Consider the following 59,567-nt stretch of genomic DNA (forward strand, 5'->3'; position numbering starts at 1 on the left):
GATAAATGGGTACCGATCAGCTGAGAAGGTACTCAACAAGTGCTCTCATAGTTCCATAGTTTTAAATATAGAATATAAGCAATACAATACGGATTAAGCAGAAATATAATTGTTATTCTAAGAATACTAATGTTTAATCGCTTTATCAGTGTTACGGCCAATAATGTATTTTTTATTTTGTTAGTGTATTTGCAGGAAACAACAATCAAATTCAATACACCCATATTGCTTTGCAATTGCTCAGACATACACCCCAACCAAATACTGTTGTATTGTTTTGTTCGTTCTTCGGCCTTTTGTCACATGTGAAAACCATTTACAACGTTTTCCTTTTTGGGTTCAATGTTTCTTTTCTTGTTTATATTATAATGTTGTGACGTTTTTCTGAACAAACAGTTTAATATAAAAAAAACGCGGTAATCATTTATATTACATTGACATAAAAAAATATCTCGTCACAATATTGCGAGATATGTTTTTAACACTACAATGCGTTACAAACATTTTATAATAAAAGTAATATTTATTAAGGATTTTTTACGATATTTCTTATATAGTGTTGGTCGTGTGAGTCTTTTAAGTGTGGTTGTAAAATGAAAACTCATTTAGAGATGTATGACAATCATTTAGAAATTTGTCAATTTCCAATTTACTAAACAGGGGTAAGTACGGTATTCTACTTTCGATTAATTTACATCTTAGGACAATATATAAATGCATGTTTATTCAACCATTGTAAAGGAAGCAAGCTTTTCGTTTGATTCTTTTGTGTAAACACAAGTACAACGGTGTTCGGTGGAAGAAAATAGGCGTGACAATAAGTCTAGAGTCAAAATTGTAATCCGAAAAAAAACATTTTATTTGTTATTTTTGTAAATAAAATCGCATCACAATGTGCAAATAACGCCTTCATACTTTATGCATCAATGGTAGTTTCATTCGAATAAATCAACTGTATATATTATGTGATGTGAATAATATTTTATAAAGAATATCTTTGTATGAAACCAAAAGCGTTGATGTTGTCCAAAGTGTTGTCCATTTCGTAAACGTAAGACAAAAACACATAATGCATTCTAATTAACCCATTTGTGCCTAGCGAAAAAAAAAGCATCATGCGGCGTCTCATCAGGGTCTGCGCTGTTTGCTTAAATGAATTTCTGTAAGAAATATTTTAAATATAGAAATAAATATACTAGACATCCATAATTTTGGAAAAAAATTGATCCAATTTAGAAGGATGGGAGAGTCTACTAGGCATAAATGGGTTCATTTTCTTCCAATATGTTTAAGAAACATGCTGGATGATAACCGAAACGATGTGTGTTATTTTAATGGAAACTTTACATAAACAGCTTCAGTCATTCATGTGTGGGACCTCTGATTCATAATTATGCTGAGTAAAAATTGATCAAATCTATTGAAATAAGACAATTATTTATTAACGTTAAAGGTGTAAAACAATTGTTCACATTTGTCTCAAACCAAAAATATAATAATATGCACAACTGTCTGTCCTCAACAATATATTGATAACGTTGTTTTATTAGTGTATCGCTAATTGCGTTAAATGTTTTGAAGTGATATATCTTAGCCCTGTTTTTATGCCTGTATTATTTCAGGAAAAAATCGTATAAAAGAGTTTAATCAGACGAATAAACCAAGATACTGGAACTGTAACGTAAACATAATCATAACAAAAACACAATGTCTTCTTCTCTAATGTTTTCATATAAATATTAAGCCTTCATGTATGCATTAAATCTATTTAAAGTGTTGTTACTGTTTCGTCTTATTCCGTTGATGGAACTCGACTGTATTTATGTTTAATATGAAAAGCAATCCAATGAGTAAAAAGTTTTTTTATACGCGTTTATTTTGAAAATAACGCTTATCATTAAAATTCGATTTCCCATCTTTATTTACTATATATATATGACACGAACACGCTTTTCATAAAACCAACAAAAAGACCAGTAGATGAACTTAATAACCCAGCTGTGTTGCGTAAAACAATCATTGGCACAAATAAACTTTTCTACACTAAATACCCTTGGGCATCACAAAGGATCACATGCCAGATGGTATCCACTTACTGTAATATTAGGTTATTGTCCCTGTAAAAACAAGGTACATGTAACTCGATAAACATTATTTTAGTAGTTTCATACTATATATACTTATCCGATTACACCCTCTGCAATGCTTTTAAATTAAGGACGTGTCGTCATTTTTAAATAGTGGCCATCAATAATAAGGTATGAGTGATGTTTGTCCTTTTACAAGTTGCAAAAATATAAGCTTGCCTAAAGAATCCATAGCAAAGTAATTAATAAATCAAAAGATGCATAGATGCTTGTCTACATTTACATGCACATATGGACTCCCTTTTTTGATTGTACTCGAAACTGCTGACATTCACCAAAAACGACCCTATGCTACCAGTATCACCAGCATTTTATTACAGCAATAAATCATTTGGTGACACGGAGTCGTAAAACCGTATCACTAACTGAAATAAGAAGTAATGTCGTGACGAGAGGAGTTTCAGTTAGTTTCGTATTACCAGAAAAAAATAACACATTAGTTGCTCTCCTAAGTCTACAGTTAACTAGTGTTTATTTCTGTGCTGGGTATCAATTAATGTGCGTGCAGTACTGCAATTGTTGCACAGATTATATTATCTTCATTACAATTTAGTTTGGGGACAAGCATACGTTCGTTGGGTTGATGATTTATTTTTACTACAGATCAAGTATAAATAATAAAGTAGAAGAAGCTTATAATAGAAAGTACATGTTTTAGCAGGATACAATTAAAAAGATGTATTTGACTAAAACACGACATAATACAGTACAGTGTATTTAACATTAAATACTTATAAAAATACAAATATCCGATATATCAGCACAGTTCATGCTTGTTTAGATAAACAGGACGATGTTCGCTTCAAAGTCGTATCTTTCTAGACATTCATTTGTTTTTACAGTTGTTGATAACAAGCAAATGCACGTATTGCTATTACATGTCAATAATCCGATACTGATTTGTAATGGCTGGTACAGAGACCCCAATTAAAAAGTGTGTTGTGTTGTGCGTTTTGAATTGTACTGTTTAGTTTAACGGCCTATTGTAACAAATGAACTCATATTTTGTTGATCACGTTTCCATCTGTGTACAATGTTTCATATTTCGTAGTATTTTGTTATGTTGTGATGTTAGTTTTCCTATCAAACAATTCTGATACGTCATGAGTATTAAATGAACAACAATTTCTGTAACGTCAATATTTTCACGGATAAAAACCGTTGCAAATGTTTTACAATTCTAGTCATTTTTGTTGACGATAAATCAAAATCTTAACGGTACTTCTAATCAAGTGTTAAGTCGAGTGTGGTATTATTTTGTTATGTTGTGATGCTAGTTTTCCTATCATACAATTCTGATACGTCATGAGTATTAAATGGACAACAATTTCTTTAACGTCAATATTTTCGCCGATACAAACCGTTTCAAATGTTTTACAATTCTAGTCATTTTTGTTGACGATAAATCATAACCTTAACGGTACTTCTAATCAAGTGTTAAGTCGAGTGTGGTATTTTATGCTTTCAGATCGAATGGTCAGGGGGCATATTGTTTTTGGCCTGTCTGTCTACCTGTCTGTCATTGTATGTGTGTGTCTGTCCCAAAACTTTAACCTTGCTCATAAAATGAAAACTCTTGGGTCTTTGTTCTTTAAACTTCACATGTGCGTGCATCTAATTGAGATCATCACTCAAGCATGGTTTGAGGAAACAGATAAAGCATGATACCCGTTCAAGTCCATTGTTATACGGCTAAGTTATCATGGGCCTCGTTTTCTCTAAAAATAGCTGCTGGCGGACTTCAAAGCGCAGTTGGGGGCATGGTTTTTCACAAACACAGCTCTTGTTCTGTAAAACCAACGCATATAAATTACGTCTATGAGATTTTGAAAAGATTTTAAATGAAAAATCTTGGTTTACACCGTAAAGCGTTTTTATTTTCGATAGTGCAGTTCTTTCCGTAGCAAAGATATTACCTAAAATGATTTTTTGGTAAACGTCAAATTTATTTTTAATATCATCGTAATCGAACAGAAATTTGAAGTGATCTTTGTTCGTGTAATCATTAATAAAAAAAGACACAAATTAATGAAAGCTCAATGTGAATAAAAGTGTTCACGTGTGTCTTAAAATATACAATAACAATGTAAACAAATGTACATGTATCTCCTAAAAAAAAATTATAAACTGGTTGAATGGTCTTACGCAATTGCGTTGACTGTGATAGTAATAACTACATGCTTTGTTTTGTTTGTGCAAGTGTCAGGTTGAGGAAAAAAACGTCCAACATAATTAAAACGGAATGATGTATCCAGGCAATAGAACTAAAACATGAATATAACTAATACCCCAGAAACGCTGTCTCCTTTTCACATTTGGAATCTGAGCCTATTGTAGCCGTTTAAGAAAAAAATAAGTTTATATTTTATTCGCTTCATGTCATCGGTCCTCTAAACGTTGTTGTCATGTTGCACTGAGTTATGGTGTGGTACAGAGCAATTATATTGCAATATGATATAATAGACATTTTTTTATACCAATAAATGTCGCCTGAAATTCTGTGGTGTTAATGGTTAATTAAAGCCACCCACCTTGAAATGAAATACATGGCATAGTAAATCTTAGTATAAATAAGAAACATATTTTATCTATGCCAATTATAATATATGTGGTGGTAAAAAGGGTAGAAGTTCGTCTTTTTTGGCGTTTTAAAACTTAAAAATAATCGCGTTTGTCGAAATGGACGTATACGTCTAGAAATACCACTTTCGGTTTAAAAAGCGTTACCGTTTGAAAAATATTAAATTACTTGCTAACTAGGCTATAGATTTAATTTTATCTACGCCAATTAGAAAATATCTGGTGGTAAAAAGGTATAAATCCGTCTTTTTGCGCTTTAAAACCTAAAAATAATCGCGTTTGTCGAAATGTACGTATAAGTATAGAAATTATCCTACTTTCGGTTTTAAAATATATAAAACAAATAATAATACATTACTTGCTAACTAGGCTATAGATTTGATGACGCTTTTGTACACTATTAAATTGCATCTATATGTATTGATTTACATGTTTTTCATTTCAAGGTGTGTGGCTTTAACACGCGTGTGTTTTTTGAAAAGTTTACGGTTAGGTTCGTACTTTAACCGGAAAACGCTCGTGTTGTTTTTATTTTGATCGTTCCAAGACAGGACTGCCGGTATCACTTATTTGCGTATGTATTTGTATCTGCTGTTTAATTTATATGTTGTTGATTGTTTACATTAATAATTATTGTTTATCTACGTGTTGTGTTCGGCTTGTTTTTAAACTTGGTTAACTCCTAGTGTTTAAATAGACTATTCTAAGGCGTTGACTCCTTCTTGAATTCATGTTATGTTTATTGTTGTGTTTACTGTATTGACCTATATTGTTCATGTTATTTGTCAATGGTCGTACACGAAAGACAAGCGACTATCGATTGGTAACACGAATGTCACGTGTTACTGGAATTGAGTAGTATATGTCCTATGTTTATGCCCTACTTTATGTTATAAAACACGACAGTTACCTTCTACTAGTTTATAAAATATTTAATGACGTGTCCAGAAGATAACTGCAAATGGGAGTTCATTGAGTTTACATTAACCTTAACATATTTCTGTTTTTATCCTAAAAAGACCATCAACGAAATGATAACAGATGAAACTGCTGAGGAAATCACAAAATGTACCATTGCTGTCGGTATCACCATGTTTGGTTTTTATTGCAGCAATTACTTCTATAGGAAAGAAACTCGTAAACTCGGTTCATTTAATGAATGGGAAGATACGTCGTGATGAGATGAGATTGGGTTTGCTACTTAACCCCTGTGTGTCCTTATCCTACAATTTTGTGAATGTCAGCTATAAATTACTAGTATACATTAATGCCCTTATTACACATTTTCTGTGTACATAAAAACTTAGTTTTGTAAACACTGTTACAGACCTATAATGTCTGAAGATTTTACATTGGGATCAGATGTTGAGTTAAGCTCGAATTTGATGACATTGTAAATGACATACATATCAGTGACCATCAAAATAATACATAACAGTATTTCAACAAAAATGAAATAGTTAAATATCGGACCATTTAAATAATATTTAGTTTGTTCCTGATACATAAGCTAGACCGTGTGTCATGAACGTCTATGTCGTTAACGTCCTTCATGTATTTCACTAATGGTTGTTTGCTACGACAAAACGTAATTATTAGTCTGATAAAACTTTGCTGAGAAGGCTAGAGTCTGTATTTATTGCCATAATGAGTAGTGTTGAATTACAGAACTAACTTCATATATAATACACTTTTCAGACTATACCCCGTAATTCATATCTTGTTAGAGAGTCACTCTATCTGTAGTAGGATATTACACGCAGGTACGTTTTAATTAAAAAAAATATGCAACAAACTATACTTAATTTCCAAAATGCACATATATTTTTATTAAATGAAAAAAGTGCAATGAATCAAATTTGCTACAGCTGGAATAATCTATTAGCTATATTTTTCAAAAATATGAACAAGCAAAATATACTCACAAGTTGATTCAATGATAACTGCTAAAAAACCGTTAATTAAATGCAACGATAGGCAAACTATTAGCTTGTCAATATTCAAAATAGTATCAAGAATTATATAAGATGAGTTTTAATTTTTCTGTGCAAACCAAGAGCAAATTACTTTGAATGATACTTTTGACATAATGACGCTTGCCAGACTTTGCGAAGGGATGCAGATGAAACCTACGCTGATATTGTAAACTCTCACAGAAAAAGTTGGCGGGACACTTAACAGCTAGTCAAAACCAACGATCAGCTGAAGCAGTAACTAGTTTAGTATCTACCCTATTTAGCCGATCGTGGAATAAAGCCCTTATTCCACAATCAATTGAAATACTTAAATATAAAACTGACGAATATTTTTACTGTAATATGGATATAGTTTAATTCAGTTTAATATGGATATAGTTTAATACCGTTAAACACAGATCATGGAATATAACACCTTTTAATACACAAACCTTCATTTTTAATAATTCATTTATGACATGAGTCACATTTGTAGCTTGTATATATTAACGCACTGAAGCGTATTTTTAATTTCTTGATTCTAAGTTTATATATTATTCTCAAACGTAAGCACGGGTTGGTGAAACAAGCCCCTGTTTTGTCTGTGCATATCTCAACTTCGATATTTTATTGTCCGTGCCTTTATAAATGTGTAAGTATGTGAATTGGATGTTTACGGATACGGCTAGTAAACGGTCTCTAGCGAAAGAGTGTCAAAATATTCCATGGAACAAAATGAAATTCGGATATCAAAATCTTTTAAATAGAACAAATAATCAAAGCTGACATATTATATTTAAACAATAGTAGATTCATTCAAATTATGCATATTTATATGTTACACAATTTTAGAGGATTTTTAATGGTTCAACTTGGTTTGGACATAAAAGTATTTTTCCCAAAGACAATTTATTCTACGGTAAGACTTTTGTCAATCTTAAAGTTTTAATTGATGTACTTAAATATTAAGGCTAAACTTTAAAAGATCAAATATATGCATTATTTAGTATTTTTCTACTGTTTAATTAATTGACATAAACAGCTTCGGTCAATGGTGTCTGAGACATCTAGAGGCCATTTTATCAAACATCTTGGGGGGATCTGACGTAAGACTCGTAAGATTCGGTCGTACTCTTATCATAAGTACCTTGAACCATTATATTAGAGAAATCGCAGCTAAGATGTCGTAAGAATTTCGCTTATCGTTACGATTGGGTAAGACCAGTCTTAGCATTTGTAAATATGGCGACCGTAGGAGCTTTATACGTAGTTTGACCTATGGAAAGGAGGCTGTTTTGCGAAAGAAAGAATTTTAGCGATATTCGGGATGTAAAAATATCAGTCGCTATTTGCAAGACGGACAATTCAATGAGCCGCCAGTCGAGTTATTAAAAGATGATCTCACAAAACCGACGAGGACTTCACATTCTTTACCTGACCTGACGCAGGTTTTTTTGGCATTCATATAATAGTTGTATTCTCAAAAAATCCAATATGATTTAAATAACTTATGTTTGATAACACTTAATGAATGCCTTATATCAATATCTGTATTTAATGCTCAAGGGTCATACTTGGAATTGTGGTGCATTTTTTAGTATCCGCATAATTAATTGTTTAGCCGTTGCAAGGATAAGTATTTAGTTTGCGTTGTGTCATGTTTATCAAAACAGATGTTTCTATTGCTTCTTTTGCAGTAAAACAGTTCAGTTGCCATTAAATCTTGAATTTTAAAGCTTGAAATAGTAATCGGATATTGCATATTTCGAAAGTTGCTATGCAAGTTAGTTGGCGACATAATTCATTGATACATCTTTTTCAAATAAAATTTATAATTTGTTGTCTTTAAAATGAAGAACTGTATACTTTATTGGATATGTGTCCAAATGACAATTACTAAAATGTATACCCCATCATAACTGGTTTATGCTCGTTATGTACATCAAATATATTGCTACTGATTAATGTAATAATATGCGTGAAAATGAAAGTTTAATCTGAATTATAATGTTATTGTTTTGTATTCTGAACAATACAATAATACCAGAGACGAATGCCTTCTTCCAAATGTATTGACTACATTTTGCATTACTTTTAGGCAGATGAACATGTCACGTGGTAATTATTCTCACCCCTGTTAATACAAATATCATATTACGAACCAAAAAAATCAAATATACGTTATGTTATATTCGCCGTGACTGAAGTTTCATTTCGATAACACACGTCCGATTTCTATGATAAACCTAACCGTTGCTTTGTTGTTTTTTAGCAAAAGCGAATAACATTTTTGCTAAAACGGGGTATTAACATCTGTCTGTATGTTTGTTTTACCTGCGTTCCTGAAACCATCCCACAATGCATCAAATCAAAGCCTTACTTAAAAACAGGCAGAGTTTCATTATGTTTTGAACAACAGATGTAACAATATAACGCATCTAAATAATATAATTGTAAGATAATTCTGTTGGTTTAGCGAACCCACTGTCAACAACATGTTTGTGTAAAATAATCACAGCTTTGTTGCAAATTAAGCTACACATCAGTAATACAAAAGTATTTAATTATATTCATAATTTGATTTATCATACACAAGTAGAACAACGACCTTTTGCGATGTACAGTGTATGAGCCGTATTCTGTTATTACGATATGTTTGCATTTTCTGAAACAATATACAACTTAAGACGTTTTTACATTTTAAAAATCAATGTTAAATACACAGATTAATATGTTTTCGCGTGTGGATGATTTGTAATTAATCATTATTTAATTAAGACGTTTCGCATCCCGTCCCCGTCAACAGGTTCCAAACCCCAATAATGAGCTTTTACCGATCCAATGCAGTGACACTAGCTTCAATACTAATTTTATAATAAATATATTACATGTATTGTGTTGTATTGTATAGGCCAATAGCAACATCACTCTACTTTATTTTTATTTTTACATTAAAGATACTTTCGGACAACAATTTCCTTCTTAATAAAGTTTCGGGACTTTCACTTTTACTATATATTTAAAAACATACGGTTTAATTTAAAACTTAATCATATGCCGCAAAACTAATGCGAATTGACGTCGTAATGCCAGTTACAGTCACGTAAAATTATGTTAATCAATACATAATTACAGTTCAAATATGGTAAATTAAGTTGCTGAGTCAACCGATATATATATATATATATATATATATATATATATATATATATATATATATATATATATATATATATATATATATATATATTTATTTATTTATTTATTTATTTATTTTAATATATTTATATTTATTTATTCATTTATTTATTTAAATATTTATATTTCTTTATTTATTTATTTATTGTTTTATTTCGCGTATCAGCTGCTTTGAAGTATCGTTCAAATGTGTTCGAACACGATGTTGATCCTACAACTACTGAGGTATGATTGAAGAGACTAAAGGTGGTGGCTGAAAAATCAACAAATAGAGAAATTCGTACTACACTGTGCTCGTTTATTGATACAGTTGCTTACAATATTATCAGCCATTGGTGTCAGAACCAATTGAAATCATGTACAGAATAAAAATCGGTAACGTCTCCGTTAATAAGACACCTAGAAATTAACGTTCAAAATGAATTATAATTATTCATATTTGCCTTCTTAAAGAAACAATAATGGCAGTAATGCATGTCTTTCGAACAAATTGTTTTGACAATATTGTTGATACTTTTTGTGCAAATTGAGCAAATGGTAAACGTAATTACTTGTTTGCCATTGGTTAATGCAAGTAATCCATTATGAGGAAACTTCCTATTTTACAAACTGAAGAATAAACCTTTAAACATCTTGGGAATAAAACTGCATTATTTGTAAAATATAAAAACATCGCTTAAGGTAGCGCACCTCTAATGGGCACATATCCAAATATAATCTAATTAATTATTTTCTTAATCAGCATCATTTCACTGAACTACATGCAAATTTGTAGGTAGGCCTTCCATGCTTTTTAAAAAAATATACCGATTTTTTCAAAACCACCCCCACGCTCGGCTTTTGTCCAGTTTATTTTCACCCCTGGGGTATATAAAAGTTCCATAATTCATTCAAATTTCCAAATATGGGCATGCAGTTGGTGTGTACAGATGCTGTAAAGGTGTTTAAAGTTTAAACAAGATGAAATAAGTATTCTTTTACAGACATTTATTTTTTACAAATTTTTATCTATGGAAGAGCGCCATGAAATGTAAGTGATTTCAGCCAAGTAAAAATTGGGTCGGTTAAAAACAAAGTGTCATAAAATTCAAAATAGTATCATTTAAGTCATATTTTAAACTTAGTTTTTATAGAAACACTATATACAGCAAAAAATACCAGGAACTAGACAGATTTACCGTTTACTTTTTGAAATAAAAATAAAAATGCAACATGCATGGTTCGTATTTTCAACAGTTAATCACCCAATTTCGCCATAACGTTGTTTTAATTTTAATAATTGAAGAATGTGCATAAAAATTGCAACATATTTAACAATAAATATAGCTTATATGCCATATTAAATCAAATTACGTTAGAAAATAAATAAAACGCGTCGCAAAAATGTATACGTCGTCGGCAGGATTCGAACCTGCGCGGGAATATCCCAAAAGATTTCTAGTCTATCGCCTTAACCACTAGGCTACGGCACCTAATAGTAGGATCTTCAACCTTCGAAGAAATCGCGGGAAATCATTAGAGGTGCGCTACCTTAAATTTAGTTGTGATATGCCTAATTTCTTCGTTTAGTTTAATTATTTATAATGATGATGAAACCTTACCTATTTATAAGCTCGGCGAGACGTATAAAACAAATATCCAGAAGAAATGACCGTTTGCATTGAGTGTATTGATGTTTGTTTAACTGTTCAACCCATCGCACGTGATGATAATTAAAATGCTGAATTACTAGAATAGTCAGGTTCATACAATGTTTAAAACATTTTTGTTGTGATTTATTAATATAACACATTAGCCCTATGGTGAATTGACATGCCATTGGTGATGGTATGAAAATCTGACAAACAAAAACAACGTTCAGTGACCATTTTTGTTAGTGCATACGTTGAACAAACACAGTGCATTTGAATCCATGTCCCATTTGTTGTAAAAGCATCATAAGGTTTATAACCTTCTTCTGTGTCGTAGTGTCCAAATGTTTACAGCAAATGCTTCAATTATTATACGTGTATATAAAATAAAATATTTTAAGATAATAAAATATATATCATTTATTTGGTTTTAAAGCTTTGTATTTATAATAAAGGGAAGCTCACATTTAACCAAACATCTGAACAACTGAGCAGATAAATTTCAGTTAACCCAGATCGGTTAAGACACTAACAAGAGTGATTTTTTTACTCATTTTCCAAAAACCTTAAAAGAAACTTTTGAGGCACTTTAACTTGCAAACATCGGGTTTATCGGGGAAATTGACAATTGCTCACATGGGCGGTTTATCTAATCAAATTTAGCATTTACATGACCATACAACAATTGTAATTGTTTAATATGCTGAGTTGATAAAATGGTCATGGTGCCTCGCTGCAAATTATGTTGTTATGCTTAATGTCCGCTTGTTGAATAACAATTTCATTATATAACGTATAATCTCATCTTTAACTTATTCTAATTTTAACTATGTTAATTAGGATCCCACACGCGGGTGATTTTAGTTCAGAAGGTTGTTTGCAGTAATTCTACAATTAATTCCGAAAGAGAGATATTTGTTCGCTGTGTTTTTTTCATTCATCTATTTGCTAATTTGTTAATTGATTCTTTTTTCCTATTTATTCTCTGTTTATGTATTAAACATTTCTATAATTTCATATATTAAATGCTGTATTAATTTGATACATTGTTATCAGAAAATAAAGTGGACAATTCCTTACATAAAAATAAGCGTTTCTAAAATAATGCATTAACTATTTTGTGTTAATTGTAATAAATTAAAACTATGTAAACTGGATTTATTAAAATTGTATAAGTTAAAGATAAAAATGAGATAATACGTTATATCATGAAATTGTAATTTTCGATTGGATTACATCTACTTCGAATTCGCAAGTACTTGACTGAAACATTAAGCCATTAGTAAAACAAACTCTTAAAACGTCTCATAAAAAATTGTAAGGGACAACGTGGTTAGAGATTGAATATGTTGGTACTGTAATACAATGTATACGTACCAAATACAAAATCGCCGATTAACGAATTTATCAAATATTATTTGCCAGAACATACATGTGTAGTGAGTTAAATTATGCTCAATCGTAGCAAATCAATATTTCTCATGTCATATAGAAAGAAATTATGGATATAATATATAATGTCCCAAACAAATTCTATGCATGATCAACATTATAATTAATTAAATCCATATATTTTACAAGACAACATATCCGGAAAACAACAATAAACTCTTTTCGGAGAGTTTAAAGTTATTAAGCATGAGCAAGATCGAAATAAACAGCTATTTCTTAGCCAGAAAAGTGGTAGCAGCATTATAAAGATTAAACTTATATGTAAAAATTCTGATCGACTGCATTCATCTCAAGCCTTGGTCAAATTCTGACTGATGTTGATGTTGATGTATCGTATCGATTTCAAAAACCCTTCCAGTTGGTCAGCGTATGATGTGTTTGACGTGACAGCTATGGGATACCTAAGGGGTCGAAACTTTAACGTCTGCTGCAGCAGAAAACAATGCTGCTACAGCATTTAAATCCTGCTACAGCAACAATTTGCTGCTCGAATAGCATTTTGTTCGGCTGCAGCAGAAAAATCCTGCTTGAGCATCATTTATTTTTAGATTAAGCCATTGAACCCGTCAGCCAATCAAATTTGAGCTTACAAACGGACGACATAAGCCATTGGCTGACGGGTTCAAGGGCTTTATCTAAAATTCATCTAAAAAAATGCTGCTACAGACAGCAGAGTGATGCAGACGCACAGCGGTCGCGATGAGTAAGTGCGTTTTTTTATACAATATGACACTCGTCGCACGTATATGTGCTACTAAGGCAAGTTCTTCTAAAGGTGTATGTAATAGCGACGTATATCGTTCGACGACACTTCCGTCTATCGGAGTGCTATTTCCTGAGTGTAATACCTCAATAAGCTTTTATGTTTTATTCTAAACGATAATATTTACCTCCACTGACACTTCCATCTATCCAATTTAAAGGATATTACGGTACCTATCGGCAACAAAGAGTCATTGCTACATCATCCAATGAACTAATCTGCACATTTGTCAAGCAATCATTTTTATTTGTAAACTTATTGAATATAGCAGATAAAACTAGATCACGTCTATAATGGTTGAAGCGGTATCAGTATTGTAATTGTATTACCTTAGACTGTATCTCCCGATCTTCAGACCCTCTATGGTTTTGTAATTTACTTAACCCTTATCAATAGCGGAATAATGCATGAGTTTGACGTATTTATAATTGTTTCTGAGTGTTTCATCTTACATACGTCTTTATTATGCCAAAAATTTACACGTCATCGATCACAATTCTAACATGCATACTGTTCTTGCTTTAACAAAAGAATGTTCGTTTAGTCGGATGTTAATTTTTTTATTAAATTACAATTGTTGAGAAAAACTGGACATACAAGTATCACATAAGGCTATACACGTAACCATGTGCTCACTTTTGCGAGGATCGTTCGATGAAAGGGAGACAATGCTATTTGGAACGCGTGTTTCCAATGGATAGCAGTTACCTCCTGCTTAACCAAATACATTATTTCATTAATTGAAAAAAACAGTGTATCTTGAATACGGATTCCTTTAAGATATAGGCTGCATGTGCATATAATATTCATAAGTTTGGTTGAACAATCTTACCAAAGTCATTTTTAGAAAACAATTGTACAGCATAACGATGAATACATTTCCAAAATATATTCTCATCAATGTTTCTGATTCGTAAATCATATGACCCCAGACGTAGGATGCTAAGCAATTAGTCTTTTATTTTTATATTTAACAGTTTAGAACCCTCTGCTTAGTAAACACTTTACAAAAATAACCATTGTAAAGCCGTCTATGTTGGTTCACATACAGGACAGTTCCACGAACAGCTTTAAGTTTATCGGGAGTTTTTTAAAAGTTTTTAACAATATACATTTTTCATCATCGTCTGGTAAGATTTGATGCGTAAAACAATAGAAAAATACATTTTCGCAATTGTGTACAACAGCGATGTGCGACATATTTGCGTTCATATTACGTACATTTTATTGACGTCAAAAACACGCAATTTATTTTTTGCACAAATATCGTAAAAAGGAACACAATAGAAGAATGATTATTTAATTTGTGGTCATACATAACATATAGTTTCACTCAAAACTCCGCCTTTTGTACAAATGATTCGTAAAAAAAACTAAATCCTCTATGTATGTCATTGAAAATATTCAAGCTCTTACTGTAAAAAAAAAATAGTTTGGATGTATAAATTATTGTACTGCAGGGTTTCTTTGGCGGATCAAAAATGCTAAAATGGTTCATCTCTGATCATCTCTGTTTTAAACATAATGACCACTAAACAAGATTACCACCTGAATCTTTACACTTTAAGTCCATACTGGGATACAGGCCCTCGTGTGATTTTTTTTAATCAAAGCCTTTTTGTGTTTCTGGCTTTCTTTTGCTCTTATTCAAACATATAATTTTAATTTTCAACATGCAACTTCGTAGTGTTTGGATTCGAAAAAATGTAAATACCACAATACTGGTTTAAAATAGTATTGTTATTATTTACCAGTAGCTTCTCTTTTAAGTCTTTAATAGTTTTGCATTTTATGTGTTTCAAGTTATAAAAATCTGTTTTATTATAATAATGGACAATTTACTATTATTACTGGGGTGATTTTCTCAGTTCAACATGCTTAGACAGTATAAACTATGCATTCGCTATAAATACAACGTGTTTATACTTGGTAAATTATATAATTTTGATGGTCCAACAAATATTGATGCATTGAGTTCATGCATGTTTATAGAAAATAATAGGCTATGGACGTGGATGGAGAATGGTTATCTGGCAACTCGGAGGAATTTATTGGGTGAGCCAAAGGCGAACCCGATAAGATCATCCGACAAGCCAGATAACCATTCTCCATCCACGTCAACAACCTATTATTCTATTTATCATGTCACATTTACAACATTCGTTGAGATGTTTCTAAAATATATAGTTTTCGAGTATTTTTTGTTTAAATATTTAATATGGGAAGCACCACGTGCGAAAAAAAAACATTGTGACGTCACCTCATGCAAAGCGCTTAGGCTAGATTCCATCTTGTTAAACAACACATAAATCGAGCTTCTCGTTATTAATTTAATACAAAAAGACGACATTATGGTGTTTTAATAATAGTGCTTCATGTATAATAAACTTTTCCGACTATACCCCGTAATTCATATGTTTTATATTCAGTACAGAGTCATTCTATCTGTGGTAGGATATTACACTCAGATACGTTATAATTAAAGAAAAATATGCAACAAACTATATTTAAAAATTTGCTACACGCAAATATATTTTAATTAAAGGAAAACTGTGCAACAAATTTGCTACAGCTGGAATATCCCATTAGCTATATATTTAAAAAATATGAACAAGCAATATATACTCACAAGTTGATTGAATGATAAAAGGTCAAAACTGTTAATGAAGTGCAACGATTGGCAAACTATTAGCATGTCAGTATTTAAAATAGTATCAATAATAATTTCCAATAGATGAGTTTTGATTTTATTGTACAAAGCAACATCAAAATGCTTTGAATGTTACTTTCGGCATAATGGCGTTTTCCAGACTTTGCGAAGGGCTGCAAACAGAAAAAGTTGGCGGGAAGATGAACAACTAGTCAAAACCAACGATCAGCTGAAGCAGTTACTAGTTTAGTAACTACCATATTTAGCCGATCATGGAAAAAAACTCTTGTTCCCAATTTAAATACTGAAATATAAAACTGAAGAATATTTTTACTGTAATATTGGTATAGTTTAATTCTGTAAAACACAGATCATGGAATTTAGCACCTTTTAATACAAAAAAAAAATTATTTTAAATAATTCATTTATGACATGCGCAATATTTGTAGCTGGTATATATTAACGCGCTCAAGCGTATTTTGTTTGATTCTAAGTTTATACATTATTATCCAATGTAAGCACGGGTTGGTGAAACAAGCCCCTGTTTTTTCTGTACATATCTCAACTTCAAGACGATATGTAATTGCCCGTGTTTTGAATCATGTGTAAGAATGTGAATTGGATGTTTACCGGTATGGCTTCTTTATATTGTAAACGTTCTTAGCGAAAGAGTGTCAAAAGTTTCCATGGTACATGGAAATTCGAATATCTAAATCTTTGGTATAGAACAAATAATCGAAGCTGACATATTGTATCTAACAAATAGTAGTTTCATTCAAATTATGTATATTTATAGCTGGCTAGACGTTCGCCCCAGCTCGATATTCGGGACTAGTGCCGATGTCAGAGCTTGGTCGACATTTGCTCAAGCTCGATATTCGGGACTAGTGCCAACAGTGGATCCCAGAGCTGGACAGACATTCGTCCGAGCTCGATATTCGGAACTTTCGCTGAATGTCGATGTCAGAGCTGGCTCCAGCTCAATATTTGGAACTTTTTCCGAATGTCGATGTCAGAGCTGGCTCAACATTTGCTCCAGCTCGATATTTTGGGGTTTTGCCGAATTTCGATGTCAGAGCTGGCCAGACATTCGCCCCAGCTCGATATTCGGGACTAGTGCCGAATGTCGATGTCACATCTGACTCGACATTCACTTCAACTCGATAATCTGGACTAATGCCGTATGACGATGACAGAGCAGGCACGACGTTCGCTCCAGCTCAATATTCGGGACAAGTGCCGAATGCCGATATCAGGGCTGGCTCGACATTCGCCCTAGCTCGATATTCGGGACGTTTGCCGAATGTCGATGTCAGAGCTGGCTCAACATTCATCCCAGCTCAATCTTTGAGACTATTGTCGAATATCGATGTCAGAGGTGGCTCGACATTCGCCCAAACTCGATTTTCGGGGTTTTGTCGAATGTCGATGCCAGAGCTTACTCGACATTCGCTCCCAGCTCGGGGGTTTTGCCGAATGTCAATGTCAGAGCTGGCTCGATATTAGCTCCAATTCGATTTTCGGGACTAGTGCCGAATGTCAATGTCAGAGCTTGCTCTACATTTGCCCAAGCTCGATATTCGGAACAAGTACAGAATGTCAATGTCAGAGCTGGCTTCACATTAGAAATAGCTCAATATTCGGGACTAGTGCCGCCTCGACATTCGCCCCAGCTCGATTTTCGGAGTTTTGCCGAATGTCGATGTCAGAGCTTACTCGACATTCGCTCCCAGCTCGATATTCGAGGGTTTTGCCAAATGTCGATGTCAGAGGTGGCTCGAAATTCGCTCCAAATCAATATTCGGGACTAGTGCCGAATGTCGATGCCAGAGCTGGCTCGACATTCACTCCAGCTCGATATTCGGGACTAATGACGAATGTTGTTGTCAGAGCTGGCTAAACATTCGTTCAAGCACGATATTCGGGACTATTGCCAATTATACAGGATTTTTAACGGATCAGCTTGGTTTGGACACAAAAGTATTTTTCCCAAAGATATTTTATTCTACAGTAAGACTTTTGTCAATTTGAAGTTTAAGTTGATGTACTAAAATATTTAGGCTCAACCTTGAACAACCAAATATACGCAATATTTAGTGTTTTTGAACTGGTTAATTTATTGACATAAACAGCTTCAGTCAATGGTGTCTGAGACATCTGGAGGCCGTTTTATCAACATATCTTAGGGAAATCTTACATAAGATTCGTAAGATTCGGTCATACTCTTGTCGTAAGTACCGTGAACCGTTCTATAAGAGAAATCGCAGCTAAGATGTCGTAAGAGTTTTGCTTAAAGTAACGATTAGGTAAGATCAATCTTAGCATTCGTAAACATGGCGACCCTAGGAACTTTAGACGTATTTTGACCTATGGAATGGAGGCTGTTTTGGAAATGAAAGAATAAATAGCGATATATGGGATGTTAAAATATGAGTCGCTATCTGCTAGAGTGACTATTCAATGAGCCGCTAGTCGAGTTGTTTAAAGGTGATCTCACAAAACCGACGAGGACTTCACATTCTGATTCTCTACCTGTCCTGAAGCAGGTTTGCTTTTGCATTCATATAATTGTGTTCTCAAAAAATCCAATATGATTTAAATAACTTATGTTTGATAACACTTAACGAATTCCTTATATCAATATATGTATTTAATGATCAAGGGCATAATTGGAATTGTGGTGCATTTTTGAGTATCCGCATGATACATTATTTAGCCGTTGAAAGGATAATTATTAAGTTTGCGTTGTGTAATGTTTATCAAAACAAATGTTTCTATTACTTCTCTTGCAGTAAAGCAGTCCAGTTGCCATATCTTGAATTTTAAAGCTTGAAATAGTAGTCGGATATTGCATTTTTCGGAAATTGCTACGCAAGTTAGTTGGCGACACATTTAATTGACACACCTTTTTCAAATAAATTTTGTAATTTGTTGTCTATAAAATGAAGAACTGTATACTTTCTTGAATATCTGTCCAAATGACAAGTAAGAAACTATATACCCCATCACAACTGGTTTATGCTCGTTATGTACATTAAATATATTGAAATTGTTTAATCTAATAAGATGCGTGAAAGTGAAAGTTTAATCTGAATAATAATGTTTATGTTTTGTATTCTGAACAATACAATAATACCAGAGACGAATGCCTTCTTCCAAATGCATTGACTACATTTTGCATTACATTTAGGCAGATGAACATGTCATGTGGTAATTCTCACCTCTGTTAATACTAAAATCCGATTACGAACCAAAAAAGCACATATACGTTATTTCGTTTATACCTCATGATAAAATATGACATTTCTGCAGTGAAATAACAGCAGTGGACATAAACAAATTGTTATTTTTATGGGTGAAAATAACAAATTGTCGGTACCCCTTTTTCTATATTTAGATTATAATAAATAATATTATATATATTTTCTATGATCACGAGTAAATTAAAATCGACATTTCACCGAATCCAATAATTTTTGTATGCTTTTTCACCGTTTATTAAAATTGTAAAAGAGTTTAACTGGAGAATTTCGCTCGTATAGTGACGTCATTTCGTTACACTAATGACGTCACTTTGTGGGAGAAACGGGAGAAAGGGTAACTTTTCAGCGAAAGGGAAACAGCTGTTAATTATTTTCTTGAAAAAAGGGCATAAAAGAAACAGAAAATGTGGTAATGTAAGTAAAAGATCGTTTGTTATTTCACTCATTATCATAGAAAAATAAAAATTGTACTCGTGGCTGCGCCACTCGTGAAAATACACTTTCTATGATCACTCGTGAAATAACAAACGATCTTACACTGCCATTAACACCTATCCCCTATATTATATTCGCCGTGACTGAAATTTCATTGCGAAAACACACGTCCCATTTCTATGATATACCTAACCGTTGCTTTGTTGTTTTTAAGTTTATAGCGAATAAACATTTTTGCTAAATCGGGGTGTAAACATCTGCCTGTATGTTTGTTTTACTAGTGTTCTTGAAACCATCCCATAAAGCAGCACATAAAAGTCTTACATTAAAACATGCAGAATGTCGTTATGTTTTGAAGAACAGATTCAATAATATAACACATATAAATGATATGATTGTAAGATAATTATGTTGTTTTAGCTTACTCACTTTAAACAACATGTTTATGTGAAATATTCACAGCTTTAGAGCAAATTAGTTAACATATCGGTGATACCAGTGTATTTAATTATATGCATAATTTGATTTAACATACACAAGTAGAGCACCGACCGTTTGCGATGTACACTGTATGAGCCGTATTCTGTCATAACGATATGTTTGCATATTCTGAAACAATATTTTAACGAGCATTACAATCAATCTTACATACACAGATTAATATGTTTTCGCATGTAGGTGATTTGTAATTAATCATTATTAAATTAATACGTTTCGCATCCCGTCAACATGTTCCGAACCCCAATACTGAGCTTTGACCGATCCAATGAAGTGACACTAGCTTCAATACTAATTTTATGATAAATATATTACATGTATCGTGTTGTATTGTAAAGGCCAATAGCCACATCACGCTACTTCATTCTTATTTTTACATGTGAAGATACTTTCGGACAACGTTTTCCTTTTTAATAATGTTTCGGGAGTTTCATTTTTACTATATATTTAAAAACATACGGTTTAATGTAACACTTAATCATATGCCGCAAAACTAATGTGAATTGACGTCGTAATGCCAGTTACAGTCACGTGAAGTCAATTTAATCGATACATATTCTCAGTTCAAATTTACCAGCGTACCTGTTATATTATGTGTTTGCAATAATTGTATACGGATAATATATCATAGCTTTATATTGATTTATTTTATTTATTTTTTTTCGCGTATCAGCCGCTTTGAAATATCGTTCAAGTGTTCAAAGACAATGTTGATCCTAGAACTACTGAGGTATGATTGAATAGGCTGATAGTAGTAGTTGATCGGCCTCCAGTGATTTAAACTGGCATAATGACGGAACTGTTTGCGGAACAACAATATTTTATTTTAGTTAGGGGGGCGCCAGACGCAAACATAAGTAAATGATGGCCCGTATTAACATTTATTTATATAACATTAGTGACATATTTCAGTGAAAATAGACCAGATTGTATTAAGAGAGTTTGGGAACGTGTTATGTTTTCAATCCGTGAACCAAAAATGGGTATTGAATATGGACACATACTTTGAATTAGTTGGCATCCTCCTGACAAGGTCTATCGAGATCTATGACAACAATTTTGAAATTTTGCGAATTTTACTTTTCTTTTCATGATGAATTCTCGACAACCAATACATCAATTAATTCGATGGATTTATCTAACGCCGATATTTGACGGTGTTGGCAGACGTGAGTAGGCGTGGTAATTAATACCCTGCGATGCGTCAGTTGGCGAATAGCAAGTTCACTAGGTTTACTTCGAACACTGGGTTAAAAACATTAAACAAACAGAAATTCGTACTACTACACTGTGCTTGTTGACTGATCAAGTTGTTTCAATATTCTCGGTCATTGGTGTCAGAACCCATTGAAATAATGTACGGAATATAAATTGGTAACGTCTCCGTTAATAAGACACACAGAAATTAACGTTCAAAATGAATTATAATTATTCATAAGAAACAATAATATCAGTTAATAATGTCCTTCGAACAAATTGTTTTTGACATTATTGTTGATACTTTTTGTGCAAATTGAGCAAATGGGAAACGTAATTACTTGTTTGCCATTTGTTTATGCAAGTATTCGATTATGAGAAAACTTTCAATTTTTCAAACTGAAGAATAAACCTTTAAACATCGTGGGAATAAAACTGAATTATTCGTAAAATATAAAAACATCGCTTAAAATTAGTTGTGATATAACTAATTTCTTCTTTTAGTTTAATAATTTATAATGATGATGAAACCTACAAGATCGTAGGTTAAGGAATTTATTTATATTATTTGTCAGAACATACATGTGTATTGAGTTTAATTGTGCTAAATAGTAGCAAAGCAATATTGTTCATGGCATATACAATGTAATGGGTATAAATGCCCTTAACACATTCTATGCATTATCAACATTAAAATTACTTAAAGACATATATTTTACAAGACCACAACCGGATAACAGCTTTTCAAATTTTATTTAAAATATAATATTCTAAAATAAACTCATTTCGGAGAGTTAAAAGGTATTAAGCATGAGCAAGATCGAAATACACAGCTCTTTATAGGCAAAGAAAAGTGATAGCAGCATTGCATAATAAAGATTAAACTTATTTCTGAAAATTCTAACGACTACATACGTCTCAAGCCTCGGCCAAATCCCACTAATGTTGATTTATCGATTTGAAAACCCTTCCAGTTGGTCAGCGTTTGATGTGTTTGGCGTGGCATCAGAGTGCTTCATACGCACAGCGGTCGCGAGAAGTATGTGCGTTTTTCATATAATCTGACGGTCGTCGGTCTTATATGTGCTACTAACGCATCGGTGCACCGAAAACACCGGATGATGCATCAAGAACGCTTAGGCCTGCTATCAAGAAAGTTCATAGGTACATTGGTCACGACCGGCAGATGACCCCTATTGACTTTCAGGTCACTAGATCAAAGTTCAAGGTCGTAATGACGAGAAACAGTAAAATGGTTTCCGGATGATCACTCAAGAACGCTAAAGCCTGGGATCAGGAAAGTTCTTAGGGACATTGGTCATGACTGACAGATGACCCCTATTGATTTTCAGGACTCTATGTCAAAGTTCAAGGACACAGTGACCTGAAGAAGGAAAATGGTTTCCGGATGATTACTCAAGAACGCTTAGGCCTGGTATCAGGAAAATTCATAGGGACATTGGTCATGACCGGCAGAATACCCATATTGATTTTCATGTCACTAGGTCAAAGTTCAAGGTCACAGTGACTCGAAGCAGTAAAATGGTGTCCGGGTGATAATTCAAGAACGCTTAAGCATGTGATCAGGAAAGTTCATAGAGACATTGGTCATGACTGACAGATAACCACTATTGATTTTCATGTCACTAGGTCACAGTTCAGGGTCACAGTGACTCGAAGTAGTAAAATGGTTTCCGGATGATTACTCAAGAAAGCTTAACGTATTCACACAATGGCTGCCAATACAACTGACAGCCCATTTGGGGGCGGGGGGGGGGCATGGGTGTTTTACAAACAGCCCTTGTTTATGAAAGCAAGAATACAAAATAAAGTCGACATTTATTGAGAATAAGTTTATACTCGGTTCCCGATTTACTTTTTAACAAGACAAACCAAAGGCAAATTGTTTTGTAGTTTTTCGTTTTGGATAAATAACTTTGGATAACAGATTAAATGAAATATGTTATTTCCAAGAAGTTTGAACCGTAGACATGTAATAACGATAATTAAGTTTTCTATACCAAACAGTTGAATTGTTTTCAAAATACAACAGCAAATGCATATTGCATCTTACTTGCTTTATGTTTTATTGTTATACTGATCGGTTTTAAAAATCTTGATATATTGCGTTCAAAACATGGAAGATACAGGCGTTTAAATGTTTAGGATAAACTGACGCAATTTTGTAGAACTGTATTCATTAATAAACACTCAAACGTGTTAAATGAAAATATTATTATGGTTTAAATGCGAAACTCAGACACTCGGAATGAAACGTTTGAACAATAGTCACGTTCAATCAATGTTAGGATAATCATGGGGAATTTATAAAACGCGGCAGTTAAATAAACAACTTGTGGAGTTGATTGTTTATGTTAGAAGTGGCCATTAAGATTCTGTCATAAAATCTGATCAGAAGGTCGAGCTCTAGTGTGAAAAACGAACTTTATAGGAACTGTTAACAAATTTCTCTGATTTTTTTTAATTATGAAGCTGGACACAAGAAACCTTTTACGGAATTTTACATGAGTGTAAGATTTTAAGATTTGTATAGTCTCACAAAGGTGTATTATTTAAGCGATTTAACAGTATAAACAACTACAACAAAATCCTAAGTTCCAGTTTCAAATCCGTTTTATTAAACACGATTGATACAGCAGTTTTGATTTATAATTTTATGGACAGTAATAATATAAACAACGCTCGAGAAAGCATAGATTATACAAATACGTTTTATTGTTTCAGATAGAACGACAATTCCTCTTCTTGATTCGTATTTTGTCAACTGGAGTTTATATTCTTCATTGAACAGTTATCTGCAATACAGTTCTAATCTAGCATTGTATTATATTATCATTATCCGTTAACTGTGAACGCTATAAAATGGCTTTATATAAAGTGGTTGTTTTCGTTCTCACCAATCAAATACTGAGAGCAAACAGTCGGCACATGGCTGGAGCGTCTGTGAACGAAAATCTACACGTGTTTGAAGACAACACGGATGATACTACAGACACCTATTGGTTAGATTCAATGACATGGAAGAAGGATGCAGTACGTAAGCATATGGTGGGACCTAAGACACCAAACTACTGCTCCGTGTGTACATGCTCACAATATAATGAGCGTCTGTACGTGGATTGCACTGATAAAGGTCTCGAAAATGCGTTCGATGATATTAGTCGAAAAACTGTTGACCTTGATTACACAAGGAATTATATTTCAAATGTCGTCTATGACAATTTTCGTGGCTTGACACTATTGAAAGTCCTGAAGCTGTCTTATAATAAAATACGGCAAATAGCCAAAGATGCATTTAGGGACCTTACAAGTCTTACAGATTTATATATAGACAACAACAATATTATTACGTTGCAAATAGGTATTCCTGAAGGAACATTTGATTCTTTGATAAATCTTCGTCTGCTTGTCATGCATGGAAATGTGTACGTGTATATAAGCGATGCTTCCAGGCTTAACGGGCGGACATTTCAGCCATTGAAAAATTTAAAGTTTCTTGTCATCGACGGGTTCAGAAAGTTAAAATTTGATTACCACTTTCTTAATACGCGTTTGTCCTCCTTAATACTAAAAGGGCCTCCTTGTGGATGTTTATTAAACGTTGTAGATGATGATATATTTGATGGTTTGCTGCATCTTCAAAATCTCTCCATGAGGCATTGTAACATATCATCACTTTCGCCGGTAGCTCTTTCACGTCTGAAATCATTGCGATACCTTGATATTTCAAAGAATTATCACTTGGGAATGCAGCACGTGTTAGGTCCTATTGCGAAAGCTTTAATGGATAGTAATATTAAAATACTGAAAATGAACTTAGTATCAGACCCTTATCAGGTAGGTAATAGATTAGATAATGAAAATTTGTTTTACATTAATCAACTAAATTTAACGGAATTGTATATGGATTCAAACTCTATTGAAATAATAGATTTTCACAATCCACTTTTTTCAAAATATTCCACTCTGAAAGTATTGAGTTTAAAATAAAACTCTCTTTTTTATAATCAATATGTCTATATGCTTGTATGGACTAATCCTAGCATTGAAGTGCTAGATTTCGGATATCAATTTCAGTTAAAGAATATTATACATTTCCCTGTAGAAAAACCTCGTCGCAGAACGATAGAATATTTAAATGATTCAAATTTAAACCTAAAGAAATTTATATTTACCGGCACGAAATCTTCTGTACATTTATTAAAATTTGCATACTCTGAAAATGTTATAGAATATATTGACATTTCCTGTAATTATATCAACAAAATATTGGAACTGCCATCTTTATTGTTTTTAACATTTCTTAATCTTTCGAGCAACTCTATCGAAACATTGTCAGAATCAGTATTTAGAGAAACGCCATCTTTAAAATACCTGGAAATACAAGATAATATCCTTGGTTTCGAATTAGGATCTGACAAAGCAGTGAATATGTTTGTACCTCTAAAACATCTAAAAACCATTAATATGTCAAAGAATAGAATTTACAGTTTAACAAGTTTGCTTTTCTCCCAATGCGTCAGTTTACAAAAAATCGATCTTTCTGAAAATTACCTTGACATCTTTGACCTTAATTTACATAATTTAAGAAATTTGTCAGTCCTGAATCTGAGAAATAATCGGCTTCAAACTTTATCTGAACCCGTTCGAGTATATCTGTCTGACATGACATCGGCACATGCAGTAATTGTTAACTTGCAGGACAATAAATTAGCGTGTAATTGCGATAACATCGAATTCTTGAGATGGCTGTTAACAACAAATGTTTCTGTAACAGAAAAGAACTTTTATAATTGTTACTATAATAATGCTAGTAGATCTCGCATTGAGTCAAGTACAACTGACGCTCTAGTCACTCAGTGCTATACTTATTTATCCTTAATTACATCACTTACAGCAATTATCTCAGTCTTTGTCGTAATCAATATATCGGCAATTATATTTAGGTACCGCTGGCATATTGTATATTGGTACTACAATGTCGTGAAACGTCGAGATATTACTATGAATGCACGACAGGACATGTTTCAGTATGATGCGTATTTATCCTATGACGATCATGAGACCAGTTTAGTTGTAAGGACTATACACACAAAGCTTGAAGTTGATTCCAACCTGCGACTGAATATTCGAGATCGCGACTTTCCACTTGGTGATATCAATGCTCTGAATATCGTCGAAGCAATCAGCTCGAGCAGAAAAACAATTTTGCTTCTAAGCAGACATTCTCTTAAGAACAAATGGTGTAGGTTTGAAATAAACATTGCTATCATTGAAGCCATTACCACGAATCGACCGGTTACTGTAATTGTGTACGTGGAAGATATTCCAGCTCGCTTTCTACCGAAGGAAGTAAGTAAACTTCTGCAAGATTCACCGGTTTTAGATTTTCCAAAGGACACAGATGCTTCCCAAAACGCGTTTTGGAACAGTTTGAAGGACTGCATTAGCCGGTGACGAAAAAGTGTATATTTGGGTATACAAATGATAATTGTATTTACAATAAAATGTACATACATGAAAACAAAAAATTTGGACATGGGGAATGTTTGCAGTCATATTGGGGCTTGCAATTGTTCTTGTCACTAGTTTGTGCGTTTTGTTTACAAAGACAAAATTGTATTGTATTAGAATGGTCTTATTAGAATTTTAATCTGCAGTATATCACTGATGTTATATTATGTTTCAATCAATTGACTAAATTTTAGACTATCTAATACATTATTGACAGTCTTGCAGTCACATATTTCAAGAGACAACACAAAACGGACAAACAGTGTACATGGTGATTTTGATAGCATAATTATTATTGAATGTGCAATAACATAATTATTAGTGAATGTGCAATATCCAAACACTTAATCATGGATAATAACTACATTGTATGTTTTAATTATTATATTTTACGAGATCCCTGATCCTATAAGTGCGATATCATATTAAGTGCATATGCGCTTAGAAGATTCTTTTGTATGCTCGACCAATACATTCAATAATGAAATTGTACCTGGATTTTCCTGATGATTGTACAGTGTTTTTTATTTGATCTTCTTATTATTGTTTTTATCAAATAAAAAATATTTTTTATACTATGTATAATACTAAAAATTCCAATTTTTGAATATTCCACATATTGATTTTAAATGACATTGTATGATTACTAATATTATATATGAGGACAGTGGAATAAAACAAATCCCATCTTTTAATTTCTCGTATCTGATGATATCTTAATTGATAGGTGGGGTCGATCGTATCGGACAAATGATTAACACATTTTTCGTAATGCCACCAACTAAAATAACATTATTTGAATGTGTTCTTGTTATTTATTACCGTATGTCGTTTCTATAATAAAATTTTGACAAATAAGAAGACTAATATTGACATTACTTAAAACGTTTGTCTACATAAAATATTTTCTCGTCAGATTAATGAAGATATTAACAATTTGAATAATGTATAATATATGTTAATGAATGAAAATAATTCAGAAAGAAAATACATTAGTATAAGATGACCATAAGTCAGTCATATGATTATGTTTATATGTTCCACGTGATTTCATGTAAAAAAGTCTTTCGATATAATCTTTTTACGGCCAGCATCGAGCCTTAACAATACAATGACATAAAATTGTTTAGAAAATATTTAATAACGTATAAAGGACATTTGAATCCAAATTAATAACGGCAGAAATGAAATTTTAATAATTACCAAATATTAATAACGTTGGAACTGTCTGAGTTTCGTTGTCGATTGGTTTTGAAACACACACAGATAATACAGTATTTTATTTTCATATAAACTGTGCCACACACAAATATAATTGTATGAAATAATATGTTCAACTAACTATTCTAGTAAGGTCATATTACTAATTCAATATATCTTTAAAAAAAACTTACCCCACCCACTATGCTATTTAATAACCCAGCATGTAGGACGAAATTTCTTTTACTAAATTATTTATTGAAGGGTAGCTTTCTCTAGTTATACTGCTTCACACAGCGTCGTTAACAGACGTTATGTCTGTTATGACGGTAAAATCCATCAAAGGTGCATTTCGTTCTTCCGCTGCCCGTTTATTTAAGCGCTGTTATGGTTATTCAGATGAATTTGACATCATTTAAATAAGAACGCAACAAAAAATCACAGTGGTTCATTTTCTTCTACCTTGACGCAATCCTTGCTATAATTATACTTATATCATCAGGGGCATCACTGAAAACAACTGTCGTAGTTGACATTTCGACACTTACGGTTGACGGAGATTTTACTGATTTAGCAGATGTGTCTATGGATCGGTTTGCGATCAGTCAAACATATATGGTTAGATTTTTTTTTAAGTATAACTATTTTGAATAGTTTGCGTCTGAACAGTGTTCTAAACATACGCGTTCATGTAATGGACAGTGAACCTTGAGACTAAGACATACATTTGATTATTACGCAATACGCTAAATTCACAATGCTTCAGTTGACGTCAAAAATTAAATATCCACAAAAACTAATGCTGCTTGTCAGCTTTATTGTAACGAACTACTTGTAAGAGGGAAATTATTTCTACCAGACAAAAATAACAAAGGTATTTTTAAGTTTATGTAGATTGTATTGTTTTAAACAGAAAGATTTTACAAACTTTATCAGTATATGCTGAATATGTTCTCTCGAATTTTTACGTTTGTGAACACGTTTAAGAACATCACTGTACAATTATGAGTGGGAAAGACCTTTTTACGTATCAATTTTCAATAAACATTCTATTTATAAACTTTAGTGCTGCACTTTGAGTAGAATCTATCAAACGTCTTTCATAGATCGTTATGGAAGAAGTATAGTTTTAATAGTTTCTAATTAAGTTTAAGTTTACGGTCGTTGAAATTGTTAATTCAGGAACGAGGGTATATAGAGCAAACTATAAACTTAACAATGTTCTTGTCAGAAAAAAAAAACACGTCCTGACACAAAAATACATTGACGTGGTCTGTAGTCGATCGTCTAGCGAGGTTATTCAATTGAACATGAGTTTGATACATCAATACAAAAGGCTTCCTAGGGACGGGACTAGTTGTACGTGGGGACAACTGGGTCATCCGTGGTAGTCCTCTGTTTGTTTAAATCATGTTGCTGAGGCCAAAATTGGCCCGTCCTGAGTTAACTGGTTTTCCTTATATTTATATAATGAAAACTTCAAACTTTTCGCCGAAACTTGCAAGCTAATTGTAATTTAACATCGGGTAGTGGTCCTGTACACAGTTGGTTCTAATCATCTTCCATGCCCAAGTGGTCAAAATATTAATACATATATACGTAGTATATCGTTTTTGGTTTGTCACATCATTTAATGGACCTCTACAAAGTTTGCAAAAAATCTCAATCGAACTAAGTGTTTTATTATTTTCCGTCTCTGTTCTTATACACAACACGAGTGGTATTTGTTTCTATTGTTAACTACTTCTGATTCATCGAATCAGCGGACAGTAATTAAGAATTACTTTCGCAACAAATATTCACTGCTGTTGCAGTTTCTGTTACTATCTGTCTTGTAATTATTATCCGGTTTGTGTTTCCATGTTGAAAACATTTGAATAAACCGACAAGTTAAATAGCAAATGACCCAAATCATTTATTGTATTATAACTAATTTGTTACAACTCAGTTACTGTTTGTATCGCCATTTTTATTATTAAATGTCTCACTGCATATTTCCCTACCCATCTTTAATAAAAAATATTGTGTACTTTAATACTTTAGTTTCATAGCATGTTATGTGGTGCAATATAAGTGTTTTCTTAATCACGCTACTTAATGCCTCGGTCACACTGTCACGAATCAGAGCTACGAACGAGCTACGAATACTTTTGGCACAGTTCGTAGCTATCCTTACTGGACCGTGGCTCTCCGTACTTGATCCGTGATCAGTCGTAGTTGTTTTTGGATGTCCGTAGCGACTCTTGACAAATTTTGAACATGTTCAAAAACTTGCTACGAATTTATCGACCGTAGCGTATCCGTAGCAGTCCGTACCTTTTCGTAGGCCCAAAGATTTTCTACGGATTGATACGAAGAACTACGGAGCGGTACGGTTACGCTACGTATTAGCTACGATTATTCCACGGATATACTACGGAAAGCCACGGTTGTATTACGTTGTACTACGGATAGGCAGGAATTTGCACGATCTTTTACGATGTACTACATTTTAGCACGAAATGGTACGGACATGTACGGTCCACTACAATAAATTGCTACTGAAATTCATCTTTGAAATTATAAAGCAACCGTACATGCATTTGTTCACAATCATGAACCGCAAGTCCATTGCGTTTGCGATAATTGTTACACTTGGATATTGATATGGCACAAAATGCAGAGGCCGTAGTCGAGCTGCTTGACGATGTGCACAGAGGTACTTATGATTAAATATCATATAACTAGTATAGCTTTGTGCTAAAGGTTACGTATTTTGAAAATAGTAGAATTTGAACCTACTAGTAATACATTTTTTTATTTTATTTTTTTCTTGCAGGCAAGTGTCTGCCTCATATGCCTTTTGAATCTTGCTCTTACTTTTACGTGATTTAATACTTGTTAAGTTAATAGCCGACATAATAAAATACAAAATTAATCATACTTTCCTAAGCATAATCTATATTTGTACATCAATAATTACATACTTTATCAGGTCAGAGAAGAAAAAGGAGGCGGTGGATAAGAGACTGGCTTTTAAGACGACCCGGCTGTTGGTTTTGGATGGAGGAGGTAGACTCTCCCCCAGACACGGCTGATTCCATTATTTCTGTTACGCGCTGTTGCTGCCGCTTGCATGTTCTCGTTTGGGGAGGCATTATGTGTATGACAATACAAGAGGCTGTGGGCGCAATGTTCAATCGTAATTCGTTCCTACATGTCCGTATCAGCCCGTCGCGATTTCCACTGCTTCGTAGCGGACCGTTCTAGTTCGTACTTAATCGTACCAGATCATAGCGGATTCGTAGTTTGATCGTACCGATTCGTAGCGCTCCGTACTAAATCGCGTCGATCAGAAGCAGTCCGTAACTTTCCTTGTTCGTTTTCCAACATTTTGATGGTAGATTCGTTGTGCTCCGTACTGAAATCGTAGTGGCCTACGAATTTTGACAATTTCGTAGTCATTCGTAGCCGATTGAATCGTAGCTCATTCGTAGCTCTGATTCGTGACAGTGTGACCGAGGCAAAATGTAGCATAAATGTAATGCTGTACGAAAAACCCTACGACCAACTTAATTCAATTATTGTCAAGAGGATGGGTTGTGGTGGTGGCTGATATACGAGATAATAGAATGTTCATAAACTATTTTCAGTTATAATTTAATGAATTAAATGCATTCTGTGACGTCTCGACCTTATTCTGATGTGAACGTTTGTTTAAGCATTCTTTTTACCGTCTTTTAAGATGATGCATGTTTCCGAGGGCGGTAATTAGTGCATTTTTCTTTGCAGATTATGTCATTTTGAACTTTAAAATAGAGGAGGACTGAGATACTATTCGCCATTCATGGACCACATTAGTTTGAATGTAGAATAAGTCAGAAAGAATCCTTCAACCGCAGATAAAGACACATGAACGAAACAAAAAATGTACAGCGGATGTTTGTGTTTTTATATATATATAAAGACTGTATAAACAAATTTTAGATATAATTGATATAAGAGCTACTTTATTAATGAAATGATATCCGTACATCCAAAATCTCGAAGGTCAAGTAATTTAACAACAAACTTGTGGAAGGTTTTCCTTCAATACCTTTGTTTAAAATGACGCATACGGTCTTGAAACGAAAAAAAACGAGGAAAAAAACGAGGAAAGCTCGTATGGTAGGCTCATACCGTAGGGAGTATTCCTTTTAAGAAAATATAAATACAAAGTGGCTTGGCCAGCGAAGTTACTTTTAAGCGAAAATCATTAAAACGACGCCATTTTGAAAGTCAGTTCCAATTAACTTCACCTAAAACCAGTAACCTACCGTTTACGCATACGCCCCCCCCCCCCCCACCTGGTAATCTGACTTATTGCAAAAATGCATACTAAGTATTAAGCAAATAATCTCTTAAAGTAACATTACTATTCAAAATCAACGAAAATTTCGTACAAGTGTTCGTAAAATAAACTTAACCAATTAAAAATCAGTGTTCTTTATGGCAATTGCCGAAATTTCAACGTCAGATGTGGTCTGGTAAAATAGATGTTTGTAGATACAAAATGCTCGTTTTTATTATTGTTTTGCATATCTGTTCATACGACACATGAACACTTAAATGGTGTTCCTGTGTCGTATGAATAGATATATTCGCGGGAATTAATTGTGGCCACAAATAAATAAAAACGAGCATTTTGTATCAACAAAAATCTATGTAATCATACCACATCTAGCGTTGAAATTTTGGCTATTGCTATACGGAACACTGATTGTTAAGGTGTTAACTTTATTTTACGAAATACTTAACGAAATGTTCGTTGATTTTGAGCGTTATAGAGACTTTAATTGCGATTTAATATTTCATAATAGAGACTTTCAATTGCGAAATTAAGATTGACTAACAATGTTGTATTTACGACATAGAAAGTTGTTTAAAACGAGATACTACGTCGTAATTATGAGATAAACAGTCGTTATTACAGTATTTAAGGTCGTTATTACGAAATATGAATCGTAATTACGAGATATCGAGGCTAGCGTTTCATAACCAAAACAAGAGCATTAATATTAATTTCTGAACATACGTTATTCCATAAATGTGTGCACAATGACGTCATACACACAAATGATTATAGGAGAAATCATACTCTACAAATCAAAAACTGCGGTCAAAATAATGACCATTGACAAAATATATTAATGATGGTGTTGTTTTAATTGTGATTATATACGTTCTTATTAGGTAATAAACTAATAATCGCATCAAAAATTTGATTCTTTAATTATCGAACAATTTTGTTTTGTTTAGGTAAGCAAGTCCATATTTATATTAAATCGTTTGTAAACGATGAAGCACAACGAAACCAGTTAATGGTATAAGATCACATCACACATATCAGGTCAAACAAACTCGTGGACAAAGTGCCGTATTAGCACCCTGGATGCACATAGGCAATGGCACTTTTGGGGTCCACGCCACTGGCCCCTAGTCGGCAAAGTGCTTACATGTGCGCCGATTCCCATTCGATTCCACTCGTTTAACTAAGCGAAACAATACGGTTTTGCAAATTATTAATGATTGTCACTTGGTAAAAAAATGTCTAGATCTTATTCGAAAAGTAACGTTGATGGTCCCCTGAAAGTCCTACTCTGCCTAGTGGGTAATTCGGGATTTAGTGGACCTGTTCAGATCTCCATTTAATGCGAACCTTAAAAAAACGCATCAAGTAAAATAGAGTTGATAACGTACTTGAATGTTTGGGTTTATGATCGGTATCTTATTGCCTCATAGGATGTATTGGACTTTAAAAATGATAATTTGCCATTTTGCTGACTGTCCTTAATGAAAGATATTGCGTACCAAATAGGAGACTATAAATGACAAGTTCGGGTACCGGGTATATTGTATCCACAATTAGGAAGAAAAGAGGTGCGTGAAGTTGACACTGACATCGACAATCGACATTCGAATATCGAGCTGTGGCGAATGTCGAGCCAGCTCTGACATCGATATTCGGCAAAAGTCCCGAATATCGAGCTGGGACGAAAGTCGAGCCAGCTCTGACATCGAAAGTTAGCAAAAGTCCCGAATATCGAGCTGGGGCGAATGTCGAGTCAGCTCTGACATCAACATTCGGCACTAGTCCCGAATATCGCGCTGGGACAAATGTCGAGCCAGCTTTAACATCGACATTCGGCAAAAAACCCGAATATCGAGCTGGAACGAATGTCGAGCCAGCTGACATCGATATTCGGCACTTGTTCCGAATATCGAGCTGGGGCGAATGTCGAGTCAGCTCTGACATCGACATTCGGCAAAATTTCCGAATATCAAGCTGACGCGAATATCGAGCCAGCTCTAACATCGACATTCGGCACTAATCCCGAATATCGAGCTGGTACGAATGTCGAGCCAGCTCTGACATCGATATTCGGCACTTGTCCCGAATATCGAGCTGGAGCAAATGTCGAGCCAGCTGTGACATCGACATTCGGCACTAGTAACGAATATCAAGCTGGGACGATTGTCGAGCCAGCTCTGACATCGACATTCTACATAAGTCCCGATTATCGAGCTGGGGCAAATGTCGAGCCAGCTCTGACATCGACATTCGGCAAAACCCCCGAATATCGAGCTGAGGCGAATGTCGAGCCAGGTCTGACATCGACATTCTGCACTAGTCCCGAATATCGAGCTGGTGCGAATGTCGAGCCTGCTCTGAAGTTGATATTCTGCAAAAGTCCCGAATATCGAACTGGGACGAATGTCGAGCCAGCTCTGTCATCGACATTAGGTACTAGTACCGAAAATCGAGCTGGAACGAATGTCGAGCCAGCTCTGACATTGACATTCAGCATGTGTACCGAATATCAAGCTGGGACGAATGTCGAAAAGGCTCTTACATCGACATTCTACAAAAGTCCCGAATATCGAGCTGGGGCGAATGTCTAGCCAGCTTTGACATCCACATTCGGAATTAGTCCCGAATATGGAACTGGGGCAATTGACGAGCCAGCTCTGACATCGTCATTCGGAATAAGTACCGATTATCAAGCTGGAGTGAATGTCGAGCGAGCTCTGTCATCGACATTCTGCACTAGTCCCAAATATCGAGCTGGGGCGAATGTCTAGCCTGCTCTGACATCGGCATTCGGCTTTAGTGCCGAATATCGAGTTGGAAATGTCGAACCAGCTCTGACAACGACATTCGGCAAAAACCTCGAATATCGAGCTGGGGCAAATGTTTAGTCAGCTCTGACATCGACATTCGGCAAAAGTCCTGAATATCGAACTGGGACAAATGTCGAGCCAGCTCCGACTTCGTCATTCGGCATTAGTACTGAATATCAAGCTGGAGTATATGTCAAGTCAGCTCTGATATCGATATTCGGCACTTGTCCCTAATATCGAGCTAGGGCGAATGTCTAGCCTTCTCTGACATCGACATTCGGCATTAGAACCAAAATCGAGCTGGAGCGAATGTCGAGCCAGCTCCGACATTGAAATTCGGCACTTGTTCCGAATTTGAGCTGGGACGAATGTCGAGCAAGCTCTGACATCGACATTCTACAAATGTCCCGAATATCGAGTTGGGGCGAATGACTAGCCAGCTATGACATCGATATTCAGCATTAGTCCCGGATATTCTTCTGGGGCGAATGTCGAGCCAGCTCTGACATCGTCATTCGGCATTAGTCCCAAACATCGAGCTGGAGTGAAAGTCGAGTCAGCTCTGACATCGACATTCGGCAAAAGCCCCTAATATCGAGCTCTGACGAATGTCGAGCCAGCTCTGACATCAACATTCGGCAAAAGTTCCGAATATCGAGCTGAGGCGATTATCGAACCAGCTCTAACATCGACAAATCGGCAAAAGTCCCGAATATCGAGCTATGGCGAATGTCGAGCCAGCTCTGACACCGACATTCGGTACTGGTCCAGAATATAGAGCTGAGGCGAATGTTGAGCCAGTTCTGACATCGACGTTCGGCAAAAGTCCCGAATATCGAGCTGGAACATATGTCGCGCGAGTTCTGAAATTGACATTTGGCAAAAGTACCGAATATCGAGCTGTGACGATTTTCGAGCCAGTTCTGACATGGACATTCGGCAAAAGTCCCGAAAATCGAGTTGGGGCGAATGTCGAGCTAGCTCTGACATCTAAATTCGGCATAAGTCCCGAATATCAAGCTAGATTGAATGTCGAGCCAGCTCTGACATAAACATTGGCACCAATCCCGAATATGGAGCTGGGGCGAATGTCTAGCCAGCTCTGAAATCGACCTTCGGCACAAGTCCCGAATATCAAGCAGGGGAGAATGTCGAGCCAGCTCTGACTCGTCATACGGCATTAGTCCCGAATATCGAGTTGGAGTGAATGTCGGGCCAGCTCTGACATCGACATTCGGCATTGGTCATGTATATCGAGCTGGGGCGAATGTCTAGCCAGCTCTGAAATCGACATTCGGCACTAGTCCCGAATATCGAGCTGGTGCGAATGTCTAGCCAGCTCTGACATCGACGTTCGGCAAAAACCCCGAATATCGAGCTGGGGCGAATGTCGAGCCATCTCTGACATCGACACTCGGAAAAAGTCCCAAATATCGAGCTGGGGCGAATGTTTAGCCAGCTTTGACATCAAAATTTGGCACTAGTCCCGAATATCGAGCTGGGGCAAACGTCTAGCCAGCCCTGATGTCGACATTCGACCCTGGTCCCGAAAATCGAGCTGGGGCGAATGTCGAGCCAGCTCTGACATCGACATTCGGCACTAGCCCCGAATATCGAGCTGGGGCGAATGTCGAGCCAGTTCTGACATCGTCATTCGGCATTAGTCCCGAATATCGAGCTGGAATGAAATTCGTGCCAGCTCTGACATCGTCATTCGGCACTAGTCCAGAATATCGAGCTGCGGCGATCGTCTAGCCAGCTCTCATATCGACATTCGGCACTAGTCTCGAATATCGAGTTGGGGCGAATTTCGAGCCAGCTCTGACATCGACATTCGGCGTTAGTCCCGAATATCGAACTGGGGCTAATGCCGAGCCAGCTCTGACATCGTCATTCGGCATACGTCCCGAATATCGAGCTGGAATGAAAGTCGAGCAAGCTCTGACATCGTCATTCGGCACTAGTCCCGAATATCTAAATGGGGCGAATTTCAAGCTAGCTCTGACATCGACATTCGGCATCAGTACCGAATATCGAGCTGGGGCGAATGTCAAGCCAGCTCTGACATCGATATTCTGCACTGGTCCCGAATATAGAGCTGGGGCGAATGTCGAGCCAGCTCTGACATCGATATTTGGCACTAGTCCTGAATATCGAGCTGGAGCGAATGTAGAGCCAGCTCTGACATCGACATTCGGCTCTAGTCCCGAATATCGGGCTGGGGCGAATGTCTAGCCAGATCTTACATCGAAATTCGGCAAAAGTACCGAATATCAAGCTGGAACGAAAGTTGAGCCAGCTCTGACATTTACATCCGGCAAAAGTCCCGTATATTGAGCTGTGGCGAATGTCGAGCCAGCTCTGACATCGTTATTCGGCATTAGCCCCGAATATCAAGCTGGAGTGAATGTCGAGCCAGCTTTGAAATCAAAAATCGGCACTAGTCCCGAATATCGAGCTGGGTCGAATTTAGAGCTGGCTCTACATTCGCCCATGCTCGATATTCGGGATTGGTGCCGAATGTCGATGTCAGATCTGGCTCGACATTATTTCCAGCTTGATATTCGGGACTCATGCCGAATTAAGATGTCAGAGCTGGTTCGACATTCGCCCATACTCGATTTTCAGGACTTTTGCCGAATGTCGATGCCAGAGCTGGCTTGACATTCGCCCCAGCTAGATATTCGGAACTAGTGCCGAATGTCGATGTCAGAGCTGGCTCGACATTTGCCCCAGCTCGATATTCGGGACTTTTGCCGAATGTCGATGTCAGAGCTGGTACGACATTCGCCCCAGTTCGATAATCGGGACTTACGCCGAATGTCGATGTCAGAGCTGGCTCGAAATTCGCCCCAACTCGATATTCGGGACTATTGCCGAATGTCGATGTCAGAGCTACCTAAACATTTGCCCCAACCCAATATTCGGGACTTTTGCCGAATGTGGATGTCAGAGCTGGCTCAACATTCGCCCCAACTCGATTTTCGGGACTAGTGCCGAATGTCGATATCAGAGCTGGCTCGACATTCGCTCCAGCTCGATATTCGGGATTAGTGGCTAATGTCGATGTCAGAGCTGGCTCTACATTCGCCCCAGTCCGATATTCGGGACCTGTGCCGAATGTGGATGTCAGAGCTGGCTCGACATTCGCCCCAGCTCGAAATTCGTGACTAGCGCCGAATGTCGGTGTCAGAGCTGGCTCGACATTCGCCCCTGCTCGATATTCGGGACTTTTGCCGAATGTCGAAGTAAGAGCTGTCACGACATTCACCCCAGCTCGCTATTCGGGACTATGTCAGAGCTGGCTATACATTCGCCACAGCTCGATATTTGGGACTTTTGCCTAATGTCGATGTCACAGCTGGCTCGACATTCGCCCCAGCTCGATATTCGGGACTAGTGCCGAATGTCGATGTCCGAGCTGGCTCGACATTCGCCCCATCTCGATATTCGGTACATTCGCCGGATGTCGATGTCAGAGCTAGCTCGACATCCGTCCCAGCTCGATATTTGGGACTTTTGCCAAATGTCGATGCCAGAGCTGACTCGACATTCGTCCAAGCTCGATATTCGGGACGTTTGCCGAATGTCGATGTCAGAGCTGGCTAGACATTCGCCCCAGGTCGATATTTGGGACTTTTGCCGAATGTCGATGTCCGAGCTGGCTCGACATTCGCCCCAGCTTGATATTCGGGACTAGTGCCGAATGTGGATGTCAGAGCTGGCTTGAAATTCGCCCCATCTCGATATTAGGGACTTTCGCCGAATGTCGATGTCAGGGCTGGCTCGTTATTCGTCCCAGCTCGATATTCTGGACTTTTCCGAATGTCGATGTTAGAGATGGTTCGACATTCGAACCAGCTCGATATTCGAATGTTGATTGTCGATGTCAGTGCCAACTTCAAGCCCCTGTACTTTTACAGCCAGTTTTTTTCAAAAATTTCATTAAATAAAAAACAAAATTGCAACAACGAAACGTATTTTCTTTTTTTAATGCAAGAAAAGTATGCATTTTAGAATAGTCATCGATCACATGTACATTTTTATTATAACTAAATTGTATGTACGATGAACACTCAGAAACAACTGTTAATACGTCAAACTCATACGTTGTTCCGCTATTGATAAGGGTAAAGTACATTACCAAAACCATTGAGGATCTGACGATCGGGGAATACAGCCTAAAATAATACAATTAGAATACTGCTTCAACCGTTAGAGCTGTGATCTAGTTTTATGTATTTAATTCAATAAGTCCACAAATACTAATGATTGTTTGACAAATGTGCAATCAAAAGAAGTTTGCAATAACCAGATTAGTTCATCGGATGATGTAACATGGACTCTTTGTTGTTGATATGCATCATAATATCCTTTCCAATTGGATAGTAGGTGGAAGTGTAAGTGGAGGTAAATATTATCGTTTAGATTAAAACATAAAAGCTTATTTAGGCATTGCACTAAAATGCATGTTACATATTAAGCCGCGCTCACAATTGGGATGCTTATACCTTAAGTCGAGCCTAAGTCAAGACGAACAACGACCATGCGTCTTTCCCCCTATCACACGGTGACCACAACCGATCGCTAAAGCTGATACGTCGGTCGTGCGTCAAACACCCATCGTATATCGCACCTTGTGTCGTGCGTAAAATATACGTCCAATGCACGTTGTTTAACTCTCAATATCGCACAGCGAGAGAAGAGAATCCGGAAACCATTTTACTGCTCCAGGTCACTGTGACCTTGATGTTTGACCTAGTGACCTGAAAATCAAAAGGTGTCATCTGCTGGTCAGGACCATTGTTCCGGATCCTAGTCCTAAGCATTCGTGAGTTATCATCCGGAAAACATTTGGTGAACGGACCGACCGACGGACCGATCGACCGACATGTGCAAAACAATATAGCCCCTCTTCTTCGAAGGTGGGCATAAAAAACGCAGCAAATGTTTACATGGAGTTGCGATGACTGAATATATTTCTATTTAAATAATTAATCCTTATAAATCCGAAAATAATGCCCTACGTGGGGGATTGAAGTAATGCGATTTTTGAACGCGTGGTATTAAATTAATTGATACAATTTGGAGTTACGAGCAATTTCCATTTTTTCATTAAAATGTAATACTACAAAGCATTTAAGAACAATATGTTGTGTGCATGTTAAATCGATAAATCAATTTCACCCAGCAAGCCATCTCCAAATTACTCAGGCGCACTATAAACATAGCTTCCCCGAGTAATGTATTTAGATTTACGGAGTCGTATATACAAATAAGGCGTAACAATTGAAACAATCGCCGGATAAATCAAATTAGTGTTGTTAAGGAAATAATATGCATGGAACAAGTTCATTAAATGAAACGCCATTACTAATGCCTTTTGTATGGGATGTTGACCTAAGGGCAGTGGCGGTGTATGGGATGTTGACCTAAGGATATAGTACCAGAAAGGCCGTTTACCAAGAAGGCCTTCCCAAAAAAGGCCGAAACAAAAAAGGCCGCATAAGTTAACCAAAAAAGGCCTCATGGTGTACCAGAAAGGCCATACAGTATGTTTTATTATCATTGAATAGTTATGCTAAATATCGTTATCATATCTATTAAATAGAAGTAACTTTTTTATTAGTCTACTTAAAAGCCTTTAATTTTATAATCAAAGTCGGCATAATTATCGCCAATTATCATTTTTCTGTTTGCATCTAAAAGTGCAACAAATGAGTAATGAAGGTGTTGTAAACTTACGTGTATATAAGATCCAGAATTGTTGAGAAATATATAACCCGTTCATGTGTCAAAGTGGACTATAGTAGTTGCTATTCATTATATTGGAAAGTATACCAGACTTTATTTGGCGTTTAAGATATAGTGTTTTTAAATCGTGTAAATTATACGTATTTCTTCACGAGTGTTAATGTATTGTGTGTTGACATGGTGTGATTGTTGTGGTATGGCCTCCTATCCTTGTATAGGATGCGGTCAGCGCCAGCACGCAGTAGAGTGCGACTGGTGCAACCGATGGCAAAGATAAATAAATTTATTATATAAGAAGACGAAGAACGTTTTATTCAAATACGATATTACACATATCTACAATGCATTAGGTCAAAGTGACCCATGAGCATTGTAATAATCGTTTAACATAATCAATGTCGTCAAAAAAAATAGCATACACAATATATAGTGTACAACTTTATTCTGAATTGCTATGTAAAACAATAAAATAAATTAAATTAAATATACGCATATTGATTAGTGACTGCTTAAAGACCAATATTAACATATATAATTAAGTACATAATATATTATTATATATTATTAATTTCCTTTTAAACCATTTTGTGCAATGTTTAAAATATAAGAAGTTGAAAGAATTTTCATTTACAAAAAAGAAATCGCTAATCAGACCGGGTATCCAAGTGTCAATGGTCATTCACATTTCGCGGCATCTGTTTTGATAACGGATTTATAGTAGAAAGCCCACATATGATATAAAATGACACGTATCGGCACCTATTGATAATTACTTGCGCATTTTAAAATAGTTTCTTAACTTTTAACGATATAAAACTAGCTACATTAAATTCCGAAGACTTAAACAGCAAGTAATACAAATGCTTTATTCTATGTGATATTATTATCCCCACGCTTTTTGAAAAGCGTGGGGATATTGTAGTTATCTCCGCCGTCTGTCCGTCCGTCCGTCCGTCCTGGCCACTATTATCTACTACACTATTAGCACTAAAACCTTGAAACTTACACACATGGTAGCTATGAGCATATGTGCGACGGTGCACTATTCGATCGAATTTTGATCTGACCCCTGAGTCAAAAGTTATGGGGGTTGGGGTGGGGCCGGGTCAGAGATTTTCCTGCGACTGCGATTCGAAAAAGGCTCATGACTACTGTGTCCCTTCAGATATTGCTTTCATATTTGGTATGCATGCGTATCTGGACAAGACCTTTCCAATGGCATAACATTTTTGACCCCTGTGACCTTGACCTTGAACTTTCGGTCAGCTTTAAGGTTTCGAAATCTACGACCGCGATTCGAAAAAGTCTCATACCTACTGTGTCCCTCCAGAAATTGCTTTCATATTTGGTATTCATGTTTATCTGGACAAGGCCTTTTCATGCGCATAATTTTTTTTACCCCTGTGAACTTGACCTTGAACTCGGGCCAGTTTTCAGATTTTAAAATCTGCGACCGCGATTCGAAAAAGGCTCAAAACTTCTGTGTCTCTTTAGATATTGCTTTCATATTTGGTATGCATGTGTATCTGGACAATACCTTTCCATGCGCATACAATTTTTTAACCCAGTGACCTTGACCTTGAACTTGGTGTCGGTTTTCAGGTTTCAAAATCTGCGACCGCGATTCGAAAAAAGTCTCATAACTACTGTGTCCCTTCAGATATTGCTTTCATTTGGTATGCATGTGTATCCAGACAATACCTATCCATGCGCACACAATTTTTTACCCTTATGACCTTGACCTTGAATTTGTGGTCAGTTTTCAGGTTTCAAAATCTGCGACCGCGATTCGAAAAAGGCTCATATCTACTGTGTCCCTTCAGATATTGCTTTCATATTTGGTATGCATGTATATCTGGACAACACTCTATGGGCATACAAAATGTTTGACCCCTGTGACCTTAACCTTAAACTTGAGGTCAGCGTACAGGTTTCGAAATCTGCGATTGCGATTTGAAAAAGGCTCATACCTGCTGTGTCCCTTCAGATATTGCTTTCATATTTGGTACGCTTGTGTATCTGGACAAGACCTTTCCATGCGCATGAAATTTGTTACCACTGTGACCTTGACCTTGACCTTGAACTTAGGGTCCGCGTTTAGATTTCGAAATCTATTATGTGGTTATCTACCCAATCAGAAGAAGTGCAAGCATTTTCATCGGACAAAGGAATTTTTCAACAATGAAGCTTGTGTATTGAAAACACATATATAGTTACACAGTATTGGCGCAGAGATGTATTTAGTAGCCAATTGTTTGTGTTAACTCATCTGTGAATTGGTTTAGCTCATCCATCTAATGTTTAAACAAGGGATTATGAAATATTGGCGCAAAGGGACACCTGTATATGAGAGAAGAGATAGAATGCAGTCAACCATAAAAAGCATAATAAACTCATGAAATAGAGTCTCAAGAATCTATAAAAGGGCTGAAACCTTAATTCGTTCAATTACATTTTTAGACTCATTACTGAAAATCTGTCAAAATGTTCAAGTGGGAAAAATGTGAGAAACAATTTAAAGCAAGATGGACTTTGAACAGGCACATCAAAAACAGACACGAAATTCAACATTTTCATTGTTGTGTACAAGATTGCGATAGAAAATTTCTGAGACGCTACTATTTAGTCAACCATTTAACCTCAAAACATAACTTTTCCAAAACAGAAGCAAGAAGATTGGCTATAAGAGAGCATGTTCAGCCATCTCATAAGTCATTCCAATGAGGATGACATGTTCATAATGGACGTCAGTGAAGTTGATTCAGTATTAGGTTTGTTATGAGAGCAGGATGAGGAGGAGAAATTAGGGTATAGATTTTCACTCAAGTTTTAGCTTATTTTACATTAACTTCTTCATTTCTACACCGAATTACTTCAAATGTATACTGAACATCTCTTATGACAATACGGTCAATCTCTACTATGCATGGCCCATTACCAACCCTGGGGCGCCCCTGGGTCAAACATGCGGCGTGGGGATACGCGTCGGCCTCTGCCGCGCCATTTCTAGTTAAAAATTATATCGGATTTTCTATATTATAACGCATTTGATTAGCATTAAAAATATATTTAGCAAGGTTTATAGTGTTTTTTTTTTAGCCGACTGCATTTGAATGTCAAATTTAGTTAACGTTGGTCACCTTTGAAAATATGGTTTTAAATGTTCCTTTCTAATTTCTCTATATAGAGGACAAACAGGTTAAAAGTAATACTCGTTTTCTATCGCGTGTCCGTTGCAAAACTTTCATTCTTCGTTGCAGACTTTGAAGTTGGTATGTATTATTTTAAATGGATATATATATTACTTGTACATCAGATTTAGCAGAATCGCAACGAAGGCCAGTCAGTGTAAAATACTACTAAACTATTCATGCAAAACTCTATATTAACATTTTGGTAATGTTTGGAACTCAAACGTTTTATTTTAGCCGTCTGGAACGCTAAGTATTTCCTGACCAGAACATGAAGGGCTGTGCCTTTCATTGGAGTCAGGCAGTGTGGCGACGGGTCCAGCATGAGGGTCCAGCATTAGGGCCTGGCTGAGGTGTACAGACGTCGCGGAGGCGTGTTCAAGATCATTCGCATGCTGATGGCCCTGCAGTTCCTTCCCGCTCTATACATACCACGTGCCTTCGAGACGCTGGGTCAGAGGGCAACGACAGACGCGACACGCCGCCTGGTCGACGGCAGTGGGTCGTTTCAACCCAGTGACTGGTCTGTCTTCCGACAAGATGTCCGGACAAAAAACGACCATTGAGCTGAATATATATATATATATATATATATATATATATATATATATATATATATATATATATATATATATATATATATATATATATATATATATATATATATATATATATATATTAAATAATTCATTTATTTTTGTTAATATACATACACATTTGTTTTGATATTTCATATTATATTTCCAGGATACCACAACCGCCTGAATGCAAAAGCCGTTAGCGGTGTCGGTTTTTACCGACTGGTTCCTCATCTTAGACATGAATCGGAATTTTTGTAGTAAATGTATTTTTTTGTCATAAAAAAAAATAAAAAAGTTCATACATGTCTTATGTCGTACTCCATTTTGATTTAATAGAAAATAGAATTCACGTGTTAAACAATAGAATTATGTAATTGAAATTAATTGAAATTATGTATATTTTGTAATAAAGAAAATAAAAAACTTCATATATGTTTTATTTTGTACTTCATTGTCAATTAATTGAAATTATGTATATTTTTTAATAAAGAAAATAACAAACTTCATACATGTTTTATTTCGTACTATTACGTTTTGATTTAATAAAAATATAATTGACATGTTTAACAATATTATTATGTAATTATGTTGTCTTTTGTCAGTGTGACTGTATATCGTCTGTAAATGTTTGTAAACACAATTTGAAACCTAAAATAACAATAATTGCTTTAAGGCCTTTTTATTCATTTTTTTTGGCCTTTTTGGTACGCTTTGTGGCCTTTTTGGTAATGCTTTTTTGTATTCAGCCTTTTTGGTATGCGGCATTTTTGGTGTTCGGCTTTTCTGGACCTAAGTGCAGTGGCGGATTAGGCACTGTAGAAGGCGGGGTTACTGCCACAACACAAAAGATGTTTAGTGATTCAAGTCATAAAACGGAAACTATCCCAGCCAGGTTTTACTCAAAAAGAAAACTATGTTGAGATGGATACAGATTAACAATCGTATAGCAGTCAAGACATATATTTACAATAGTGGACAAGTTTTACATAGAATGAATTACTATAACACGCCATAAACTGCACAAAGTGAAAACTCTTACGGACGAAAACAGTTCCAAACAAGTTCAACTGTAATATCCAGAACTCCGAAGAAGTTCGCAAACAAGCGACAACATAATTAATGTTTCAACATTTGCGGTGCTTTGCTTGTAAAAACAATCCGCATCCAGAAAGCTACAATACAGACCCACCATTTAATGGCTCATACCTTGACTGACAGCTTGATCGATCTAGTGCCGACTTTTTAGAACTGAAGTTACAGTTATATTCTTTGAAACAGCAGATAAAGATGTTGACATGCGACATCGAGCCGACGGTGGGAGAGTTTTTCGCAAACTTCTACATTTATCAGCAATAATGAAAATGATTCGAATTTGAAATCCAAAAGGAAATGAAAACAATTTAAACAATATTTCTGTCAAGTTCAATTATTCTGTTAGAACAAACGACCTCAGTAAGAATGTTCATTATCGTCACTTTTCTTACATTTATTGATATATTTACATATGCAACTTGCACTTTTTACGCCGGATGTTGTGATCGCTTTGCACATGCGCACTTATATTTTTTACGGGTCTTGAAGATTTTACGCTACACTGTAGCGTATCATCGATACACACTTGTCCTATGTCACTTGCTTTGGTAATTGAATGGGAGAGAACACAAATCGCCAATATAATCATTAGGATAAATATATATTATATTTTAAAAGCATATAATTAAACATGACATAAATTAAAAGGCATGAGATCATGCTGAGATATCGCGAAAACACGATGGAAGGTTGCGAAATTGCAAAAATACAATGCGAAAAATAAAATTAATGTGCCATAGTTATACGTTTTCTCGCAATATGATTTCAAGAGCTCGCGTAAGAATGGGTCGAGAACGTGAAATATTGATATTATCTTCTCATTCGCGTTCTCTCCCTCGTCAATCAAAAGTCTATAGTGCGAAATTGCGTAGTAGCGCGATTACGTTGCGATTTATCTAAACCATGACGCTTGCTTAAAATATTGTGATTCTTAATAACGAAACAACGATGCGAGATCGCAATATGAGAATCGTGATTTCGCATCGTTTTTTTCCGTCTCGTCGACCTTTCAATGAATAAGAGCAAGTACAATTAATCAACGATACGAGATCGCGATATTAATATCTCTATCATTGGCCAAGAATTACGACCATTACCTTCTGGTCACAAAATATTATATCCTATAAATCAAAACAAATATCGGCTTTTAATGCTCCGTCTTCCATTGTTGATTCACTGAACAATATCTGGAAGTTAAATGCAATGTTTTGCTGCGTATGCAAAAGCAGATTGTGCGCACTATGTCCGCACGATATGATGTTTACTTGACGTATACCAAACTGACACAATATGTAGGGTACACAGTAAAGCAATTTAGCATTCTCTTTAATACCCGTTGATTTGAGAAGTGAACTCTTAACGCGCTTTGCTGGACCTTACTGTATCCTGGAAATGGTGTCAAACAAGTGTATACGACAATATACGACTTACGTCATAAAAGTGCCCGCTTAAGTTTTCAAATTGTTTTCATTGACTTTTACAAATGGATTAGCTGCATTGGCATTAATTAAAACTCAATGAAACCTTGTCGAGTATGAAATTTAAAAAAGGCACACATTACCCTCAAATCAACTCGATTGTGAAATGTCCGATTTTTGTCATGCTTCGACGTGCTACCAAAGGACGACTATGTAAAGGGCTATATATTAACCTGACTGTAACAAAGTTGCGGTTTTGATCAGATAAGGTGAAGTATGAAAATATTTAATATCAAAAAATATTTTATAATATATCTTATGAATATTTTTTTTTCGCTTGTGTGTTGTTTTTGGTTTGACAATGATTATTAATATGCATACCCCGGAAATAGATATGACCGTTTCTTATTGAACCAACAACAATAATAATAGCTCTATAAAACGTTAATGTGTACTGCCTATGCGTTATGTGTATCTATCCATCCATTTCACCCAAACTTACTATAAAACTTGAATTTATCGTAGTGTTACATGTACTAAAAAATTAATTATTATGGTTTGTTTTCCTGTTCATATTCCAAAAGCAGAACCATCGCTATCTAGATCAATGAGATACTGAAACAGTAACAGTTTACTACCATCCACATTCCACCCATATCATCCACTATCACGTTGACTTTGACCTTGTAGTATATGGAAAATATGCCGTTTTGTAAAGCAACGGCTCTTTGTAACTATTTGATACGGTATTGTTGCATATCCAGCACTAACAAGAGGCATGCCTGTTTTTATGAATCCGCTGCTTGAATGTCCATGTTGTTGTTTTTTCATTTAAAAACAAAGAAAAAAGGATATGAGGGTTGAATGATGTTAGAATACGCGATACTAGGGAAAGTTTAGACCAAAGAGTGTTTATTATGAACGTAATATTATGAAAAACATTAAATGCTTAAAGTATATTTCATTGAATACGCCAAGTCTGACGATAAATCAAAACAGTATTTGGATTGCACGAAACGATTTATATTTGAAAAGGAGACAACCACAAAAGACAATAAAAATAAACATGTTGGAGTAGTTGCCCTAACACAAACAAACATATGGCCCATATGACGCATATATATATTAACATACGCCGCAGCGAGATTATCTTGCTTTAATCAAACGTTGTTGTTTGGTAAGAAGCGCATTTAGGTTTATTTGCAAATGTCTTAAACACTTTAAAGGGGCCGTCCAACAGATTTTGGCATATATAAAAGCTGGTCATTAAATGCTTTAAATGCTTTATATTGATAAATTTAAACATTTGAACTAAAAATCTCCAGTAAAAAATAAGAATACAATTTTTAAAAAAAAGAAGAAAAAACGTTAACCTCCACAGGGCTCGAACCACTGACCCCTTGAGTCATGGAGTCTTGGATTAAAATGTCTCCCGACTTTACCAATCGACCATCCACGCTCACGTCCATTTCGGTGGTATTTTTTAGCTATCTAAGCAATCCTCGTAGTTTCCCAAAATATCGACGCTTTTAATCTGTTGGACGGTCCCTTTAAGACACGGAAAACAGATCGTACACAAATTTCCTCACGATATCACACCAGAAAATGTTCTTGGAACCATATTCTTAAAACGTGTAGTGTACCTTAAAAAAAAAGCAATTTAGTGCTCTGAAAATTATATTGAGGCATCACGACGAACTCTTTCAGACGTTTAAAACGTTCATTCCGTAAAACTGTAAATATAAAAATCTGTGTTATTGAATAATAAAACTCCATCAGTTATCAACAATTCTTGGTATGCCCCTTACGCCTTTATCGAAAGTAAGTTGACCTAGTTCCTATTCAGTACAGGCCAAAACAAAGAACCGAACTCTTAACATAAAACATTGTTAAAGCTTCGTCACTGCATGGGAACAGCCAATCGAAATTATTGGACATATATATTACAAATATCGGTATGCTTCACAGAATAAAACGTATTATTATTTAATATTAAAATAAGCATTCAGAAACACACAACATATTAAAATCCTTCAGATTGTATTGTATATTATAATATTTCTTTTATAAAAGGTAAGTTGTTATAAAACTGACGGTCTACATGCAATTTATTTGGACACTATTTGTCAAATGTGTTGCTTAGAAATGATATGTTTTCATGATGTTTAGGCGCTTACCAACGTATCTGTTTGTTCTCTAAATGGATAAATAGTTGGCATACATTTAAGCACATATGATGTACAGGTTGATGAAGATTTTCAGAGTATTACTTTTAGCAAAATGATGACTTAAATGAATCGACATCATGACATATCCTATATATTTGCGACACCGCCTATCCGTTATTCACGTATAAAAGGGGCCTTTTCACAGATTTTGGCATGTATTAAATTGTGTCATTAAATGCTTTATATTGATAAATGTAAACATTTGATCTAAAAGGCTCCAGTAAAAAAAACAAAAACAAGAATACAATTAAAAAAAGAAAAAAAGTAACCCTAAACTGGGCTCGAACCATTGACCCCTGGAGTCCTGGAGTAAAAGCCTACCGCTTAGACCACACGGCCATTCGTGCACTTACTATGAGGAATGTTCTTTTTACTTTATATACGCAATTCAAATATAACGACAACAACAGAACTTTCCAAATTATTCAATCGTTTCGCGTTGCAACGCTTATAATTTTCAGGTTTTCAAATCGTCAAAAGATGCATATGATGGATATTTTAGAGCATGGTAAATGTTCAGTATTACTGTTTCTTCCCAAATATCATAACTAAAACGAAAATTTGCGAATCTGAAACAAGTTTTTTTTAATTTCAATTAACCAAAACGTGAAAGGGTCCCTTTAAAGTTAAGGAACATCTAATACATGCTATATAATACATACAGAGCCATATTGTAAGCCAGTATAGCGCTCGTGTATTGTATTGTATGAACACAAACATCAAAAGTTGTTTTGTAATTCTAAAACATATTTTCATCGATTAATGTAAAGAACATAATTGTATTCCCTTACTGGCCCTTATTGGGATGCATTACAGCGGAAAAAAATGAACACCAAATATTTGATTTAGAATGTCGGGTGTCAAATCCAATTATCAAATACCTGGTCAGTTCTGGAATAACGTCTCTATAACGCTCAAAATCGACGAAAATTTCGTAAAGTATTTCGTAAAATAAAGTTAACACCTAAGCAATCAGTGTTCCTTATAGCAAAAGCCAAAATTTCAAAGCTAGATGTGGTATGATTACATAGAGTTTTGTAGATACAAAATTCTCGTTTTTCTTTATTTGTGACACAATTAATTCCATGTTAATTTCCCGCGAATATATCTTTTCATACGATACCCGAAAACTAAAATGGTACCATGTTAGTGTTCATGTGTCGTATGAAAAGATATCGTTGCGTGAAATTAAAATGGAATTGAATATGCAAAACAATAATAAGAACGAGCATTTTGTATCTACAAACATCTATTTTACCAGACCACATCTGGCGTTGAAATGTCGGCAATTGCCATAAGGAACAATGATTTTTAATTGTTAAGCTTTATTTTACGAAATATTGTACGAAATTTTCGTTGATTTTGAGTAGTAATGTTACTTTAAAGCATTTTAATGTTAACCGTCTTTTTTGGCTGTTGTACGTTACCAATGGTAAATGGCAAAATACATATATAGTATACCATTAAATTCACAATGCACTTGTAAATGTGCAATATAATATGCCCAACGAACGACACATATATCTCACTTAACCAAAATGTTTCAGTAATTTGGCGTTTCATAATAAGAACTAAATACGGTTAAAGTACACAGAAGAATTATTTTCCGATACAACACAAAGCGAATTTATCACTTTAAGTATAAAGACAGACAAATAATCACGATATTTTCTTATTTTAGTTTGATACAAGGTTCATGGAAATTGCTGTAAGATATTCATGTCAGTTCAAGCGTAAAATGACTACATTCATGTAAAAAATGGCATTTTTTGTAGTTGGAAAAAATATTATTGTATGCGTACGTTGATTGACACCATACTTCTAAATTTTCCATCTACATGTAGCTGTTTGTCAAGTGTCAGCTCGTTTGACTATTGGGTTCTTTGAATGTGGATGCATAGTGTACTGTGTAACCTTTTGCTGACATGCTCATGTTGATAATAAATATAACAAACTGCATAATTCATTATTTTGTAATAAATTGTTCTATGCAAAATCGTGGCAGTTAACGAATTACTGCGATTCGAAAGCAAATGATGTGTGCCTTGTTTACTGTTCTGTAAAATATTAATTTTGATAAATATCGGTGCGTTCATAACTCTATGTTTCCTTTATATATATATATGTCTGAATAAATTTTATGAATTACACGTTTGGTGGACATGATATTAAAATACAATAAATGCATTTGTAAATTTTTAAAGAAATCAGAACACCTTAATCGAACAGACCATGTCGACTGATGATTGGTTATTGAAATTAACATCATAAAGCTCCATTGAAGGTTGAGCAATAGTTAACTGCTTGTGAGGTCCCTTTAACCCCAAGGTTGGTAAATTTAATCATAAAATAAAACACAATATTTGAATTACTCTATAAAATAATTTAAAGTTATCCGCATACGAATTAATGAAAACTGTCCCTATTGTTAATTGAAATTCAGTTACTACCGCATCTTTAAACAATTAACTTTTTATAGAAAGAGCACTAAATTCATAATAATTCCATGTTTCCTATGCGTGGTACTGTATTGCGATAAAGATTTATGTAATCATTTTATTCTTTTGTAATCTGTATTTTGTAATTTTCGTGTGATTGTTCAAGATATACTTTAAAGAAAGTCGTAAAACATGTGGGGGGTTTTATTGCGACGTCTTGTGCAAACTCTGTGTCAGTGGCAACGAATTAGCAAACAAATTTAGTAATCAATTGAATGAAAATTTAAGTACGGAAAGCTGATTCGGAAACTCGGGTCGTTATGTCTTCAGCAGTCCGATTATACACGCCCGGTTCAGCTCTGTCGTGTGTAAGATTTTCAATAATGGTGATATTAATTGTGTGTTTTTAAGTAAAGAGTCGTCTGTAACGAAACCAAAATATGTGTATAAATTTGTATGCTCATATCATCCTTAATACATATTCGGAGGGTAAAGTTATGCTATGAAAAATATATATTTACTTATCTGGAAAAAGTCCCACATCTAATAGTATTATATACAAATCTACAACTAGAAGACGGCTGATTGGAAGCCCTGGCAAAATCACGCGTAATGGCTATTCACCACGAAATGAATTATTCTGTCGTAGTATTTGCCCTTATACCACGCGATGTGGGCAAGAGCTGTATCAGAGACTGAAAATGACGATTTAGGAAACAAAAATGATTTTACAGCCATTGCACACCACAGAAAGAAATTTGCTTAGACTTAAACCCATTTTTAGTTTCAATAAAAAAAATCAAGGACGGTACAACTACTTTAGTACATCGAAGTACCTCATATTTCACAACATTCATTGTGTATGGGAGAAAACAATCTCAATTCCGTCGTAACTTTATTTGATTACAAAACTTATTCAGGCATGTTCTGCGTTTCGTCATATAACAGTCATATTTGTTATATATACATTTGAAATACAACTTATTGTACGCAAAATTAACGGTAAGTGCAGTATATGAAGTTAACATATATAAGTTTTGTTAGTGATATCTCAACTTAAAACTTTGGTATCATTTTGACGAATTTCTAAATTCAAAATTAATGAAATCAATACATAATACGTCTTTAGTTTTAATAAGATCTTTATATCTTGCGCCTGTCAGTTTAAGTGACAGTGAGAACTTATTTAATGTTTCGTAACTAAAGGACGATGCAATTGATTTGATATTGTTATTTTTGTCATGATGATGTCCCGACGGTCCTTGGTAAAAACAAAGCAATCGTAGTGCAATTATCTTTGGTTTTAATGTATCTTAGATAGTAGAGTTTTCATGTGTGTTGATACACGATTTTTACTTTACTATTCAGTAAATAAGGTCTGGCATCATCGAAATATTTTACGATAACAGCAATTTAATATGGCCACACTACGTAATATTATACAGATAAAGGGAGAAACTTCAACGAATTAGATAATAAAGTATTTCTAAGATGGATTTTTTACATCGTTGCGTATATGTTTACTAGTTTGCTCGTCGTGGCTTCATATGTTACAGTTTTGTTTTAATAACTAACAATAAAATGTGCATTGTGAAAGAAAACTGACCAATCATAACAATATAAATAGAATGTTTCGTCTTTTCTTTCTAAAAAAAATCACGGCGGTAAATCGATTTCGTTTGTCTGGTTTGGCTTAATAACCAGTTAATCCCTTTAAATGAGAGATTGGTGCAAATGGCTGTCAAAATGTCAAGAGTTATGTGGCCGGGTCAAGAATCTATTTTATTTATTTATTACTCCTAATTCGACCTGTTCATCGACAAAAGTTCTCACTTGTGCCGCAAGTCTATGCGCTGACACAAACGAAACCTGTCACGAAAATTTTGCAACATGCCTATGATGCGTCACAAAATAAAACAACGGACCCTATCTAAATGATTACAATAAGAAATGACAAGGAAGTATCCTTTGTACATGTGTATGTCTGTTAATTTCATCCCTTGTGTTTAGTGGTCAATCTAGGAACAGGTTCATTGAACGTTTTGGTTCGTATGATCATTAATGCTTGCATTCATAATTGTTCTTCATAATTATTATGATCTTTATTAGAAACGTACTTAACCTAAATGACAATAGAAGATCTTAATTCAAAATATCAAGACGATATTTAGCGTAAGAAAGCTTGGCATAACACAAAGCACACTTTCTTCTTTTTCTGTTTCCTTTAATAACAAAACCTTCACGCACTTTACTATTTGCATTTTAAAACGGATGCATGTACACTTTTATATTATTTAGCTTGATTTACTATACCAAAATGGCCTGCTTTATTGTTAAAAATTGGAAACAGCATGACTGCAAGCGAAATAACGAGTCCCTTCGATTGCGGCAATGGTTGCGGCACTTGTCATTATTTCGCCCGGAGTATTTTGGGATGCTTGTATGAGAGACCAAAGAGACCGGAGATATATTTTTTTCAATCTTTGATATTTGCTCACTAGAACGAAAATAAATCATAAATATATTAATAATAAGAAATCTGGTCAGTTGCACATAAACAAACATGGTATAAACAATTTTGAACCGACGTAAGTTTATTTTAACATTTTTTTTATTATTATTCCTTTTATAATGTTAAGTACTTATTCAATCGCAGTTATAGTCCAAGCATTTCGTCGATTCGTTATGTTACGATACAATATACAATGCACGTTGAAACATTGATATATTGCCGTTAAATAATTTCAAGCGTAAAAAGGTCAAAATATCTATATTGAATTAATAATGCATATCCTGTTTTAAAGCGACCTTCATTTCTAGGCATAATTTTATACAATTCAACTATTTATAAAACCACAATGAAAGTGTTTTATTGCAATTCATCATTCTTTATAAGATAAATAAATTGCGATTGCTTGCCTTTCGGTCATGGACCCCTTACACTTTGCAATAGGAAACGAGCGTTGGAATTTATTTGATTCATTCGATATTTTATAGTGGCATCTACATTAAAACAAAGCACGCTTTATAATGAACGCACGCTGCCGTCGCGTAATCGGAAAACGTATACAGTTTCCAATCGATGTAAACTTCTCTATTAGCGTTACCTGTGAAGACGTTAAGTGTTGTGTATCAGCCGTATCAATAGAGACTGCGTGGAGCTGCAATGGAAACTGTGTCATTACGATTTTCTTAATTGAATTAAGGAAAGGGTCATTTCAAGTTCAACAAACATAAATTGAATTTCAAAAACAAAAACGCTAAATGTTTCAACGTCGGCTCGTGGCAATCATTTTGTTCATTGATAATAACACCAAAATATGTATTTTCTTAATAACCGAGCGATTCATTGTGGTATAGAACAGAATTCTTCTGTTCATTGGGGTATATATATACTCAAGCATTGTAAGCATCACGTTGTTTGCCGCATGCGATATTTTGAGTGCATTACTTCGTTTAATTATAAGTTTGCTCGGCATAACCAAAATTTAAGTATAATTGGCTTTTAAATAGTTTAACGCATATGGGCCCTTTGTTTCCACGCGCTTTTCTGCAATGGAAACGTTAATGTCAATCGCTTCAATAACTGCTCAATTAAAAACGGAATTCTTTACGTGCTTTTCAATTGTTTTTTGTTGTTGTTGTTGTTTTTTTTAACAGATTGTGCGACAATGAGTCCGATTACTCATGTTGATTTCGGCAGTGTATGCATAATGTGTCATTAATCCGATCTTGACTTTAAGATGTAAAAACACTAAACACGATACGTTGAAGAGGCCAGAGATATTCACTGAATGAACATCCTTCACACTGTTATTTTTGGGAGTATGCACAACATGGCTATGTTCGCTCTAAATCTTTTTTTGTTTAAGATTGTTTGCATATTTTATGTTAACAGCAGCGTTTATGTTGGTTTCCACTGCGAGAGTTTCTATTATTAAGAATATTCGAATATGTGCGTGAAGTTGGCACTGACATCAACAAACGACAATCGACATTTGAATATCGAGCTTGGGGCGAATGTCGAGCCAGCTCTGACATCGTTTTTCGGCACTTGTCCCGTTTATCGAGCTGAAGCGAATGCCGAGCCAGCTCTGACATCGAAATTCGGCGCTAGTCCCAAATATCGAGCTGGGGCGAATGTCGAACCAGATCTGACATCGACATCCGGCACTTGTCTCGAATATCGGGCTGGGGCGAATATCAAGCCACTTCTGACATCGAAATTCGGCGGAGCGAATGTCGAGCAAGCTCTGACATCGGCATTCGGCACTAGTTCCGAATATCGAGCTAGGGCGAATATCGAGCCAGCTCTGACATCGACATTCGGAAAAAGTCCTGAATATCGAGCTATTGTGAATGTCGAGCCAGAGCTGGCTCGACATTCGACCCAGCTCGATTTTCGGGACTTTTGCCGAATATCGCGATGTCAGAGCTGGCTCGACATTCGCCCCAGCTCGATATTTGAGACAAGTGCCGAATGTCGATGCCAGAGCTGGCTCGACATTCGGCCCAGCACGATATTCAGGACTTTTGCCGATTGTCGATATCAGAGCTCGACATTCGGGACTAGTGTCGAATGTCAAAGTTAGAGCTCGATATTCGGGATTTTGTCTAATGTCAGAGCTGGCTCGACATTCGTACCAGCTCGATATTCGGGACTTTTGTCGAATTTCGATATCAAAGCTGGCTTGACATTCGACCAACTCAATATTCGGGACAAGTGCCGAATGTCGATGCCAGAGCTGACTCGACATTCGCCCAAGCTTGATATTCGGGATTTTTGCCGAGTGTCGATGTCAGAGCTCGCTCAGCATTCGTCCCAGCTCGAAACTCGGGACTAGTGCCGAATTTCGTTGTCAGAGCTGGCTGGACCTTCGTCCCGGCTCGATATTCGGGAATTTCGGGACTAGTGTTGAATGTCAATGTCAGAGCTGGCACGACGTTCGCCCCAGCTCAATCTTCGGGATTTTTGCCAACGTCGATGCCAGCGCTGGCTCGAAATTCTCTGCAGCTCAATATTCGGGACTAGTGCCGAAATTCGTTGTAAGAGCTGGCTCGACGTTCGCTCCTGCTCGATATTCGGGACAAGTGCCGAATGTCGTTGTCAGAGCTGGCTCGACATTCGCTCCAGCTCGATATTCGGGACTAGTGCCGAATGTCGATGTCAGAGCTGGCTCTACATTCGCCCTAGCGTCATATTCGGGACTTGTGCCGAATATCGATGTACGAGCTGGCTCGACATTCAGGGATTTTTACCGGATGTCGACGTCAGAGCTGGCTCGACATTCGCCATAGCTCTATATTCGAATGTCGATGTCAGTGCCACCTTCACGCACCTAAGTATCACATAAGGCTGTACATGTAATCAAGTGCTCACTTTTTCGAGGATCGTTCGACAAAAGGGAACAAACGCCATTTGGAACGCGTGTTTTCAATGGATAACAGTTACCCCCTGCTTAAGGTGATATTATGGGCATCTAGCAGTTTATAGGTGTCTATCGCAACCGTTGTTTATTTTTGGTGTTTTCACTTCATATACACTTATATTTGTTAATGCAGCATCAACATACTAAAACAATATCCCGGAAAGAGAAAAATAATTCATTTGAATACCAATTGTACTTTCGTTTGACAACTGATCATGCATGTACGGTGTGAACCTAAATTTAGTTTTAGAGCAGATTCGTTCATACGACACAAAGACACAATTTTGTTTTACGGATCATTCGGCTTAGAGGACTGGGTGAGTCACGTACGAATATCGAATATAAAATATATTTTTATAAACAACTGGTAGCAAGATGAGTTGCAGAGAATTGGTCAGTAACCACATTTTAACTAACTCTTTTGACCTGTTAATTCTTTTCAGCTCAATTCAACAGTGAATAATGCCCATAATATCACTTTAAGCAACAATTTTGCCGACATGACAGACTTTTAATGCATCATGTCTTGTTGTAGCCGGAATTGAATCATTTCCTAGGCCTAATTGATCCACAGTCGCCAATTTGTATTCTATGTTTAATTGGATTGAGTTGTTTCAAGCTTTGAAAAAGCTAGTTGCCCTGCTTTGTAGCCCAACTGTAACCAACTTTTGAAATTGAGTTTCCGGGGCTTAAATCTACTGTCACCAGGCTAACATGCAACCACTAAACCTGTAAGTTATTCATTATGTAAGATCTGACAATGTATTGAACTCATTCAATTTGCAAGTCTGAAGACATTAAAGGGACCTTTTCAAGTTTAAGTAAATTGACAAAATTAAACGATTTAATAATTTGGAGAGTTCTGTTGTTGTCGTTATATTTTTCATACTACGAGGATTGCTTATATAAAGTATAAAATACATCTCTCATTGTATGAGCACGGATGACCGAGTGGTCTAAACGATAGACTTTTATTCCATTGGTCAGTGGTTCGAGCCCAGTTCAGGGTAACTTTTGTTTTTGTTATTTTAATTGTATTCTTTTTTAATGGAGCTTTTAAGATCTAATTTTTACATTTATTAATATTTAGCATTTAAAGACAAACTGTGAAAATGTCCCTTTTAGATATTTACTAAACAATACCACAAGGTAAAAATTTACAACTCATTGGTTGTTTATTTGATTAAAAAGTGATTTTATTTATTTACCTTGTCAGCATGGTTACGTTGAAGTTATAATCACTTTTTTTAAATCATCAATAGAAAAGATAATGTAAGCTTCATTTTGGAAAAAAAACATGGCTTAATGCATATGCATTAGTTGTCATCCCAGTACCAGAGACTCTCTTTAAACCAAAAACACCATAAAGTCAGAAAGTGTCGGCCTTGATTAGCTTGTGCGCAATGCACAGGCTAATCAGTGTGCACAGGACACCACTTATTTGGCATGCATTAAGCCCCGTTTTCCCTGAACGCAGCCAATATGTACATACACATGTACTTCAATGAAATACTGGCCAATGTCGTCGCACATGCTGTTAAACTACCATTTTTGTCAAAAGTACAAATACGCCAACAGCTGAAAATAGATATCACCGCGGTGACAAAATTGTCAATTTTGTCACCGCGGTGATATCTATTTTGTCACTGCGGTAACAATTATGACTGTTGGAATATTTTTTATTCCTGCTGTTACATTTATTTGTTTGGGTCAGTTTTCAGCCAATCATTTTCACCGTAACAAACCGAGATTTTTTCAAGAAAATAATTAAATATTTAACAATAGTTTAAAT

The 59,567-nt window shown here is 35.3% G+C and overlaps 2 protein-coding genes across 2 annotated transcripts; both read left to right on the top strand.

Moving 5' to 3' along the window:
• Window positions 1-24,070: 24,070 nt before the first annotated feature.
• Window positions 24,071-25,791, top strand: LOC127871653 (biglycan-like). Its single transcript, XM_052414775.1, has 2 exons — window positions 24,071-24,300; window positions 24,515-25,791. Exon 2 carries the CDS (start codon window positions 24,653-24,655, stop codon window positions 25,778-25,780), a length of 1,128 nt encoding a protein of 375 aa, XP_052270735.1. The 5' UTR covers window positions 24,071-24,300; window positions 24,515-24,652; the 3' UTR covers window positions 25,781-25,791.
• Window positions 25,791-28,105, top strand: LOC127871648 (toll-like receptor 4). The gene has a single exon (XM_052414767.1). The coding sequence runs from the start codon at window positions 25,811-25,813 to the stop codon at window positions 27,245-27,247; it is 1,437 nt and encodes a 478-aa protein (XP_052270727.1). The 5' UTR covers window positions 25,791-25,810; the 3' UTR covers window positions 27,248-28,105.
• The last annotated feature ends 31,462 nt before the right edge of the window (window positions 28,106-59,567 follow it).

The sequence above is a fragment of the Dreissena polymorpha genome, chromosome 3 (assembly GCF_020536995.1).
Source record: "Dreissena polymorpha isolate Duluth1 chromosome 3, UMN_Dpol_1.0, whole genome shotgun sequence".
Taxonomy (NCBI): Eukaryota; Metazoa; Mollusca; class Bivalvia; order Myida; family Dreissenidae; genus Dreissena; species Dreissena polymorpha.

Coding starts and splice junctions, on each gene's coding strand:
- LOC127871648 (XM_052414767.1), top strand. CDS start 25,811: ATGCTTGTATGGACTAATCCTAGCATTGAAGTGCTAGATTTCGGATAT.
- LOC127871653 (XM_052414775.1), top strand. CDS start 24,653: ATGGCTTTATATAAAGTGGTTGTTTTCGTTCTCACCAATCAAATACTG.